The sequence below is a fragment of the Raphanus sativus genome, chromosome 2 (genome assembly GCF_000801105.2).
Source record: "Raphanus sativus cultivar WK10039 chromosome 2, ASM80110v3, whole genome shotgun sequence".
Lineage (NCBI taxonomy): Eukaryota > Viridiplantae > Streptophyta > Magnoliopsida > Brassicales > Brassicaceae > Raphanus > Raphanus sativus.
This window is the reverse complement of record NC_079512.1, coordinates 18,221,164-18,289,757: the sequence shown is the minus strand read 5'-3', so window position 1 is coordinate 18,289,757 and position 68,594 is coordinate 18,221,164. Positions and strand designations below refer to the sequence as shown.

At 34.1% G+C, this 68,594-nt stretch overlaps 13 protein-coding genes, 1 long non-coding RNA gene, 2 other non-coding genes and 3 pseudogenes across 20 annotated transcripts in view; 10 read left to right on the top strand and 9 right to left on the bottom strand.

The window, feature by feature from the left end:
- The window catches only part of LOC130507903 (uncharacterized), an 11,284-nt gene extending 9,769 nt beyond the window's left edge, over positions 1-1,515 (bottom strand). The window contains exons 1-2 of the long non-coding RNA XR_008942533.1: positions 922-1,515; positions 706-808 (exon numbers count right to left, since the gene is read on the bottom strand). This is a non-coding gene — a long non-coding RNA (uncharacterized LOC130507903). The remainder of the gene's footprint in view (positions 1-705; positions 809-921) is intronic.
- Positions 1,516-10,507: 8,992 nt separating this feature from the next.
- LOC108840765 (uncharacterized) lies at positions 10,508-12,828 on the top strand. Of its 5 annotated transcripts, none has more exons than XM_056991674.1 (7): positions 10,508-10,661; positions 10,964-11,049; positions 11,125-11,428; positions 11,567-11,696; positions 11,932-12,053; positions 12,329-12,425; positions 12,582-12,828. In XM_056991674.1, exons 3-6 carry the CDS (start codon positions 11,192-11,194, stop codon positions 12,341-12,343), a joined length of 504 nt encoding a protein of 167 aa, XP_056847654.1. In that variant the 5' UTR covers positions 10,508-10,661; positions 10,964-11,049; positions 11,125-11,191; the 3' UTR covers positions 12,344-12,425; positions 12,582-12,828. The 5 variants fall into 5 exon arrangements, with proteins under 5 accessions (XP_056847654.1, XP_056847649.1, XP_056847657.1 ...); XM_056991669.1 differs by having other exon boundaries at positions 10,955-11,049; XM_056991677.1 differs by having other exon boundaries at positions 11,130-11,428; positions 12,582-12,827.
- A 1,417-nt stretch (positions 12,829-14,245) lies between these two features.
- LOC108832663 (casein kinase 1-like protein HD16) lies at positions 14,246-18,813 on the top strand. The gene is made up of 17 exons (XM_018606126.2): positions 14,246-14,516; positions 15,036-15,457; positions 15,538-15,663; positions 15,748-15,821; positions 15,910-15,979; positions 16,074-16,129; positions 16,213-16,284; positions 16,381-16,475; positions 16,637-16,703; positions 16,781-16,910; positions 16,995-17,213; positions 17,303-17,433; positions 17,524-17,698; positions 17,782-17,872; positions 17,951-18,108; positions 18,205-18,393; positions 18,506-18,813. Exons 2-17 carry the CDS (start codon positions 15,098-15,100, stop codon positions 18,563-18,565), a joined length of 2,073 nt encoding a protein of 690 aa, XP_018461628.1. The 5' UTR covers positions 14,246-14,516; positions 15,036-15,097; the 3' UTR covers positions 18,566-18,813.
- An 8,908-nt stretch (positions 18,814-27,721) lies between these two features.
- Positions 27,722-28,881, top strand: LOC108834255 (putative H/ACA ribonucleoprotein complex subunit 1-like protein 1). Its single transcript, XM_018607596.2, has 4 exons — positions 27,722-27,952; positions 28,128-28,276; positions 28,354-28,469; positions 28,564-28,881. The coding sequence occupies exons 1-4, from the start codon at positions 27,796-27,798 to the stop codon at positions 28,724-28,726; spliced, it is 585 nt and encodes a 194-aa protein (XP_018463098.1). The 5' UTR covers positions 27,722-27,795; the 3' UTR covers positions 28,727-28,881.
- Positions 28,882-30,552: 1,671 nt separating this feature from the next.
- On the bottom strand, positions 30,553-31,445 carry LOC130508595 (receptor-like protein 51; annotated as a pseudogene).
- Positions 31,446-34,579: 3,134 nt separating this feature from the next.
- LOC108843082 (eukaryotic translation initiation factor NCBP) lies at positions 34,580-36,514 on the top strand. Its single transcript, XM_018616173.2, has 6 exons — positions 34,580-34,846; positions 35,307-35,402; positions 35,478-35,582; positions 35,665-35,742; positions 35,895-36,014; positions 36,094-36,514. Exons 1-6 carry the CDS (start codon positions 34,700-34,702, stop codon positions 36,223-36,225), a joined length of 678 nt encoding a protein of 225 aa, XP_018471675.1. The 5' UTR covers positions 34,580-34,699; the 3' UTR covers positions 36,226-36,514.
- Positions 36,515-36,890: 376 nt separating this feature from the next.
- On the bottom strand, positions 36,891-37,454 carry LOC108843083 (auxin-responsive protein SAUR21). The gene has a single exon (XM_018616174.2). The coding sequence runs from the start codon at positions 37,319-37,321 to the stop codon at positions 37,025-37,027; it is 297 nt and encodes a 98-aa protein (XP_018471676.1). The 5' UTR covers positions 37,322-37,454; the 3' UTR covers positions 36,891-37,024.
- An 840-nt stretch (positions 37,455-38,294) lies between these two features.
- Positions 38,295-38,869, bottom strand: LOC108840402 (auxin-responsive protein SAUR19-like). Its single transcript, XM_018613232.2, has one exon. It carries the CDS (start codon positions 38,728-38,730, stop codon positions 38,437-38,439), a length of 294 nt encoding a protein of 97 aa, XP_018468734.1. The 5' UTR covers positions 38,731-38,869; the 3' UTR covers positions 38,295-38,436.
- Positions 38,870-39,455: 586 nt separating this feature from the next.
- Positions 39,456-40,054, top strand: LOC108841064 (auxin-responsive protein SAUR21). Its single transcript, XM_018613844.2, has one exon. It carries the CDS (start codon positions 39,593-39,595, stop codon positions 39,881-39,883), a length of 291 nt encoding a protein of 96 aa, XP_018469346.2. The 5' UTR covers positions 39,456-39,592; the 3' UTR covers positions 39,884-40,054.
- Positions 40,055-41,775: 1,721 nt separating this feature from the next.
- On the bottom strand, positions 41,776-41,847 carry TRNAW-CCA (transfer RNA tryptophan (anticodon CCA)). The gene has a single exon. It is a non-coding gene; the product is annotated as a tRNA-Trp (tRNA).
- A 172-nt stretch (positions 41,848-42,019) lies between these two features.
- On the bottom strand, positions 42,020-42,619 carry LOC108840455 (auxin-responsive protein SAUR23-like). Its single transcript, XM_018613279.2, has one exon. It carries the CDS (start codon positions 42,403-42,405, stop codon positions 42,106-42,108), a length of 300 nt encoding a protein of 99 aa, XP_018468781.1. The 5' UTR covers positions 42,406-42,619; the 3' UTR covers positions 42,020-42,105.
- A 472-nt stretch (positions 42,620-43,091) lies between these two features.
- On the top strand, positions 43,092-43,960 carry LOC130506972 (auxin-responsive protein SAUR21-like). Its single transcript, XM_057001668.1, has one exon. It carries the CDS (start codon positions 43,416-43,418, stop codon positions 43,692-43,694), a length of 279 nt encoding a protein of 92 aa, XP_056857648.1. The 5' UTR covers positions 43,092-43,415; the 3' UTR covers positions 43,695-43,960.
- Positions 43,961-44,515: 555 nt separating this feature from the next.
- On the bottom strand, positions 44,516-45,102 carry LOC108840521 (auxin-responsive protein SAUR21). Its single transcript, XM_018613348.2, has one exon. The coding sequence runs from the start codon at positions 45,043-45,045 to the stop codon at positions 44,623-44,625; it is 423 nt and encodes a 140-aa protein (XP_018468850.2). The 5' UTR covers positions 45,046-45,102; the 3' UTR covers positions 44,516-44,622.
- A 364-nt stretch (positions 45,103-45,466) lies between these two features.
- LOC108840907 (auxin-responsive protein SAUR21-like) lies at positions 45,467-46,248 on the top strand (annotated as a pseudogene).
- A 2,097-nt stretch (positions 46,249-48,345) lies between these two features.
- On the bottom strand, positions 48,346-49,082 carry LOC130506913 (auxin-responsive protein SAUR21-like). Its single transcript, XM_057001610.1, has one exon. It carries the CDS (start codon positions 48,831-48,833, stop codon positions 48,534-48,536), a length of 300 nt encoding a protein of 99 aa, XP_056857590.1. The 5' UTR covers positions 48,834-49,082; the 3' UTR covers positions 48,346-48,533.
- A 409-nt stretch (positions 49,083-49,491) lies between these two features.
- On the top strand, positions 49,492-50,195 carry LOC130506939 (auxin-responsive protein SAUR21-like). The gene has a single exon (XM_057001640.1). The coding sequence runs from the start codon at positions 49,672-49,674 to the stop codon at positions 49,954-49,956; it is 285 nt and encodes a 94-aa protein (XP_056857620.1). The 5' UTR covers positions 49,492-49,671; the 3' UTR covers positions 49,957-50,195.
- A 7,240-nt stretch (positions 50,196-57,435) lies between these two features.
- Positions 57,436-57,507, top strand: TRNAW-CCA (transfer RNA tryptophan (anticodon CCA)). The gene has a single exon. It is a non-coding gene; the product is annotated as a tRNA-Trp (tRNA).
- A 980-nt stretch (positions 57,508-58,487) lies between these two features.
- Positions 58,488-58,774, bottom strand: LOC130506929 (auxin-responsive protein SAUR24-like; annotated as a pseudogene).
- A 1,057-nt stretch (positions 58,775-59,831) lies between these two features.
- Positions 59,832-63,339, top strand: LOC108831194 (probable LRR receptor-like serine/threonine-protein kinase At3g47570). Its single transcript, XM_018604752.2, has 2 exons — positions 59,832-62,574; positions 62,848-63,339. Exons 1-2 carry the CDS (start codon positions 59,922-59,924, stop codon positions 63,207-63,209), a joined length of 3,015 nt encoding a protein of 1,004 aa, XP_018460254.1. The 5' UTR covers positions 59,832-59,921; the 3' UTR covers positions 63,210-63,339.
- The last annotated feature ends 5,255 nt before the right edge of the window (positions 63,340-68,594 follow it).

Here is a 68,594-nt window from a genome sequence, read left to right as displayed (position 1 = left end):
CTAATGTTGGGAAGACAGTATATATTCCGAGATTGTTGATCACACCATCTGATACGAGACTGCCTTTTAAAATGCGCCGAAGGCAATTGCCTTTAGCTGTTGCTTTTGCTATAACAATAAACAAAAGTCAAGGGCAGTCTCTCTCGGAAGTTGGAATCTTCCTACCCAGACCTGTGTTTTCACATGGACAGCTCTACGTAGCTATTTCTAGGGTCACATCCAAGAAAGGATTGAAAATTCTTATTGTGGACAAAGATGGAAAACCTCATAATAAGACCGTCAATGTTGTCTTCAAACAGGTTTTTGATAATCTATAAGGCAATGATTCATGATAAAGTATGTGATTAAGCTAATTTCTTTACTATATATTCCTAAATCCTAATATAATTTTTCTTATTTAAAAAAAAAATCTTAACCGTCAGTAGTGTTTTTGCATTTTTCAGATGGAGTTTGAGTTGGAGGAGATGGAGTATGGTTCTTATGGTGCTTCAGTTTCGTATGCGATATTTTTTTATGCCTGGATTATAGTTCTTTGGTCCTTTGTGTTTCTACATTTTTTTAATGTTTAAACCATATCAAAGCAATACTTTCGCAGAAAATATTCTCTACAAGACAAAGTTCCTGTATTTGATTATAAATTATCTTCATATCTAACTAAACCACTTAAATATTCTATAAGACAATAAAGCCAACTGCAATACTGACCTGAGTAGGAAAAACAGAAGGAGAATGGAGTTAATGTTTCATGATTTTTCCCTGTGGTAAGCTCCATCAGCATTTGATCAGCTATCCATCAGATAAAAATTTCCTGCGACCAAATATACTATCATCAAAGTACAGTCCCCATGTCACCTGTGTATTAATTTTCAATGGCTAAGATTAAGAGCTCTGTTTATTGAACTCAACAGCATTCAACACTACCTTGGCATTATCCTGAGCTAATGAACTCGACGAAGCCTGTGACTTGGCAGTATCTTGGCGTTTTCCTCATCTATAATCTTCTGATTCCCTGCAGATTTTACAAAACAGGTTGTAAGTATATGAAACAATCTATGTGAAATCGAACATAATAAGTAGGCTTGCTTCAGATTGTGTTTAAATTTTCTGTTTGCCATTTTGGGAGCACCTGTATCCTACACAACAACAATCTGTAGCTGAAAAAAGAGATGCAAGCGAAACTACAATATTTTTATCCTAGAAAGGCGATAGAGAAGCTTATCTCTGAGGAACAGAACACGAGCTTCAACGCTTTCACACCGTTCTCATCTCGACTCAACATGATGACACTGTGACTAATGATGACATTGCGGCTGATTTGAAGGATCATGTGATCGAGCCGGTGAAGTGTTCTTGATAACAACACCATCTTTCACTTGAACCTGTCTGGTCGTTTTGTCATCGGAGGATGATGGCTGTGATTCCGGCTAAGTATGCTTGATAACAACACCATCTTTCACGCTCTCTGTGTTTGTTGACAAATAGCAAGAAGGCGTTTTACTTGAGGCCGGGGATGATGGCTACTAACCTTGATTTGAAGAGATGAGTAAGCATAATCAGTTTATGAATCACCATAACTAAATATTGAACCGATATTTGCTAAAAAGAGACCAAAGGCAAGAAGAACAGTAAGCAAAACGATTTCTATCTCAAGGTAATCGAATCACATGCGGCTTGCATGTTTCTGAGATTTTATAAACCTTATCTAATAAAACTAACCAGCTTTAGAAAACAGATCAAGGTATTCAGATCATAAAGCATACCTCTACTATATTTTAAAAACAAAAGAAAACTCACCTCTGTTTCATGAATTGATCACATATCAGAGCGAAGAAATCCATGACGCCTATTATTAGTTTTGGTTTTATGGTTGATGCAAGGAACGACACCATTGAGATATACGATCGAGATATATGAGAAAGATGACATCGATATGATCGACACAATTGAGACTGCGTTAGTTGTTAGGTTTAGAACGGTGCTATCTTTTCCCGGAATAAAAATCTGTTAGCTTTTTATTTTGGCCTTTAAGTTAATTATATATTGGGCTTAATAAACAATATAATAGATTAATGACCCATTGGGTTATGTACAATATTAACCAGTAAATATTATCACTTTTTATTTTACTACATTATTAATTATAAGACTCTAATTATAATAGATATACTATACTTTTAGTAAGATTATTTTTACTATTACGAATATCATTTTTATTTGAAATATTTTGAATAAATACAGATTTTGAAATTTTTATTTAATATTATACATATATATGTAATTTATTAAATGTATGTCAATGTTATTTGTTTCATATTTGATAATTCATTATTTGCAATAAAAAAAATACTAAATTTTTAATTAGTTACTTTATAATTATAATAAATTGTTACATTACTAAACCACATTTCAAAAGTTAATGAGCTTAATAGTCAAAAACTAATGTCAACAAACAAAAATACATAAAAGAACATATAAATATACATGTTACATTTGACCTGTGTTTTTTTGATGAAAACAATGACATGAAATCACATACTTATGTAGAAAAAAAAAATATATACACATCAGAAAATATATGACTATAATAAAAAAAAAAAAATTTGGGAAAAAAATTAAAATTCACACCCGCGCGGTTGCGCGGGTCAAAATCTAGTTTCTTTTTATATATATATCAAATCCTTCATTTCTCCACTTCCGTTAAGTTTTTCTTTTCCTTTATTTTCTCCAAAGGGATTAAGTGGGATATATATCTTCAATTTTGATTATTGGCAGATCACTGCTTAGGCAATATTATTTGGACATCTTCATTTAATTTATTATTTTCACTCATATCTTAAATTTCTCTAACTATATAACATTTAGTGCATTTAATTAATCCTAACAGCTTATAATTAGTACTCGATTAACTTAGCTTTTAATTATTACTCGACTAACTTCGGTGTACCAAGTTTCTAAATCATCTTTTGGACGTACACTAAATGGACCAAAGATTAATACATATGTATAAATCCAATATACTAAAATATCATCATCTCTAAACATGTCTCATGATGTATTCTAATATACTAAAATTATATATATATTGTTCCTTTTATCGAATTGTGGTTCTTAAAATCAAAAACTCCAAAAAGTATATAATAATAACATGCAAGCTTTAATTCAGGTATTCGAGTGTATGTTATGGTATTTTCGAATTTTTAAGATTCAAAAAAACATAAAGATATTCAAAATAGACTCGAAAATGCAAAAATAACTAAAAATATTTAAATACCCAAAAATTTATCCAAAATCTGATATGAGGACTCGAAACTACCAAAATATTTACTCAAATTATATTTTAAAAAATGTAAAATTTTACCTTAAACTCGAAACAATAACTGCAATCTCTAACCCGAAACATAAAAAATAATTTGTAATACCAAAAATATAATATAATACTCCAATATAACATATATATCCAAGAAATTTTGGGAATTTCAAATATCTGATGGGATCTCAGGTAGGATACAGACCCGAAACAAGACCCGTAGGTGAAATTTTTATCTAATAAGTATTTTAGCCTAGACTTGACTGAACCGAACATGTAATTTTGGTATATTCTGATTCGAGTTTTGTGGGAGTGAAATGCTTAAGCCTATGAAAAACTAACATGTATGTATATCTTCTGAAAAACTAACATGTATTTATATCTTTTTAACATATATTATTAAAATATGATCATTCTGAATAATCTACTTATACAAGGTTGTTACACTCTTAGGTTTTTCGGATCCTAAACATTTGGACATAAATACGAATTTTAAATTTTCTGATTTGGATTCAAGTAGATTTTTGAGGGTCCATGTCCATAATTCAAATACCTATAAACGACCTATAATTATTGGATATGAAACGGGTCCAAATTGGATTGAGATTTTCAGGACTCGAAAAAGACTCGAAGTACCCAGAAACCTAAAAATAATAAAACCAAAATTCAAAAATACAAGTAAATATACAAATATTTAAATTTACAAAAACCAAAAGATTACTATAAATCTGACCTAAGGAACCTAAATACCTAAAAGTATTTTCTCATACCCAAAACATTTTTTTTAAATGAAATTATATCCGAAACTATAATCTGAAATCTGGACCAAAAACTTAAAAAATATTCATAGTACCGAAAACACATTCGAAAATACCGAATACATATCTGAAAAATCCAAATATACGTAATATACACAAAACATTTAAGGTACTTTGAATACCCAATTGGATCTCGGATAGGATCCCCAGTCGAACAGAGACTGCATGTCGAAGAAAAAATCAAATATCAACTTTGCCCTAGACCCAGACCCAAACCATAGATATATTTCTAGATTGATTTTGGTTTGGTTTTACGGATCCTCCGGTAAAATGTCAAGACCTAAAAATGTTATATAAGAGTGTATATACAAAATTTTATATAAATTAATTCTTAACTTATATATATTTTTTTTTAAAAGCTCTTCTTCCATTAGTGATTTTGTGACATAATATTGTACGCTAATTTTAAAATACTAATTCACAAATTCTGTTTACGATCCAAAGAAAAATTCGTGCTTTCGAAACGCGGATCAAAATCTAATATTCTATTATTATGATATTGTTTTTGTATGATTTTAGCATATTATGAGAACTGCATTTATAAATGAATGAACAGTAAATTTTGGGAAAAGGAAAAAAACATGAATATGTGCAATATTTCAATGCGCATAATATCAGGACTTTCCATTTAAAGCGAAGCTTTTTTTCTCAAGCGAAGCTTTTAGATCGAAACTTGCACAGCAAAGCTAACCGTTCTTTTTTGTTTTCCCCTTTTTCTGTATCCAGATCAGATGAGGATATCTCTATCGCTTCTTTTCTACTGTCTCTTTCTTTTTTTTTTTTCAATTTCTGAAATAATATTTGCATCAAACCATATACTACAATCATTTGTCTTCCGGAATGTATATACATAGAATGAGATTTTTTTTGTTTATCCCTTTTTCTAATTTGATTGATGATTGTGCTTTAAAATTTTGTAATAGTCTTTCATCACCTAAATTCAAAAAGATGGAATGAGATTTTTTTGTTTATCCCTTTTTCGAATTTGCTTGATTGTGGTTCCAGTTTTTTGCTCTACCAAAGCTTTAAAGATCTTGAATTTTTCAAACGCTTCACTTTTCTCTGACAAAAGAACTGACTACATATATCTAGTGTGATCATCAATAAGGAAAAGTATGTACCGTTTTCTCAATGGAATAGGAGGGGTAATTGGTCCAAAAAAGTCTCCATGTATGAGACCAAGTATGTCTCCAGCTCGATACAAACATTTAGAACGGACAGAAGAGGAGAGTTAATATCAAAAGAATTTCAAGATTTCTACCGGAAGTATAGAATAGCAAGACATCTAACAACACCTTATTCACCTCAACATAACGGAGTAATCGAGAGGCGAACAAGACTCTCCTTGATATGCTAGAATCATTCTCAAGCATACAAAGCTACCAAATTTTATGTGGGGAGAAGGCATTCGACTTATCTCATAAACCATGTGGCGACTCAAACTCTCATATCGAAAACACCTTATGAAGCATTCAAGGGAAGGAAACCAAACATGGAGCATATACGAGTGTTTGGTTGTATTGCCTATGCGAAAGTTGATAACCCCTACGTTCGAAAGCTATATATTTCAGTTATCTCTGTATATTCACTTATAAAAATATTAGGAAATAATAAAAATGTAAAATTATACATTTTCAGATATATGTTTAATGTATTTTGCCATTTCTTATATTGTATATTTATTTTTCCTATATTATATATTTACTTATTCTAATTATTTTGATTTTATATCAAATGATAGTATTATGATAGATATTTTTAATAATATATCTACTTTTCATATTGTATATTTACTTATTATTTATTTTAATATAAAATTTTCAGATAGATACTTAATGTAGTTTTCTATTTGTTATATTGTATATTTACTTATTATTTATTTATTTTATATTGTGTTTTAAATTATTCTAATTATTATGCTTTTATATCAAATGGTAATATTACAATAGATGTTTAATGTAATATTTCTATTTCCTGTATTATATTTACATATAATTTATTTTACTATAAATTTTTCATTTAGATATTTAATGTAATTTTTCAATTTTTGTATATTTACTTATTGTTTATTTTATTCTAATATTATTATATATGTTTAATGTAATATTGTATTTTATATTCTGTATTTATTTATTATTTAGTTTACTATACATTTTTCAAATATATCTTTAATTTATTTTTTCTATTTTTGGTATTATATAATTATTTTTGTTTATTTTTCTTATCTTATATATTTACTTTTTTTTTTACATTTATGTCAAATAATAGTATTACGCTAAATTTTTAATTTAATATTTTCTTTGCTTATATTATATTATATTATATTATATTTACTTATTTTTTATCACCAAATCTTACATACACACACGAACATATCATATACAGTTAGGAAGGAATCATCTATGCTATTAAAAATGAAACATTTCTGAAAAAAATCTATTTATAAAAGATTGTTGTGTATTTTTATTAGATTTAAGTTTTATTAGTCTTACCTTATACATTTATAACAATGCGTTACTTAGGGTATGACTGGTTTTCTCACTACTACCCGCAAACGCAGCTTTTGCGGTTTATAGCGGCTGTTGGCGTTTCGAAATAATCACAGAAAACGCTATGATCGCTTCAAACCGTTCTGAACCTCTTAAATTCAAAAACTGGTTTCAGCTAGCGTTTGCGGTTGTGGACAGTTGCGGGAAGGTAAATTTTTTTTTCTTTAAAAATTAAATAAATAAACATATTAAAAATATCCAATAAATTTTTTAAATTGAAATAATATAAATTGTAAAATGTATACATATTATATTTTAATTTATACTATAAAAATTTAAAACCAAAATATTTTCTATAATTTTAAAAAATTTAATAATATGATTTTATAAATATAAATTTTATATTTAATCTAATATTATGATTTTTAATTATATAAAATTGTAAATATTGTTAATTTATTATTTAACAGTTTTGTGTTTGGTAGTTTACCAGTCATAAAAGTTCCGCAAACGCAACAATTTTTAACCGTTATACCAGTCACAGAACTCTGAAAAATGCTTAAAACCGCAATCACCTGCACCCGTAAACTCCCGCAATCGCAACCGCAACTGCTGCGGTTATACCAGTCAGGCCTTTACTATATATTTACCCAAACTTTATTCCTTACCCTAATAATACACGTGATATTATTAATTATTATCGTTAGTTTGTTACCGAAGTTAGAGGAAATCAAATTATGGTAACTCGACCCCTCTTGTGCATTCCCATATATGCAGCCTGTCCATATATGCTATTTTATTGTCTACACTTCTTGATTAAAATTAACTATATATATTTAATATAATCATCCAAAAACATGGTTCAAAATCCTATTATTTTATTATATTTTCTCTTCATTTTATATGATACATTTCTTCTATAAATTATTTATATATTAATTATTAAATAAGTTAGTGTATACTGTATCATTAAACAAATATAGTATACTATGTCATCTTACATTATATAGTTTCAAATATTAAGAAAAACAAAGTTAAAAAATAGTTTTGTAAATCATATGTTAAAACAAAATTATATATATAAAAATTTACGTTAACTTAATTTTATTAAAAAGTATTATAAAAATATTAATAAATTTCAAAACTATCAAAAACCTAACAAATATGTTCTATTGAACTAGCTAAAAGAATCTAGGGGAATTTTCAAAAATACCACTTTCAAGGTACCATTATTCATCTTTACCACCACGAAAGACACATTTTCAAAAATACCATATTTATTAAAATGGTAAAAACTCTTATATCTTTGTTTTTATATGCTTTTCAAAATTCTAATCCCAAATTCTAAATCATAAACCTCCAATTCTAAACCCTAAACCCAAAATCTTCAACTCTAAACCCTAAACCCTAAACTATATACCCTAAATTCAATATCCTAAACCCTAAACCCTAAAGTCTAAACTATAAACCCTAAATCCTCAACTCTAAACCCTAAATCCTCAACTCTAAACCCTAAACTATATACTTTAAACCCTAAAACATCAAATCTTAACCCTAAATCCTAAACCTTCAAATCTAAACCCTTCATTAAAAGTAGTGGTAAAAGTGGTTAGTGTAAACATGAAAAGTGGTACTATGAAAATGGTATTTTTGGCAATTTCTCAAGAATCTACCGAGTAAATCTTAAACTATATCAATTTAACAAATATAACTCTTATGAAACACATAAAATATAATGAGAGAATAGGCCTGGATATTCAGATATTCGGATCGCTTCCTTTTTATCTGGATTTTTTGGTTCCTAAACATTTGGACTCAAATAGATTTTTTTTTTAATTCAGGATTAGGTCGATTCCTTTCATGTCCAGATCGGTTCAGAATCATAATTCAACTACAATAGAATGCATGTAATATTTGGGTATGTAGCAGGTGTAGGTCGGTTCAGATATTAAGATCTGAAAAAGATTAGAAGTACCTAAAAATCTGGAAAATGATCTCAAACTTGAAAAATAACTAAAAACCGAATAAATATCCAAAATATATCCAAATACTCGAAAAGATTTGAAATGCTTCCTCAAATATAATCCGAGAATCGACAATACCCAAAATTTTATCTGAATACCTGAAATATATTTTTAAAAATTTAAAATTTTACCTAAAACCTGAAAGTATACCTGAAAACTTACCTAAAAAACAAGAATATCCGTAACACCGAAAACACATCCAAAAGACCAATATATACCTAATGTATACAAAACATTTTGTGTACTTTGGATATCTAACCAGATTTTGGGTAGGATCCGTCTGAACCAAGATCCCCTGGTCGAAAAAGTACCCAAAATGTACATTTTCCTAGACCCGGATCCGATCTTGTTTTTTTTTGGATTCAAGTAAATGTCTAGGCTTAAAAAAGAAATTATATAAAATATTTATACAAAATCTTAAATAAACTAATTCATAAATTATATACAACAATTACAAAATATTAATTCATGTCAAAATTTAGTTTAATTATTTAAAAGAACATCATAATATGTTGTGCTGCATACTTTCAGGAATGAATTCAAAAATCAAAAAAAAAATACGATTGACTATTATTAATTGTTAGACAACAATATATTCTAAATACTCTTAATGAAATGTTAGGGAAAATATATTTCATAAAAAATTAAAATACAGTCCAAAACAAAAAAAAAATCACACATGGAAGAAGTTACCAAAGAGGCTGCTAATATACTTCAATTTTGGGTAGTCAGTGTCGAACTCGTATTCTTCAACTCGTTCTGATTCTGTTCCATAATCAACGATCCAATCAATCCATACGATAGTTACACATCATCATTGTCTTCTTCCTCCTCTATCTGTGAAAGTGAAAACCCTATTCCTATCATCAACCAATTAAATCAACGGAAAAAGAAAACCTAATACTGTCAGCAGAACATTCCGAGCTAATAATTTCCGGAGTCTCTTCTCTGGTTGGACAGTAATGGGAGTTGATGTTTTCGACAGAATCTGGAACAAGGTACGCGTTTACTGGCATCAATCATTGTATTCATTATCTGATTATATGGAGAATGCAGGAATATCTATTGTATATAGCTTCAAATTCAAATGTGTACGATTCCATCATCATTAGTTTATAATTGAGTTCTGTATGAGTTGATCTCTGTGAGTTAGAACATTTCATGTTGTTTGTTTTGTGAGTGAATTTTGCCAGTGGAACTCAGTATGGAGCTCCATGTTTGTTGTTTATGCAGTGGAATATGAGAAGAATGTTTGTTTCCGAAGCAGATAAAAAGTTTTTTTTTACTTGGATAGAGGTCAAACAAACCCCCGCACTTTTTTTGGTGTTTCAGGTGTATGATACGGATAATGTTAACCAAATGGAAACGTTTGAGGCCGATTTGAAGAAGGGAATCAAGAAGCTGCAGCGGTATAGGGACCAGACCAAGACTTGGATTCAGTCTAGTGAGATCAAAGATGAAAAAAAAGGTGAGTCCTCTTCTTCATCTTCTACGCCTTTTTTATATGACTAATGAGATACCATGCCCTTGCATTCTCTTTGACTGCACCTCCAAACCATATTCTATTGCTGTGTTTTGTTTTTCTTTTTTTTTTTGCTGGTCTTAAGTGATGATTTCAATGAGGTAAGGTTACAGACTTACAGTCTATCATCGTATGACTTAAGCTTTCCTAGGAACTTGAAGAATTTTTTTTTTATTCGTTTGTGGCGGTGGTTTTGCTTGTCATACCTTTAGTTGCCCTCTAGCTATTTTATTTGGTTTCATAAAGCTGGATGGAGTAGTTTCATCTCTATTATCATTTATCACTTTTATATACCTGATATGTAGTTCTGATGTGAAGAATCATATTTACCTATTTGTTGTAGACTCCACTGAGCACAATGTCTGTCATTTGATTTAGATCAGTGCATCATATGAGCAATCCCTGGTTGAAGCTCGGAAGCTCATTGAGCGAGAAATGGAGAGGTTTAAGATCTGTGAGAAAGAGACCAAGACAAAAGCCTTCTCTAAGGAAGGACTCTGGGTCAGCAACCTAAAACTGTAAGCATTTCTCCACGTCTGGGTTGGATGATATACGTAGTACTTAATTCTCTTTTTTGGTAGTCTGGCTACTGATTGTGTCTGCTTTATATCTAATAGGACCCAAAAGAGAAAGCAAAGTCAGAGACTAGAGATTGGTTGAACAACGTGGTAAGTTGCTTTGGTGCCTTCATGCTTAGTTGTTGATTCTCGAACCCCTTCCGTTAACAGAAACGTCGAGAATTTATGTTAATGGTGTTTGTGAATCTCCTAGGCTAATTATGGTTGATTTGCTAGGGAATCTAGGTAGTGAGGTCTTCATGGATTATCTTAAAGCATTGCTTTAGCTGAGCATGAAGAGTTCTGTGGCAGCGTCAGCATCTCAAGTTCGGGTAAGTATTCTAAAATCCCATTGGTTAAAGATTTTTTTTGTTTGTTTATGTTTCTTGATTTTGGCTTTGTTTCAGAGCAGAAGTTTGCCAACACATCATCAGAGTACTTCTCAAGAGAAGACAGAGTTACCGGAGAGCAATTATGAGACACCTCCAAAAACACCTCCCTCAAAGAATGGTGCAAGCATTCACTCAGCACCATCAACACCCGTTGGGGGACGACGTCCAAGCTCGAATGTTCCCGTCAGAAATGTTTCAAATGCACCAGCGGTTACAGAAAGTACAACAAAGCCAAAGTAACCCCTTAGGCATTCCTTCTCTATCTGGAGGAAACGAGAAGCAGTTTTCTTCACAAAAGCAAAATCCTCTTTTGCAGAAGGTACCGTATTTTTATTTTGCTTGTCTGTACCAGTTCTTGGGCGCCATTGTTATAAATTTTATGGAATAATCACATGAAAAATGGTACCCAAAACATTCCATCATAATAAGAGATTATCTTTTATAATCTGTTGCGCAGAGCTCTGCCATCTCTCCTCATGGTAGCTTGGGAATTCAGGCACCAGGTTTTAATGTCATGAGTTCTGCCTCCTTGCAGCAGCAATCAAATGCCATGACTCAACAATTGGGTCAGCAGCCTTATGTTGCTGGTAAAGAAACCACCGTTTAGGATACCTCAGTAGTTTAGAGCATGATGGTTGGTAGGACCCTATTTCTTTGTTCAGCAGTTATGATCTATGGTAAAATTACAACCTAAGATTTATATCGTTCGATTATTAATCACTATTTGTGAAGTTAACCCACTTTGTGAAGGAGTTCTACACATTATGTCAGTTTTAAAGAGATAATAGCGAAGTAAGAGACCTGTTCTTGATGTGTGTACAGATGTAGATCATGTGGGAAATGATGATCAGCTGCAGCAAAACTTACCTGATGATTCAACTTCCATAACAGCTTCAAAAGCTATTTCAAGCGAGGGTGATTCTAAAGGTCTATTTGATACCTCGGTAAGCATGATCTATCCTCACATTTATTACTCGTTAGTCGTTAGTATCTCCTTCTTATACGCTTTTATTCACAGATACCTTTGAACGAAAAGTTTAAAATTATTATGTCTTTGTTGGTGTTGAGTGTTTTTCTTTGTCATTCCTTCACTTAATCTACACATATGCAGTTCAATAGTGAATGTGGTCTATTACGTAGACACGGAATAATAATAGCTGTAGTTTATTTAACCAAGCTACTATCTCAAGCTGGCCTCTTATCCTACCTACTTATCTAGCAGCAAAAGAGCTGAAGATTGCAACTGATGAGTATGAACAAGGAGCCTATGTTTACTTTGATTTCCAAACCCCCAAAGACGAGAGTCAAGGAGGATGGTAATGATTTGATTCTTGTCTTTTGATTATCGGTTTTTCTTTGTAGCCGAAGATGATATAACGGTACTGTTTCTGTGTAGCAGTGTAGGTGTCAAAAGATCAAAAACGTATTCACATTTGACTTGAAGATGATATAATGGTATTGTTTCTGTGTAGGTTCAAAGGATCAAAAACGAGTTCACATTTGAATAGACTTGCCTTGACGATGAGCTCGCCGTATAGGAAATAAAAGAGATATTATATGTATATAGACTCTTTCGCAAATGCTATTTCCGAAGTCAACTTTTACATTTTTCTTTTCGTCAAAAAAAAAAAGCTTTTACATTTTTCATTTCAGTAAACTAATTACTTTTCGGTTTCAAAGTTTGAGAACTTTTGGTCGAAGACTCTTGACAACTAAATGAGATGCAGTCCTTTAGAAAAATATTTATTAGTACTGGTCTCATGCTATGTGCCTTGTCATTGAAGTGCCTTAGCGAATGTTTGGTTGGACCTTGAAAGCGAAATGACATTTCCTTTTTTTATTACATGCGGTGGGGAAACAATTTTGTAGAAAAAAATATAGTAAAATTTTACAATATAATCTCACAAACTTGGAAAACAATATGAGAAATCTTGAAATATGCCTAAACGACATTTTACATTAAAGTGTGAATTCAATTTTTTTTTTTTTTTTGTATTTTGCAAGAAGGCAGAAGAAAGAGTATGTGGGTAGAGACGGCCTTACACGTGCGTTTTGATTGGGTACAAGTCACAGAACGTGTTGAATTTTTTTTTTTTTGTCAACATTCGTTTCATTAAACGAGAACCCAATGGGCTATCACACAAACTGGAGTACAAAGAAATCAGTAAACCCAACACAAACTGCAATATACTTAACATAATATTTTACACGTGCAGGTTGGAAGATACTAGTCTGCTACGTGGCAGTATCTGGTGCATAAGTGAGACACGTATCAACACCACCGCCCTTTGCTCAACCACCACTGACTCCGTCGCGAGGAAGAGACTACCGGCGGCAACTCACACCTAACGCCAGCCACTGTAACTTCTTAGGTTGCTTAGATCTTGTACTCCAATTTCCTTTCACGTTAGCCAAGATCAATTAACCGGAGGGACCCATGACTCGCCGTACTTAAAACAGAGGACATTTAGATCGGGTTGAAGACAGAGATACTTTGCCGGACCGTTATAAACGCCGGCTCTGCTGAATCCCTTTCAACGTGACCTAATAAATCCATCGAACTCACCATCTTTTAAGCAGAGATGCTTTACTTTAAACCAAAATGGCTAATCTAAATCGGTAAAGACTGATTCTCGTTGAAAAGCGGCTAAGTTGATTCGGTGAAACAGGATATCTAGTCAATAGATCAACGGGATTGAAGTGATAAACGGTGAAAGGTTAGACAACACACGCACACCGCAAAAGTCGCCTAGCGAATTTATTATCCACAACTGGAAAGAAAAGTCTGATGACCGGAATATACAATCGGACAAGCCGAAAACAGATCCGAACTAAGTCGGAGTAAAACAAAAAAAAAAAGGGGGTGGCGACCGGTGGCAAAGATGCTCACCGGCCACCGAACTCGATCTGCGATTGAGAAGAACTAGAGAGAAGTTGGAGCTTCTAGAGAGAGAGAATACTTTAGAACGTGTTGAATTAAATAAATTAAAAAACATATGAGCAAACGGAAACGGAAGTAAACAGCAATAAGAAGACCATTAACATTTTAAAATGACTACAGAAAAAAAAGGAAAATAAAATAAAAATCTACAGAAAATATATGGCAGAATTTAATTTTGTAAAAGTTGATCAATCCAAGGAAGAGAAAAGAAAAAAACTAGTACAAATCTGCACATCCTCTCATCTTCAATCCTTGAATATTAATAAACCTAAATCTATCAATCTAAAAGTTGTATCTCCGTCTCTCTTTGGGTGGGTGCTTCAAAAGTTTTTTAACCTATAAATCGCCGTACTTCCGTTTCTCATTCTGAATATTTCTAAGGAGATCTGAAAAGTTTCCGTTTTTCTGGATCGATTCCATCGTCATCACACTCCGATCATCGTTTCCTTTTCAAGCCGTTCATCTGGTAGAATATGTTTTCGACACCTCGTTTTTTGATTTGTTGGTGTTTTGATTGTTTTCGTCTTTCAAGTCTTTACTCGTGTGTGTTTTTCTAGAAGATCTTTTGCTATTGGATGATGATTAAACATATGTTTTCTGTATCCAAACTGTTGATTCCTCTGATGAACATAAAATATTACTGCTTTTTGTTTGTGTGAAGATGAGAATCACCAGAGGTTTGTGTTGATGGTGTTTGATCAAATATGTTCTCAGCGATTAAACGATGATTTTTGATACTCTTTTGAGCCAAAAAGCTGATAACTTTACGGTCTAAAATTTGGTTACCATTAGCTTTTGCTTCTCTGTTTGATTTGTTGGCTCCAAGTCCAAGCCATTGATTCTCGTATTCTATTCAATTGTAGTTACCTGTTCTCACAATAGCTTTGGCGTCCTCTCTTGTAGATTCTGAAGGAAAAATACCAAATTAAATTGTTTCCTCTACCTTGTGGTCAACTAAACTCTGCTATTTCTCTTTATGATGCAGCTTAGGTTAACGTTTTCCACTGAGAGAAAAAAAGATTTTAGTGCTCTGTGTATGGAGTAAGAATGCCAGAGTTAAGAAGTGGAGCACGTAGACTGAGACAAGCAAACCCTCAGGTCATTGATCAGGCTGAGAATATTGAGCTTCCTCCTCCTCAACCTGCAACAAGGAGAAGAGGTGGTGTTGGTGGTGGTGGTAGAGGAAGGGGAAACGCTGCAGCTTTGGCCAAAGCCGCTGCACCTCCAAGACCAACTGGTAGAGGTCGAGGCATCAGGTTAATAGATTTAGAGGCGGAGCCTTGCGAGGTTCGTCCAGCTGTAGGTGAACCGGTAGCTGCTGATAAGGGTATCGCTATGGAAGGTGGTAGCCCTGATAAGGCTGTGGGTGTGGAAGAAGATCCCAGCTCTGCTCCTGTCCCTGAAAGGGTAGCTAATCTCTCATTACATTCAATCACCAAGTTGTTTTTTCATATGAGGAAGGTTTTGATTTCGTCTTTGTTGTGTAGGTACAAGTTGGAAACTCCCCTGTTTACAAGACCGAGAGGAAGCTCGGTAAAGGAGGCTTTGGTCAAGTTTTTGTGGGGAGAAGAGTGAGTGGTGGCAGCGATAGGATTGGTGCTGATGCAATTGAGGTATCTTGTCAAGAAGCATACTGAAAGATTTACAAAAAAAAAAATGTCAAATCTTACAAATACTTATTTCTATTCTTTTTTCAGGTGGCTCTGAAATTTGAGCACCGAAATAGCAAAGGATGCAATTTTGGCCCACCTTACGAGTGGCAAGTGTACAAGTAAGACTTGCATTCTTTCTTAATTTACATGCCGAGTTTCTCTTATCATCTTCTTTTTTATCTCATGTGTTCACCTTTTGTTGTAAAGTACACTCAACGGTTGCTATGGAGTTCCTGCGGTACATCATAAGGGTCGTCAAGGAGATTTTTACATTCTTGTATGTATTTTTGTCTGAACTTTAAGTAACTAATACTTTGAGATTGACCGTGTTAATCATGTATTGAGGAACGTGTTAAAAACAAATATTTTAGGTCATGGACATGCTTGGCCCGAGCCTCTGGGATGTTTGGAACTCTTCAGGGCAATCGTAAGCATCCTTCTCCTTAAACCATACCTTCTTTCTCTTTGCAAGATTTTTTTCATATGATTCATGGTCATGACATGTGGCAGGATGTCTCCGAACATGGTAGCGTGCATTGCAGTTGAGTCCATATCTATTCTTGAGAAATTTCATATGAAAGGGTTAGTGAAAATTTTTTCTTTCTAACCTTCTTGGCTGGCAAATAACATTTCATTGATCTGATTTTCCTGTCATGTTGTATCCCTAAATCAAACTAGGTTTGTCCATGGAGATGTGAAGCCCGAAAACTTTTTACTCGGTCAACCTGGAACAGCAGATGAGAAAAAACTCTACCTTGTCGATCTTGGTCTAGGTGAGTTTTTTTTTTGTTGTAATGTACTTTTCTGAGCAACCTTAATCAATATATGTACTAGTTCCTTCTCTTCTGTAGCTTTAATGTTCTATGGGATGTTTCAAATGGTTTCTCTTATTCGATGTTTGTATTAGTATTCACATAATCTTCCTCTCTTTCAGCATCAAAATGGAAAGATTCGCACTCCGGTCATCATGTTGAGTATGATCAAAAACCTGATGTGTTCAGGTATTGTCATTAGAGTATTTTATTATTTCCTTTATTATATCATTGTTCTTGACATGTTTATAATGTCGTGCGTGAAGGGGAACAATAAGGTATGCAAGTGTTAATGCACATCTTGGTCGTACTGGAAGTCGGAGAGATGATCTAGAGTCATTGGCTTATACTTTAATTTTTCTCCTCAAGGGAAGATTGCCATGGCAAGGTTACCAGGTCTGGTTTTCATTTCCTTTCAATGACTCTACAGCTTCTTCATTGTAGTTAGCTACGCATATTCATTGTTTTCTGTTTTTGCAGGGTGATAACAAGAGCTTTCTTGTCTCCAAGAAAAAGATGTCAACTTCTCCTGAAATGATGTGCTGTTTTTGTCCACCACCGTTTAAGCTATTCCTCGAGGCAGTTACTAATATGAAGTTTGACGAGGAGCCTAACTATGCCAAGCTTATTTCGATTTTTGATACTCTAATTGAGCCATCTGCTTTATCCAGACCTATTAGAATTGATGGTGCTCTTAAGGTTGCTGGCTGTTTCTCATTCACATACTTATTTTCTTGACCTCTATATAAATATTTTCTGAAAGTGCTTCTTTTGGCATATATATACAGGTTGGGCAAAAACGAGGAAGATTGCTTCTTAACTTGGAAGAGGATGAACAGCCAAAGAAGAAAATAAGAATAGGCAGCCCTGCTACTCAATGGATCTCAGTCTATAACTCTCGTCGTCCCATGAAGCAGAGGTGAATACTTTTGCATGTGCACTTCACAGTCTCGACCCTTCACGAGTCAAGATCCTAACTAACTGTTTAATCTTAAATTTTCCTTTGTAGATATCACTACAATGTTGGAGACTCGAGGCTGGACTCGCATATACAGAAGGGTAATGAAGATAGCCTTTTGATTAGCTGTGTAGCATCATCAGCTAATCTCTGGGCCCTCATTATGGATGCTGGAACTGGCTTCCCTTCTCAAGTCTATGAATTGTCAACCGTCTTCCTGCACAAGGTAATATTATCGATTAGTAACAATTAGGAATCAATCTGATTTGTAGTATAAATTAGTAGTAACTCACTATATATTTTACGCAGGAGTGGATAATGGAACAGTGGGACAAGAACTACTATATAAGTTCTATAGCTGGTTCGGATAACGGGAGCTCGTTAGTTGTTATGTCAAAAGGTTGGTGTTATTCGAATTTTTATGTTACTCGTGCCTTATAACACAAAGCCTTGCTGACTTTTGTTGTGGAATTGGTAGGAACATGTTATACGCAGCAGTCATACAAAGTCAGCGACTCATTTCCATACAAGTGGATAAATAAGAAATGGAAAGAAGATTTTCATGTAACATCTATGACAACTGCTGGTAATCGTTGGGGTGTGATAATGTCAAAGAACTCTGGCTTCTCTGATCAGGTAGGTGTTTTCCTTGTCATTTAGTTTTTGTTTTGTCGTGTGGTGTTTTCTTTTTCCTCTAGTAATGTTAGTAATGATATGTTTTGGTGTTGAAAGGTGGTGGAGCTTGATTTTTTGTACCCAAGCGATGGAATACATAGGAGGTGGGAGAGTGGGTATAGAATAACATCAATGGCAGCAACTGCAGATCAAGCAGCTTTCATATTAAGCATACCAAAGCGTAAACTGAATGATGAAACTCAAGAGACTCTTCGTACTACTGCCTTTCCAAGTACTCATGTCAAGGTTTGTTTCTTTTAAGTTTGTGCAAAGACTGGATATTTTTTTTTGCTTTTGTTTTGTTTCCATATACTGAAATTAGAACCTGGGATGATGTGTTGGTTGTTTTTCTTTGCAGGACAAGTGGGCGAAAAATCTGTACATTGCATCAATATGCTATGGCAGAACAGTGTGCTGATACACACACACACTCAACATCATATGTTCTGTTAGAAAGCCAAAGACAAATGGAGCTGCTTAAGAGTCGCAATACCAATCAAAATGGTAGAACCAGACGCAGCCTGTGATGAGAAATGGATGTGTCTTGGTAATGTATGTACACAAGTACAAAAAGAAAGATAGAAACGAGAAAATGGAATTTAGTAATAGAAAGATTTGAGGGTTTTTAAGCATTCAAAAAGTGTGGTTATCATTTGCCTTGTTCAATGCGTCTCCTATTTTGTTTTTCTTTAGCGTCTGATTTAAGTGAGAGGAAAGAAAAAGCCAAACCAAACTTAAACCTTCATAAGAGGAAGCATATATGAAATATATGGGCTATGTGTTTGGATTTACATACCAATGATGGGACTACTTGAACTCAAATTATTGAATCCAGCATGTTCAATATGTATAAACACAAGTATACATACCATGTAGTTATTTCTACTATTTAAAGAGAAACATTCTGAAAAAATATATTTGTCTTTATTATAGCAACACAATTTGTGAGATCCTTACATAAATTAAATTAACCACTGCTCTTCTATATTATTAAAGCAGAAACCCTAATAGGATTCTGCCCTTACTTTTTCAATTTATTTACAATGGTATGTCACTACCTTTTTTATTTCTTTTGAATATTTTTTCCAACTATATATTCGAGCAATTAAAAACAAGACAATTTTAAAATAAAAATTATCAGAGAAAATAATAAATGCACGCAAGCAACGAGAATATCTTTTGGACTATTAAACAAAAGGTAACTTATGCTATTTGGCAATCTAAATGATTGGTCTTACATTAATAATAACACATACTATTGATATACTTATTTATAGTTTACTATCGTAAAAATGATCTCTCAATCACTTTTTTTGCTAAGTCATTCTCTTCCTTACATTATGTTTTTGAAGAAAAATGTGTATATAAAATTGCACAGAGTTCAGCCAATGCATATGGAACATATGATTTCAGTCTCATCACCTCTAGAGTTAATATAATCAGTTCAAAATCAAAAGTAGTATTTTTAAATGCATGATATGATCAAAATTAAATTCTTCCTTTTCCCCAATATAAGTTATTTATGGAAAACGAAATATTTTCTTTAAACAATATCATTTTGACCAGGTTTTTAGCAACTATCAAATTTTTAAAAATGTGATTTCCAAATAAACAAAAGATTTTTTTTTTCAGAATCTTATCTACAATTAAAAAAATCGAAAAAATTCTACATATTTTAATAAAAGTTAATAACCTAATGCAATTAAAGATTGAAAAAGATTTCATTATATGACTATCTTACGTCGAGTTTAAATCTATACTATTAAAGCAGGATCATATTGGCTTTTTTACTAAAAATATCCTCTTCTTTACTAACATTGTATATTTTATTAAGGGCAATCAAGTAATATAAATAACATATCTATATTGGGTCATTTTTTTGAATCCAGCCCACTGTCCACATCAGATCTCTCTTGGGCCATTTGGGCTGATTAAGAAATCAGATCTAATTCTTATTTTTTCTCCAAGTTCTAATATTTTTTTTCAACCATTCTTAATATTTTGTGTAGTGAACAAAAATTAATCACTTAGTTATTATGTTTTTAAATATAATTTAAGCATTCATAAAAAATTGAATTTTTTCATTGAAAAGTAAAAATCTTTACTAAAAGTATATAATTTTTTTATTTAAAAAATTAACCACATAATAAAATGAATTTATTAGAGTTATACCAACTTAACTAGGATAAGATCCGCGCCTTGCGCGGGATGAAGTTGTTATTTTTATTATATTTTGGAGAATGAAACAATAGTTCGGTTTCATTTAGATTAGGAGTACTCAATCCAGATATCAGGTTGGTTTCGGTTATGTTCGGTTTTTATTGTATTTTGGTTAGTAAAATATAACTACTATTCTAAATCCATATTTACTTCGGTTCGATTTGGTTTATATACCGTCGGTTTTCAGTTTATTTGTTTTTATACCAAAAAATAATTATTTAGTTTGAGATCATATTATATATTATACGAATTTTAGGTCATGTTGTCAAAAAGTCATTTATTAAAAAATATTATATATTTAAATAAAATAATAAAAAACAAAAAAATGCTTCTATCATCTAATAAAATAATCAAATCTAGAATTAATATCAAAGCTCTAAATTTTGAAAATAAAAATAAAAGACAAAACTGAAGCATGAAATAAAAGCTTTTATATTCTTCCATATTTAATGTTCATCAAATTAATATGTTTTCGATTGAACACAGTTCTGTTTGTTTAAAGAAAAAAAAGTTGTAAAAAATTTCAACTAATTGTTGATCAAATTTATAATCTTTACTTCAATTTAGTTATTGTTAAAATAAAGCAAAAATATCAAAAAAGAAATACTAAGAAAATAAGAAGCCTCAGTTGCAGTAAATTGTTACTTAACTATAATTCAAGTGATTCAAGTGATTTACAAATTATAATTATGGTTCAACTCATATAACAAATAGATATTCATGCGTCGTTATATATATATACATATTTACATGTTTCAGTTTAATCGGTTATAAATCAAACCATATCCAAATCCTACGGTTTTTATAAAATTACATCCATTTGGTTACGACGGTATATACCAAAACAAAACCATATTATCTATTTCTGTTCGGTTCGATACTCTTCGGTTTAGCATATTGAACAGTCCTAATTTGAATATTAGTTGGTTTTAGATTGTTTTTATCATATATTAATATCCTATCGTAGAATTGGATTTTAAATTCATATTTTTGGAACCTTACATGTGAATTTTATATTAAAAATAAAACATAAAATACATAGTTTGAACACATTTATGTAGAGTGTGAAAAAATTTATTAGAGTGAGAATGTTCATTCTTAAATAATTGTGAGACTGCCACATTCCATTATAGTGTGAATAAATTTCTTAAATTGTTTCTCCTTTAATATATATATACAATGAAACCTCTATAAATTAATAATTTTAGGACTACACCAAAATTATAAATTTTTATTAATTTATAGAGATCATTAATTTATCGATATACTAATTGAACCAAAAACTCAATTTGGGATTATAAAATTATATTAATTTATATAGATTTTTAGTGTATATTAATTTATTGATTATTAATTTAAAGATGTTATACGGTATATAGGAAATATGTCGGGCTGGACATTTGTAATTGTAATCGTGTACTGAAATCTATTTTGAATTTATGATGAGTCTGATCAATTTGGGCTTAAATTTTTTATCACCATGTTTATATCTATAAAAACTGTAATATGGTCAATAAGTCATTTTTATTACAAAAACATGTTTTACAATTTTTTAATATTTAACTTTCACATCATTGAGAACTATTTTAATGATTTTAGAACCATCATCTTATTATTTCCAAAATTGAATTACTTTGACTTTAGTCTTTCACATAGTTTTCAAAGCTTTCAACTCAACGAATAAAATTGATGCATCCAATATATATATATATATTATTTAATTTGAATATTTATAAAATAAAAATTCATGTTAATACAATTTTATAATTATTTGTATCTTATTATAACAAAACAAATTAATCTATTGATCACAAAATTTTCAAAGTGATATATTCAAATTTCTAATAATTTATAAACGTTTTGAAAAATTCAAAAAATAACATATAAGGAAAAATCTAAATGTTTTTATTATATAGTTAATGTGATTTTTAATATCTTTTAATAATATAAAATAAAAAAACTAAGATACAAAAATTGCTATCAAATATTCACTATTCATAATAATTAATTTTCATATATACGTTAATTATATTAGGTAATTTCATAGCTTTTATTTAAGGAAAGTGCGAGATTGTTTTTGTACATTATTTATCAATTCGATAGTTAGTTTAATAAAAAGTGTAATATAAGTTAAGATGGACCAATTTACTTTTCTAAGAATAATATATTTTATATATTATATTTTATATAGTTATTTATTAAATGAAACTTCACAATCATACGGTTCTATGATCATTTATATCGTTTTATAACAAAATATTTAAATCATTGATAACAAAATTTTCAATGTGAAAAATTTAATAAGTTTATAATTTATAAATGTTCTTGAAAACTCACTGAAAGTTTTGAAATTAAAATATTTATGTAATCTTATATGGTATATAGTTTAATCTATATATTTATTTGTTTTATTATTAAATGATACTTTTTACTCATATGGTTTTAAAATCATGTGTATCTTTTTATAATAAAAGTGTTAAACCATTGATCATTAATTTTTAACATAATAGTTTAATAGTTTTAGTCATTTATTGTCATTTATTAAAATTCGAAATATAACATATACGAAATATCTAAATTTTAATTTATAGCTAATTCGATTGTTTAGTTTATTTTAATAATATAAAATTAAACAAAAAATGATGGAGGAGATATAAATTATTATCAAATATATATTATTAGATACATTAATTGTCATATATATATATATATATATATATATATATATATTAGTCATTTATGGTAATTTCGTAGGTTTTATTTAAGGAAAGAAAAGAAAATAGTAATTATATCTACCGGAACAATCATAAATGATTCTATCGTAAATATCATATCATATCATATAGTTTGACCAAATAATGTATCTAGCGACATATAAAAATCAAATGTATCTAGCGACATATAAAAATCGAATGTGGGTTTAAAATCATGTGTATCTTTTTATAATAAAAGTGTTAAACCATTGATCATTAATTTTTGACATAATAATTTTAATAGTTTTAGTCATTTATTGTCATTTTTAAAAATTCAAAATATAACATATACAAAAAAATCTAAATTTTAATTTTATAGCTAATTCGATTATTTAATTTATTTTAATAATATAAAATGAAACAAAAAATGATGGAGGAGATATAAATTGTTATCAAATCTTTATTATTAGAAACATTAATTGTCATATATATATATTAGTCATTATGGTAATTTCGTAGGTTTTATTTAAGGAAATAAAATAAAATAGTAATTATATCTAGTGGAACAATCATAAATGCTTCTATTATAAATATCATATCATATCATCATATCATATAGTTTGACCAACGGATGTATCTAGCAACATATAAAAATCGAATGTGGACCTACTTATTTTTCAATTGAATGTAATTGACTATCTAATTGAATAACACCTAAGCATTTAATTATTACAAAATTGAGGTTACAATTTTTCAAATGTTTCTCAATTAATATATAGGGGATTTATTAAAAATAAAGTTTAATTTTAGAAACATAAATACTCATTAGACCTGGACATTCGGGTACGGATCGGTTCTTTCGGGTATCGGGTTTTTCGGGTTTTGAAATTATACCCTATTCGGGTATTATAAAATTTTGGATCGGGCTCGGGACCGGTTCTTTGGATATAGAAATTAAGAACTCATTCAGATATTTATCCCGGGTCTGATCGGGTTCGGGACCGTGATTTTCGGGTCGGTTTCGGGTTGGTTCTTCAGGTCCGGATATTGTGCTCAGATCTATACTCATTTAAAATGAAACACGATAAAGAAAGATAAAAAGCTTTAGTATTTTATAAAAAAAAAACAAATATATGAAAATATTACATTTACTAAATATTTGTCAATTTAAAAAAAAATAAAGGAAAATAAACTCGCGCTTTGAAAGCGCGGGTCAAAATCTAGTATACCTTAAATTCTCAAAATTCAAAAATAAAATAACATAAACTGTATAAATTTAAATAATGTATGATTAAATATCTAAAATTAAAATTGGATTTATTTGGAAGTTTCGAGTGAGAACATCATTTTAGAATACCCAAAATATTTTCTCCGAGTCGGGTTTGAATCTGGTTTTTCCTATATTAAATTTGTATATCCAATCATGTATTAATCAATTTTCATATGGGTTTGGTACTATCTTTTGGATCAGGTTTCATTTGGATTTTCGGATCCTTATATTTTACCCAGTTCTATCATTTATCGTAAGAAAATATAAAACTAAATTTAATTGATGCAAGACATGCTATATGATGTATTACTCTGTTTCAGTTTTTAACTTTTAAAAGTAAACTAAAAAAATGCAAGGCATGCCAATGCTTTTTAAATAAAAATATATAAAAATTAAAATCTATAATATTAAAGCAAAATTCCTAATAGTATTCTTTCCTTGATTTTTCAAGTTATTTACAGGAGAATGTCATTGACTTTTTGGATTGTTATTTTAATTATTCACCACATATTTCTAGACCAATGACAGTCTCCTACTTTTAAGCAAATCATAAATGCAACGCATTATTGAAGCACATTGATTCTACTTTAAGTACAAACCTAAGTCTAATAATTTAAATTACCACTGTCTTTACTATCATTTTTAACATAGATTTTTGTAGATCAAGATTTTGAAGAAAGAGAAAATAATATCATTTTTGTGCACTAGTTTGATGCAAACATAAAATGGGCCGGCTCTGAGACCAATTATTTAACAACATAAACATGATTAAACAAATTTTTATCAAAAACAACTGTGTTGGAAGCAAATGTGTAATGCAAAAAAGTGTTTGGCAAAAAGTATATGTGAGAATTTATTTCTTTTGTCAAACAAATAGGTATTTATATTTTTGTATTTGGAGTGGCCATTGTGTTTATATATTTTTAAATTGTATAGATATATGTAGCTATATAATGACTTCTATTTATATTATTTATATACAAGTTTGTATTTAATTACATTTTGATGTGTGTTATTATTTTTGCAATATATGTTTTATTTCTAAATTATCTTAACAATATATCCTCTCCCATTGTATCAATAATATTTTGATAAAAAAACACCAAACAATATGACAACAAAATATTTTAATGATTTGTAGATTAAAAATCTGATAATAATATTTTTAGTTGTTTATATAGGTTTTAAATTAAAAAAAGTATTAAGCACTCTTACGTTTATGTCACAATAGTGGAACCTAATATAAATAAAATCCTACTTTCAATATATACTAAACCCATCATAATTTTTATGCATATGTAAAATAATAAAAACGATTCACAAATAATAACATAAATTGAAAAATATAAGAAATAGCAAAAGAAACAATTCCGCGCTTTCAAAGCGCGAGTTAAAATCTAGTTTTGTTTTATTTCTTAATCGAACATTAGTTGTTTTATTTCTTAATCGATCGTTAATAGTTAAATTACAGCTCTCCTTTTACCAAAAGAAGAGAATAAGTTGGCCTTATAAATCAACTTTGGAAGTCATACAACAATATTTATTTATTTCACATAATATATGAAAGAAATAACTAATAACAGACCAACCATATATTTAATCACTTACGATCAAAATGTATCCAGATCCATGTTTATGTCATCAGTCATTACCTATGTATAAACCAAAATATCACAAAATACATATGTTAAAATTTATTCTTGATAAACGTAGAAAAAGTCATACAACTACGTTATTATATTTAACATAATATATGAAGGTATTATCTCGCGTATCAAAATAATTTTACACCTAAATTTTAATATATCGAAACACTAATAGTTACCATTTTATAACAACATATATACTATTCAAACAGAAACATTTCTATTTTTTTAACGAAAACGTCAGTTTTTTTACAATACCTTACATTTATAAAGAAATTTTAATTTCTATTAATCTCAATTTTGTCTTTTAGTTTTTAGGCTTAAAACTATATTTATCCATTAATTTAATTCATTGTATCTATAACCCATTAAAAACTCATTTTGAGCAATAATAAATTTAATTTATTAATAGGTCTAAAACATCATATACGCCTAGAAAAGATATAATTATCTATATTACAGTTGTAATAATAAAATTTATCGTTTGAAATGCATAACATAAATACAATGCATTTACTTTATATGACAAATCCAATATTTTTCAGTTTATGTACTATAGAGTATATGAGAAGTTTAACTAATTTATTAAAAAAATATTATAATATTTCTGTGTTTTACCGGATCCACCATTATCTTTTCAGGGTTATTAGAATTTTTATAAACATATCAGTTGGTAGAATCTCTAATAGAATGCTACATGAAGAACATAGGTCAATGCTAATTATATATAGCCACTAGGTTTTGCATGTTTGATCGTAGATCCATATCAGATATAAAAACATAACTTATATCTTATTTCATCTATAAACTATATATGTACTTCTACTAAAGAAGAGTTAAATAATATGTAAAAGATAGAATATTTTTTTCTTCGCACCATTTAAATGTATATGCGCTATTCGTCCTCTTCAGTTTTTGGTTTGGGTATTTTATTATTTGGAGTTTTGGTTCTTAGTAAGTGTTCAATTATTTACAAATTTTGATATGGAATTTATTTTGGTTTTTGGTTTGGTTTCAGTAGAAAACCGGGTAATATGAAAAAAAAAGAATGCTCTAACTTAGTTCTGGTTTGATTCTTGGCTTTCCGGTAATTATGGATTTATAGATAAAACTATCAGATAAGTTTAAATATCATGTAATTCAGTTTTTTGGATAAAAATATCGGATAACTCAAATATTTTTTTACTATTTTGGAAAAGAAAACATTCAGGTGATTTGTTGTTCGGGTAGTTCAATTTATAAATACTATTTTTAGGATATTCAGTTTTTTATAAATTGAATATACTTAATATTTGTAAATTTGTATTTTGAAAATTTAAGTACCCATTTAGTTCTCGATTTGGTTTGATTTTTATTTGTGCTAGAGATATATGATATGGTCTATTATTTATGTAATTCTGTTCAGTTTCATTTTTTAAGTTTAGTACGGTTCGGTTCGTAGTTCCGAATAAATATGTCAAAACTTATACAATATCTTATATACAAATTTCATTTAAAATATTTTAATTCAAAAATAAATCCTCACTTAGAAAAGACGGATCAAAATCTAGTCCGGGTCAAAATCTAGTATGGGTTATAACAACAAAAGACTACGTGGTTTACAAGCAAGCTTAGCTTAATATGTTGTCAATTCGTTAAAAGCCTTTTAACCTGTCTGGTTCGATGCACGGTTGAATTACCGGTTTAGTTGTAACCGGTCTGTGATTGCTGAAAACCCTAGAAGTCACCTTTTTTATAATCCTCTTCAACAAGTCACCTCTGCACAAAACCTTAAACCCTATTGATCAGAGCGTAGCTAAGAAGAAATAATATCAAAAAGATGAGAGGACCACGTGGCGGCGAGAGCTTCAGAGGAAGGGGCGGAAGAGATGGCGGCAGACGCGGAGGTGGTGGTGGACGTTTTGGTGGAGGCAATCGTGGAGGTGGTCGCTTTGGTGGTGGTTCGCGTGACGAAGGACCTCCCAGCCAAGTCGTTGGTTCGTTTTCTCTTCTCTCTTTTGTTTTGTTCTTTGCTTTACCGTTCAAGCTGAAGACTTTATTAACAAAGCTCTCAGCTTTGACGAATGAATGTCTTATCCCTTTGTTAGATTTCATCTGTGAGTTGAAGTTTATGTTATGACAAGTTTTTTTTTCCGTTGGTATATATAACAGAAGTTGCAACTTTTCTTCATGCTTGTGAGGGTGAGGCTGTGACCAAGCTTTGTCAAGAGAAAATCCCTCGCTTTAATGCCCCAATCTACCTACAAAACAAGACTAAGATTGGCAACGTTGATGAGATCTTTGGTCCCATGAATGAATCTGTATGTGTTTCATCTCTCTCTGTGGCCTTCTTCGTTGACTAGTCTTACTTATAGTAATAGTTGATTCCCTTTTTCAGTTGTTTTCTATCAAGATGATGGAAGGTATTGTAGCTACCTCATATGCCGAAGGGGATAAGTTCTACATCGACCCTTTTATGCTTTTTCCTCTATCAAAATTCCTTCCTCAACCCAAGTAAGCATCTTTGTGTTGTTGAGTCACCAATTCTTAGTGTTCAAGTGTTTGTACAAATCTTTAACCAGAGTCTTGTTATGTTTTTTTCTTGCAGGGGACAATCTACAGGAGTTCGTGGGAGAGGCAGAGGTGCTCCTAGGGGACGTGGAGGATTCTCCTCCAGAGGTCCTCCTAGGGGCCGTGGAGGATTCTCCACCAACAGAGGTCCTCCTAGAGGCCGTGAAGGATTCCCCAGAAGCCGAGGGAGAGGATACTAATCTTTATATTATAGCCTTAGCATAGTACCTGTTTTCGAGTTCCTGGTTTTTGATGCTTTTGGTTTTATCAACTGAGTAGTAAAATGTTGATCAGTTATCAGAGAGTTCCATGGTTTTGTTACATACTCTGGTTATAAAATAGATCTTTCAACTTACGAGAATCTCTTAATTCATAAGTAGAAGAGAGAATAAGATTAGAGATTGACTCTTATTAACAAGTTTCACAGATATATGATGCAGCCTAATAATAGCCTCGGCTTCAACATCTATTTACACGTAACGAAGGAATCTTTAGTCTGCTTATGAATGTTGTCCATATCAACTGAAAATTTTATTCCACTTGTTTCTATCTTCTAAGAGATCATAAAAAAAAGGATTACATGATAAATGCTAGAAACATAAAAGAGGAATCTTTTGTGCAATTTTAAACACATGTTATAATCTCTGTCTCAACAGGTTTCTTCTATTATTTTTATAAAAAGTTACTACTATCAGTCTATTGCATAGTGCAGCCATAGCATCCGTATTAAACACATGTTGAGATTTAAGAATTATCAAAGTAATCATATGACAAAATCCCTCAATGGGTTTGAGTCAACCTCTTTTCTCTGTGAGTGACTTTGGTATAAATAAATTCATGATGTCCCTCAACTTTGTATCAAAGTATTTGCTCGCGTTGACAAACTTGTATCATACACTGAACCAGGATACAATAATACATTTACATGAGTGGTAGTTGAGGTCAACCCCTTGCAGACTTTCCTCACTTTTTCTATCTATTTATTCATATACATTTTTGTCAATATTTATTCATATACATTTACTTTTTGTAAATATCATCGTATTCAAATAGTTTAATTCAAAATTTTCTCTGAAACTGGTGCAATAAAAAGGAAAGTTCGTACTAATGAAGATACAATGAAAACTCTAAATGAGTAAATATGATAAATTAATATTTTTTTTCAATCTCAAATTAAACCGATATAAAATACGACATGTCCACAAAAAGTCTTGAACTCTTTTAGAGATAGGAACTCTTTTTTTTTTGGCACAAGAGAGATATAGGAACTCCAAAGTTAGGAAAAACATGTCCCCAAAAAGTCAAGCAGCCTAACTAAGCTCATAAGTATTTCCAAGTCACCGGAGAGTTTGAGGTAGATTTTCCTAGCGAGACCGAGGTGAGTGCGTTATTTGCTCTTCTGGGTTCACCTTATGAACGGATCATCGTGGTTCAATGGTAAAGACTGGACTCCTGCATGTATCCAGATAGCGAGTTCGTATTTTGTCGGAGAGAACTACCTCACGATGCATTTATTCACTACACGGATATGAGTCAATGTTTTAGGATCCATTTGAATATTCAGAAGAAGGTCTATTCGTGGACTTCACCTTTCATTCGAGGATTATGTCTGTATTTTTAATAGATTCGGATTTAACCATTTTGCTTTAAAAAAAAGTTCCCTTTATGGCCTTATGTTGGTGAATCTCAGTTTAATCCATAGCCTCTTAACATCAATCATGTACAAAAGAGATTTTGGAGCGATAGACAATGTATTGAAAAAATTAATAGAAATTTTATTTTTCCAAATTTGAAAATCTATATTTATATAATCATTTTCTAAATTCCCTTTCCCTTTCTTATTAAAAGGAAATCAATTATTAAGAATAACCTTAATTTAGTAGTTTATTCACAGATTTGCCATTTTAACTGATGTGGCATCACCTCAGCTCTCCTTAACTTCTAATCTTAATTATCCTTTATTTACTAGAACAATTACGACATTTGCCATTACGATCCATATAATATAGTTTGTTTGATAAAAGAGTTATACATACACTTTTTCGTATCCTTTTGACCTATCGTACGCATATAACAAGTTGTCTTTGTTACAACATTGAATGACATATGGGAAAGATTGGTTCTTTAGCTAGATTAGGTCTCCGATGTTGTCCGGTATTTCGCGGGAGATCGAGTTTGATGACAAGTTTAGAGTTATAAAGTTGGAGAGTTGAGTAATCGAAGTAGGTATTGATCCTTTTATCAGAAAGCAATGTGAGATTCGAGTAGAGTAGGGATGTTGTCGAGAGATTCGCGTGGGAGATGGTGAGGGAGATTTCTTGTGCATGTTTCCGAGGATGACAGAAGAGATCAGAGGTGGAGACGGGTTTGGAGAAGACGGTGAGTTGAGGTTAATTAGGCGAGCGAGGCAGAGTCCTGAGAGGCTGTTGCGGCGGAGGAAGGAAGAGACGACGGAGAAGAATTGAATGAGTCAGGGAGGCGAGGTGGTGGGGAGAGAGAAGGGCAGTTGAGGAAAGAGAGAAAGAGATGGGGAGAGCGCTTTGAGTGTTGTGGATGAGATGGAGAGAACAAAGGAGCAGTTTGTGAAGGAGGAGATAGAGCTGACGAGGCGGAATTGGGAGCTGGAGGCGAAGGTTACGACGGTGGTGAGGGTTTGTAGCAGGGACGGTGGTCGCATGGATTTATGACGGTGGGATCCGTGCCTCGGTGGGCATGTTGAGAGATTTGAGCTGTTGTGGGTCTAATGGGGGAAGAGGAGGTGCGAGGAAGAGGAGAGATGGTTGGTGGAGGAGTTTTTTTTTTTTTTTTAAAGAATTGGTGGAGGAGTTGGGAAGAGAGTGGTTTGGCTTTTGACGTTATTAGGATGTGGCTAGGTTGGGCATGAATTTCTGCTGCTTGAAGTCTGTGTGCATTGTCAGATTAACAAATTGGGAAATCTGCTACTCTACTTGACCTTTGATATGACGTCAGTGGATTTATGAAACTATTTTCCATTCATATCAGTCTCCTAGATGTTAAGTTCCATCTTCTTCCTGCATCATGAGGATCATAGGTTTAGCTCAGTCTCCATATCTCGGGGTTATGCATAGAATTGGTAGATATCAGTTACGGTGAAAGTTCAGAAAATTTAGACTTCCAAATGTTCGTTAACGTACATCTCATTGTTACTTGGCTGCACCTCGAGTCATCTCTTGAGCTTTATGCTTTTAGTCTTTATCAACAGAAACAAAAAACAAGCAAAGATAAAATAGAAAATAAGAAAATGTTGGTTGGATAAGAATCTCGGATTAACTGGTTTAGAGAAAAGATTTGATTTGTCTTATGAACTGGTTTAGAGTGAATAGATTTGAATTTGTCGTATGAATCCTTATTCCCGTTTCTCAAATTTCTCGACATTTGAAATGAACAAAACATTTCTCATCTTCTCAACAAATGAGTTCTAGAGAATATGGTCACCAAATCTGTTTGGTTTTTTTAACAGAACTAAGACCCAATAATTATTTAAATAAGTCATCAATCTATTATTTATATCTTATCATATTTAATCTTTCATATGTCCTGGTCCATATCAAAATAACTGAATATATAATTCACAACCCAAGTTATTATATATGTAATACATGTATATGATTAAAATTACATATGTTAAGTTTTATATATAATGCTTAATAATAGAAATGATGAATTAAATTGTAAATTGTCAAAAAAAAGAATTAAAATGTAAACTAAAATTATTTCATTTTCATTCACACTCACCCCGCACAAGGTGTGGATCTCTACCTAGTTTAGGGATTAAAGCCGATGCAACATATGCCTATGTTAAGGATTGGCTTTGTGACTCTTCTCTTATCCGTAAGAATGTCATAAAGTTTTTATTGTCACTTTTTTTGTGCAGACACAACAGATCGATCGAGACGAATATAAGATTTATGGTTTTAGTTGCGGTTGGTTTATACTTTATACCTAACAACTCTAAATTTGCTGCTACTTTACCAAAATAATTAATTTACTTTGAAATGCACAAAATTAATTTATACTATCCGGCCAAATATATATAGCAGGATAAGGCATATGAATTTATATGAAAATTATTTAAGAAATATTGTATGAAAATAAAATGTATATTCTTGATCGAATTAATATTTTTGGCACTTAAACAATTTTTAAATTATTTTGTTAATTACATAATTTATTTACTGATGAGATCTCATTTTTGTAAATATTTTATGACAAAAAATCATTTATCACATAAAATCTAACGTTTAGGCCGATGAGTCTCAGACTTACTATTTGGTTACAATGAAAATATGTCAGCTCGGTTTTATATCATGATTTAGCAAATTAAAAATTAACTATGGTCATAAGAAGTTTACGTTCACGTGCCAATCATACCTATCTTTAATATTTTTCTCTTTTTATTTCGTTTTTTAATTTTGGTTGTTACTCAATATAAATATTGATTTTGGAGTTTATTCTCATTTTGTTCTTTTATTTTGGCTGAGATCTATAAATGTTTAAGATTTAAAATTATTAAAGAGATACATACTTAGGTTAAGATATGCGTCTCGTGTAGAATAAATATTTTATATTTATTAGTTATTTTATGTTTTTCCGCGCATTATAAAATAATAAAATAAAAATTATATATTAAATAACTAATAATTAGTTACTATTATGTAATAAATTGGCGTGCACATATAAATTAAAAGATCACTCTTGTTTGTTCGCAATCGTTTTCGGGTAAAATATCAAAACAATCAATCTTATCTATGTTTATGATGTATAATTAAATTTAAATGATATTAACATAGATATATAATATACTTTTAACATAGATGGTGTCCTCACCTCGAGAATGACCAGCTTTTGCTACATACTTGGAGGAGTTCCAGCGCAGTAAGACTTTCTTCCCTACCTTCAAGATCCGACATATTTCGAAGGCACATAATCTAGTGGCGGACAAGCTCGCACGAGGTGCTAGGAGTTCCCCTTCTGCTATGCTATATGTCGATTCTACATCTCCGGTCTGGTTTTCTGGACATGAAATGCATAGATAATAGTTCTAGTTTCATTGTTGTCAAAATAAAAAAAAATATGATTATTTGCATATTCGTCTGACAAAATTTTACACCAACAAATTTATTTTTAATGTGGGATGTTTAGTAGTTTCAATAATTTATAATCATTTTAAAAACAACAAAATTTTCAAAATTAAAATATTAACTTTTCAATATATGTTCAATGCAAATATCAAAATATAAATATGTATTTTAATATATTGTATAGCTTAATTTAAACGATAAGAAAAAAATATTAATATATAATATATATATATATATATATAACATAAAGACATATTAAGTAAAATTATTTATTCATATGGTTTTATAATCATTATATCTTGTTATATAAAAAATTTAAACCTTGATTACAGAAGTTTATGTGAGACTTTTTAGAGTTTTAATAATTTATACTCATTTTGAAAAATTCAAAATACAACATTATACAAAAAATCTAAATTTTTATTATATGATTAATGTAATTATGTAATTTATTTTAATAATAAAGAATTAAACATAAATGATAGAAAATATATAGAGATTCTTAGCAAATCTTTATTATTTAGAATCACTAACTGTCATATATATATTTAATTCACGTTAGGTAATTCCGTAAATTTTATTTAAAGAAATAATATATAATAAATTTAAATTTGATAAATGAATGGTCTATAATGTACATACTATATAATATAACATTTCCTAACAGATTAATTTTGGACTAACAAAAGTCTTCGACATAAGCAAATTAGCATTTCAATTACGTGACAATTCAGCATGACACTTTTTAGTTCAGTACAAAATACATATTATAAATTTTTTAATATTTCTTCTTAATATATAGGGATATCATAGGTTAACAAACACACTAAATTAATCCATTAACAAATGAATTGTTTAGTTAATTAAAGAATCTGACCCCAAAAAGAAACTAAAGTTCTTTTAAGGCCCACTATAAGAACCCAACAGGGCCCATTAGTTGATAATTGACAGAGGAGACTGTAGTCAAAAAGAGTTCTCCTCCTTCTTTCTCACGCTGTTTCTGCCTCCTCCTGGTTAGACGATTAGATATTTAGGGATTTGGAAACCGAACACGCCTGAAGCATCCCTAAAATGGAGATTACGGAGCGGAGGGACGATGAGATCAGAGACTCAAAAGAATCGGCAAACATGGACAATATCAAGTCGCAGTACGTTACCGACTCCTTTTCCGATGAACGCTACTCTCGCGAGCTCAAGGATGGTCTCCATCCTTTACGGGTCCGTCCCTCTATTCCTTATCATCCTCAATTTTGAATCCGATCTTAGCTGAAACTTTGCTCCTCGTGCGAGATTAGGATAATGATATATAGTAGTAGAAAGATTCGGATTCGGATTCGGATTTGGAATCTATATCTCTGGATGTTTTGTTTGTGAAATTAGGGTTTTGCGAACATGAGATTACACCTTTTTTGAGGAGGATTCTTCGTCTGTTTAAGTTAAAGATGATACAATGGCTTCTCATTTTCAATTTTGAATCTGATCTTAGCTGAAACTTTTTTGCTCCTCGTGCGTCCAAGATTTGTATGTTGAGGTTTTGTTGTGGAGTTAGGGTTTTTGAACATGAGATTATATTATACCATTGTTTAGCATTTTTCGTCTGCTTTTAGCTTTAAGATTTGTATATACTACTAGCTCAGTGTCTCTTACGTTTTTTCTGTATCTTGGGAAAAAAATGCAGTACAAGTTTGCGATTTGGTACACACGTCGAACACCAGGGGTCAGGAGCCTGACATCTTACGAGGATAACATTAAGAAGATTGTCGAGTTCAGCACTGTAAGCTCACAATCTTGAAGCTGTTTGCAATCTTATCTTGGTTCATTTCTGAGACCTGGATTTTGTTTATCTTAGGTTGAAGGGTTTTGGGCTAGTTATTGTCATCTTGCTCGTTCTTCTCTCTTGCCTAATCCAACAGATCTTCATTTCTTTAAGGACGGGATTCGACCCTTGTGGGAGGTAGCTGTTCCCCATATGTTATGTAAAGAAGAACCCTTATACATCAAAGTTGTATCTCTTAAGCTAAATTCATCTTCATCAGGATGGTGCCAACTGCAATGGAGGAAAGTGGATCATACGTTTCCCCAAGGTTGTATCTGCTCGCTTCTGGGAGGATCTGGTGAGTTCATTTTTATTGTGGGCACTTCTATTGTTAAATGTCACCCTTCTACTTGACTCAAAAAGAAAACATTTTTTTTTGTAAATGTTCTTTAAGCTCTCCATCTTCAAGGTTTTTTGTATTCATGTTATATTTATTTGTTTTTTCTTCAGCTTCTTGCGTTGGTAGGAGACCAGCTTGATGATGCTGAAAACATATGTGGGGCAGTGCTGAGTGTCCGCATCAACGAGGACATCATTAGTGTATGGAACCGCAATGCTTCTGATCATCAGGTGAGGAAATTGTTCACAAGAAGAGATCTTCCTTCTTTTGATTGGTATACTTATTCAGTCCTACGTTTTCCGTGAACAGGCGGTGATGGGGTTGAGAGACTCAATCAAGCGGCATTTGAAGCTGCCTCATGCTTATGTCATGGAGTACAAGCCACACGATGCTTCTCTTCGCGACAACTCATCCTACAGAAACACATGGCTGAGAGGATAGGTTCGAAGTTGACCAATTGTGTCACGTGATATGGAGAAAGATTCGGGAAGCTCTCCTGCAATGATATCACTGGCTTAGAATCTCAGCAATGAAAAATCCTGGCTAATTCTGCAGCAGTAGTTTTTCATTCGTTTTCTGGTTTCTAGCTGTTCTTGTTACCTTCAATGGTGACTCTTGTTTGAAACTCTACTGTTTCATTTTCAAAAGAAAACATGAGCTTACTTTCTGGTTTTACATTGTTATGACTTGTCTTGAAGATTATGTCAATATACAATTTGACTTCCTGCAATGGCATCTGATATAAATCTACAGATGAAAAACTGAGTGTGGCTCTGGTAGGGTTTTTGCCAACTGATCTCAAAACTGTTGTTTAGGATACACAGCAGATTGAAGTTCGATAAAACAGGGTTGAACATCAAAACCTAGAGGTAGTTGCTTCACACAGTGTACACAAAAAGACAAGCGAAATGGTGTTGCTCAGTTTTCTTCCAAAAGGATATCAAGATGATAAAAAGACGCGCTACCCCCATTGCGCCACAGGATCAGGATGTTAAACTGTATCAGTTACCAACCATGGGTGAATAATATTTTTTGGTCAATGTTGTGTAATATCATTTTCATAGATCGATGCAAAAGTATTAGACTAATAGACATGATCGTGTTGATTGCATGAAAACTGAAGTCATTTTATAACCTTTTCGAAAATCTCTTTCGAGAAGAAAAGAGTAAAAATTCATCTATATACAATGAATTAAGTGAGTCTAACTCTAATTCTAAGAACAAAAATGGTGAATAATCATCACTGAAGCCGAGACGTCACAGTGATGAAAGTATCTTCAGGACAAGGGATGGTTAAGCCACCCATTGGATGATCGAACCCAAACTCGTCTTCAGATCTGCTGAGGAGAGCTTGAAACGAAGGCTGGCTTAAGTATGAGATTGGCACCACATATCTCTTCTTCTGGCTTTCTCCTACGTACACCGCAAGAAACCCTTTTGGTGGTGCAGCCGAGGCTCTTTTGCTTGTAGAAGCTGATGCTGTTATAGAGCGCCCAAGAACCTTCTTTGCACTCAACAGACTTCTCATCAAAGCCATTTCTATATATTTTTGTCTGAAAGTTTGAATTCTTTTGAAGAGAAGTATGAAAAGATAAAAGTTATTAGATTGCTTGTTGTTGGTTGATGATAGAAAGAAGGGGTTATGTGTATATATAGAAATCTCAATGACTATAATGAGTTGCAAGCCTCTCTGAAATATCCGTTACTAGTGGTCTTGAAGTGTGGGACAAGCTACCACAATTTCACATGGTTCTATCTTTGCATCTGGAAAGAAATGCATTAATGCAATTTGTCTACTTGGATAATCTCCAACGGCAATTCACAAGGCCTTGTTTTATCGATGTTAATGAGATAAGAAGAGACTTAAGTGGTTGGTTGTTTGGCCTATTCTCTAAATTCTGTGGTCGAAATGGATTTAATAAGAACTTAAAGTAGGGACCTGCTGTTCTTCAACAACAGAACATAACAAGTCTCTGTCAGTGCTAATTATTATGTTTTTATTTGTTTTAATATGACCTTTCTATGTAAAAAGAAAAATTCACAAGTGTGTCTTAGTTCATCATTTCAGGCGAACGGAAATAATTGTGTCTTCGAGCTTTGCTAAATATTTTGTTTCTTTTACTGTTTCGTGAGTTACAAGACTGATTGTGAAGATCCATTCACTACCTTTAACTTTATCTTTAGAATTTCATTGTGAAGACTAATTGAGAAGCTGTTGCTTAAAAAGGCACGTGTCTGTTTTGTCAATTCTAGTAGTTGCTGGCGCCATTTTAGGGTTACATTATAAACAAGATAACTTTTAATAATATGAATGAATACAAATGTTCTAAGAGAGATGAAGAGCAAACAAAACGGTAAAAGAGAGCAACAGAAGAAATCTCAAGAACGACATCTTCTTGCAGATTATGGGTTATACATAATTTAATATTTGTTCAATTTGTGTTGTCATTTCTTTTTAATGTTCCTTTTTTTTTTGTAACGTTTCTTTTTAATGATCCAAAACGTATAAATTTAACATGAATCATGATTGTGGTATATACTCTCAAAACTTTTAGAACAGCTCTTTCAAGAAGAAAGAGTAACAAAAAATCTCATGTATTTACAAGGAACAAGTCTATGTCTAATTTGAATACAATATGTTGGTTAATCATATCATATGAGCCTAGAAGTCACAGCGATGAAGGCATCTTCAGGACAAGGGATCGTTAAGCCACCCATTGGATGATTGAAACCAAACTCTTCTTCTGATTTGCTAAGAAGAGCTTGAAACGAAGGCTGGCTCAAGTATGAGATTGGCACCACATATCTCTTTTTTTGACTCTCCCCTACGTACACCGCAAGAAACCCTTTTGGTGCCTCCGATATTGCTCTTTTGCTGGTAGAAGCTGCTGTTACAGAGCTTCCAAGAATCTTCTTTACGCCCAATAGATTTCTCACGAAAGCCATTTCTAGTTTTTTTTTTGAAAGTTTGAATCCTTTTGAAGCTTCTGAAGATCTTATGTAATGATTCAAGTTATTGAAATATTTCTTGTTGTTTGGTTGATGATAGAAATAATGGGTAATGTGATGTATATATAGAAAAATCAACAATTGAGTTGAAACGTCTCTGAAATAAATCCTTGAAGCTTATGGACCTGTGGTCTTGAAGTGTGGGACACAGACTAGAGCAGAATTTCACATGGTTCTGTCTTTACCAATTGGAAAATAATGCTATTTTTCTTGATGAGATTATTAATTGTGTGCGGGAGAATACACTAAATACGAAATGCAATTCACAAGGTCTTGTTTTCTCAATGTTTGTTTAGATAAGACATGGAGTTGTCAATAATAAAGGCCAGCAAGTTTCTGTTCTTCATGTTCTGTGGTGATCATATTCCATCATCTCTGTGGTCTAAATGGATTTTATCAATAAGAACTATAAGTGGGGACCTGAAGTTTCGCAACAACAGAACAACAAGTCTATGTCACACGTTAAGTTGTTCTTTGATTATATCCACAACTAGGATCACACAGGAGTACATGACAGTTACGTAAAAAAATTGAACATCTCGTTAGGTTTCGTTTAGTGTCATCTATCATATCTTGAAGACAGAACCATGTGAAACTTTATTTGTGCATGTCCCAGACTTTTCAATTGCAGAGTGGCTGTCTGTCCATCATTAATCTATTTATACATCCGGAGAAAGAACCAAGTCTTCAATTCTTCAAATCACCAAGTAGTAACTAAAGCAATTCAAACCTTCAACCTGAGCATCTAACATTTTTTCAGAAGCTTCAAATTTCAAATTTCCAGTTTCCAGAGACAAAAATGGCTCTGTTGAGAGGTCACTTGGGTGCAAAGCGGATTATTGGTCTTTCTGTAACAGCTACAAGCAAAAATACAGTTTCAGCGCCAAATGGGTTTCTTGCAGTGTACGTTGGTGAAGACCAGGTCCAGAAGAAAAGATATTTGGTGCCAATATCATATCTAAAGCAGCCTTCTTTTCAAGCGCTTCTCGGTAGATCCGATGAAGAGTTTGGATTTGATCATCCAATGGATGGCTTAACGATCCCTTGCCCTGAAGATACCTTCATTAATGGGACGGCTTTGTTGCAATGATGATACTCCAAAAGAAGAAAACCAACATTAGTTAGAGATATAACCATTTAATGTAAATATGTTAACGTTTTACAATGTGAATAGTTTCACAATGTTTTGTCTCCCAAGCTAAATGAATGTGCAACCAAAACACAAACAATGAAAAGCTACGAGCCTTCAATTTTTTTTTCTCTTTGGATTCTTTAAATCTAAATGTGGTTTAAATTGCTTTAGTTCTCTGCCAAAACTGCTACTCTCTTCTCATTTCAATTTCCCGAAAAGAATAACATGAATGAACACATGCTAGAAAGAGAGTTCTCTGTTTTTAGGTTTCATTCTCTTACGTACAGTACAATCCACCATGATTATGCTTTCTTCAAACCCTAATCTGATTTCGTACGTATGCTACTATGGTTTTATTCCCTCTTTCTTGATTCTTTTTGTTTGTCTTCTAAATCTTTTATACCATGCAGACCAATGTTTTCGCTCTCCTTGTGTCGTGTTAGTGTTTGGCGGGAAGACCAGAAGCCGATTCAGACCGGAACAATTATTTTCGGTTATAATAAATTGAGTTCAAACCACATTATACTCCTAAGTGGAACCGGATGAAAGGTAGCAAAACCGGTTTGTGTTTCAGTTCGGTTTAATCGGATTTTTTTTAGGTTAGTTCTTTTAGGAGAAATCATGTTTTGACATCAACGCATGGTCATGAAATCATCATGTTGGTGACAATAAAAAATAAATTATGTGAACTAAATCCAATATAGAACTAAATCAATAATTTATTTTTAAACGTAAAACCAAACATAAAATCAAACATATAATGTAATCTACTTATTTTAGATTATTATCTTTGAACAAAATATAAATGTTATAGGCAATAGGAATGACACTTCGGCTATTTTATAGATTCGGTTTCGGTTCAGTTTGGTTAATTCGGTTCTAGAATTTTTCAAACCAAAGTAAATCATAACTAGTTTAGTTCGGTTTTAACTCGGTTCTATTGGTTCGGTTTGACTCAGTTCGATTCAGTTTTTTTGCCCACCCTTATTCAACCATGAGTCAATTATAATTTCAGGTTCTTCCAGTGTTGTGTGTTTCATTTCAGAGATCGAGCCAAAACGTATTGACATGATCGTGTCGATTGCATGAAAGCTGAAGTCATTTTATAACCTTTTAAAAAAACCTAATCAAGAAGAAAGAGTAAAGATGCATCTATATACAATGAATAAATCTAACTCTAGTTCTAAGAACAAAATGGTGACTAATCATCACTGAAGCCCAGAAGTAACATTGATGAAAGTATCTTCATGACAAGGGATTGTTAAGCTACACATTGGATGATTGAAACCAAACTCTTCTTCAGATTTACTAAGGAGAGCTTGAAACAAAGGCTGTCTCAAATTACCGAAACACAAACAATGAAAAGCAAATAAGTTGCTTTAGTTTTCTGCCACAATTGTTACGCCCTTCTCAAATCGATTCCCGAACAGTATTTACATGAACAAATGCTAAATCTTTATACCATGCAGACCAATGGTTATATTTCCTCTTTCAACATTTTCACTTATATATATGTAGCCATGATTTGTTATAATATATACATACACGGCAAGAAATCCTTTTGGCGCCGCCATGGTTGCTCTTTTGCTTGAAGAAGCTGTTTCTCATCAAAGCCATCTTCTTCTGTAAAGTTTGAAATTTTTCTGAGGCTCATGCAGATGTGAAAAGATTCAAGTTGTTGGGTACGTTGCTTGTTGTTTAGTGTTTGGCGGGAGACCGGAACAAGTATCTTCGGTTATGCTTGAGTTCAAACAAGATTAGCCTCCTAGTGAAACCGGATGAAAGACAGCAAAACCGGAGGGAAAATCTTTACACTGAAGCAAAAATGTTCCGGATAATGTTCGGGATTTTGAACCCGACGTGAATCGAACACGCAACCTTCTGATCTGGAGTCAGACGCGCTACCATTGCGCCACGGATCCGGATATCGATTAGCCTTAAATATCATAATCAGAGAATAATAATTTAGTTTCTTCTATTGTTGTGTATTTCATTTTGATCGATCCAAAACGTATTGACATGAGATCGTGTCGATTGCATCAAAACTGATTGCATTTTATAACATTTTGGGAAAACTCTTTCGAGAAGAAAGTGTACAGATTCATATATATATATATATATATATATATATACAATGTATTAGTCTAACTCTAACTCTAAGAACAAAATGGTGATTAACATCACCGAAACCGAGAAGTCACACTGATGAAAGTATCCTCAGGACAAGGAATGGTTAAGCCACCCATCGGATGATCAAACCCAAACTCTTCCTCTGATTTACTGAGAAGAGCTTGAAACGAAGGCTGGTTCAAGTATGAAATAGGCACCACAAATCTCTTCTTCTGGCTCTCTCCTACGTACACCGCAAGAAACCCTTTTGGTGGTGCTGCTGAGGCTGCTCTTTTGCTTGTAGAAGCTGTTTCTGTTACGGAGCGACCAATAATCTTCTTTGCACTCAATAGACTTCTCATCAAAGCCATATCTATATTTTTGTCTGAAAGTGTGAATTCTTTTGAAGCTTTTGAGCAAATGTATGAAAATATTCAAGTTATTGGATTTCTGCTTGTTGATTGATGATTGAGAGAGTTGCGTATGGGTATTATATATAGATCAATAAATGATTTGGAGACTGAAAAATCTTTGAAATTTGTGGTCTTGGAGCGTTGGACAGACTAGAACAGAGTTACACATGTTTCTGTCTTTGGCATTTGGAAACTTTAAGTTTAATGCAATTTGTATTAATTGTTGAGATAATTAATTGGGTATAGGACAAGAAACTAAGTACATGCTCGATATGCAATAAACAAGGGCTTGTTTTCTCAATGTTTGTTTAGATAAGACATGGTACTGTCAGTAATAAAGACCAGCAAGTTTCTGTTCTTCATGTTCTGTGGTGATCATATTCTCTCATATCTGTGGTCTACCTAAATTTAATTAATAAGAACTTATAGTGGGGACCTGAAGGTGCTCAACAACAGGACAACAAGTCTTTGTCACATGTCAAGTTGTTCTTTGATGATATCCACAACTAGGATCATGTCCTCTGAAAATGAATGTGTCATTCTTGTTCTCTTGGTAGGCAACTTAAGGTCCACCACCTCATTAAGAAACTAAACCTATTAATGTTTTATTTTAGACAAGAGAAGGTTGCAGTATCTCATTTTTTCTTTTTATTAATTATAAATACACCGACGAAACAAGCCCTTATGAAATATGAAGTGTATGTAATGTTGATAATATTAATATTTCATTACTGTTCTTGCATGTCCCACGCTTGTAGTTGTAGACCACATTTTCATTTGTTCCAGGGTGGTTCTAACTTCTTCATTGATCTATTTAAATATCCAAAGACAGAACTAATTCTTCACAGCACCAAGTAGTAAAGCAATCAAAAGCTTGAATCTCTATTTACCAAAAAATTGTCTTGAATCTCAGCATTCAACTTGTTAGCCTCAACACATTTTCAGTTTTGATTTTTAAGAGACGATAAATGGCTTTGGTGAGAAGTCTTTTGGGTGCAAAGAAGATCCTGAGTCGCTCTGTAACGGCTACTACACCAAAAGGGTTTCTTGCCGTATACGTTGGCGAGGATCAGGTCCAGAAGAAGAGATACATAGTCCCTGTCTCATATTTGAACCAGCCATCGTTTCAAGCTCTGCTCAGTAAATTTGAAGAAGAGTTTTGTTTTCATCATCCGATGGGTGTCTTAACGCTCCATTGTCCTGAAGATGCCTTCATCAACGTAACTTCTTGGCTAAAGGGAAAGTGATCCGAAGAGAAGAGAGATCTAACGTTATGTAGTTCGAGTTAGAATGATTCAATGTAAACAGGTCAACCTTCTTTGTGAGAAACGAGTTGTTCAAGATATTACAAATCTCAATGTGAATTGTTAATTTTATTGTCATTAAAGCTGTCTATGCGAATTGCAGAAAGCTTTCTTAAAATTATAAATCCATCTTAAATTTGGGATTCTTAAAGATAGTATTCAAGTCTTTGGATTGCTTGAGTGTTAATGAAATGAAGTGTTTGTTCTGAAAAAAAAAAAGTGTTTGTTCTGTTTCACAATATACTGATGAATCAATGAAATGAGTTGAAACTTGTTGTCTACACCAACAGAGTTTCACATGATCCCTAAATCAAATCTTAATTAAGAAATGGATCGTTGATTGATTGACTTTGAACAGCGCTTCACTGTTTAAGTTAGTTCTAAGTAAAGAATATACAAGAGAGATACATGGGATTACATCATTGTTGTTTTCTCTCACTGTTACGTGAGTTGCAAGACAATATGTACAGTATATGTTTTAAGCCCTAGTTAGTTTTATACATAAATGTATTATCTAGTGTACTAAATTTCACTACTCTAAGAATATGATAATTTTTATTTTGCTGTTTTGTATTTTATATGAAAACATATATTTGTAAAAGTCAAAACTTGAGATATGTTAATAGTTTTATTTTGGTTTAGATGATAGTATCATATACTTTGTTAAAGATTTTATTTGATTTTAATATCCAAAATTTTAATGTATTTCTGAAAAAAAAGTTTCCTAATTGTATTGACATGATCGTGTCGATTGCATGAAAACAGAATTCAATTTATAAACAGAATTCGATCTACGTAATGTTAAAAAAAATTATCTATATACAATGAACAAGTCTAACTCTAATCCTAAGAATAAAATGGTGGATAAACATCAATGAAGCCGAGAAGTCACATTGATGAAAGTATCCTCAGGACAAAGGATCGCTAAGCCACCCATTGGATGATCGAACCCAAACTCTTCTTCTGATTTAGTGAGAAGAGCTTGAAACGAAGGCTGGCTCAAGTATGAGATTGGCACCACATATCTCTTCTTCTGACTCTCCCCCACGTACACCGCAAGAAACCCTTTTGGTGCCGCCATGGTTGCTCTTTTGCTTGTAGAAGCTGTTGCTGTTATGGATCGGCCAAGAATCTTCTTTGCACCCAATAAACTTCTCACAAAAGCCATTTCTAGTTCTTTTATGTGAAAGATTGAATTCTTTTGAAGCTTCTGAAAATGTATGAAAAGATTTAAAGTTATTGGACTATTGCTTGTAATTTGTTGGTTGATGATAGAAAGAATGGGTAATGTCATATGTATATATAGAAAGATGAATGAATGATCTGAAACCTCTATGGAAAGTCCTTGAAACTTGTGAGTGTAGGACAGGCTAGAGCAAAGTTTCACATGGCTTTGTTTTAGTTTAATGTGATTTGGATTGATTGCGTGTGGGACAATAAACTAAAAACATACTCAATATACAATTCACAAGGGCTTTTTCTCAATGTTTTGTAGGTTGGTCTTATGCTAGTGTCTATAATAACATGACTCTTTTTTCATGTTCTGTGGTGATCATATTCCCTCATGACTCTGTGGTCTAAAAGAATTTGATTAAAAAGAACTCAAAGTGGGGACTTGAAGTTTCTCAACAACAGAACAGCAAGTCTCTGTCACATGTTAGGTTTGTTCTTTGATTAATCCAAACACAACTACGTTCACACAGGACAGTTGTACATTAAAAAATGAGTACCTTCACTTCTTCTCTTCATTTATTATACAGACATGAGAAAACAAACAGATAATGCTCGTTAGGTTTAGTTTCTTGTCATCTATCAAATCTAGAAGACAGAACCATGTGAAACTCTGTTTGTGCATGTCCCATACTTTCAATGGTTCTAGGGTGGTTCTCAGACCTTCATCAATCTATTTATATCCAGAGACAACTTTTCATAGTAAATAAAAGCAATCCCAACCTTGAATCTGAGCGTCTAACATTTTTTCAGAAGCTTCAAATTTCAAGACACAAGAAATGGCTTTGTTGAGAGGTCTCCTGGGAGCAAAGAGGATCATTGGCCTTTCTGCAGTGGCTACAAGGAAAAGGACTGTTTCAGCGCCAAAGGGGTTTCTTGCGGTGTACGTGGGTGAAGACCAGGTCCAAAAGAAGAGATATTTGGTGCCAATCTCATATTTAAACCATCCTTGTTTTTCAAGCTCTTCTCGGTAAATCTGAGGAAGAGATTGGATTTGATCATCCCATGGGTGGATTGACGATTCCTTGTCCTGAAGACACCTTCGTCAGTGTGACTTCTCGGCTTCAATGATGATGTTCTAGAAGAAGAAAAAAAACTGACATTAGTTAGCTCAAGTTAGAGATAGAGTTCACTCGATACAAATATGTTAATTGTTTCCCTCTTCCTTTGTGAAAAAGAGTTATTCAAGAGGTTACAAAACTCAAATGTGTATGTCATCTTTCTCTGTAAGGACACAAACCAATATATGAAGAGCATATTTTATCTTCATTAACAGGGGCGGATCTAGAAAGTTAACTAATATGGGGCACAATATATATAATTTTTTTTCTAAACAGAAATCTAATATAATTTAATAAATTAAATTATAGAATAAGCCTAAGATAAATTAAACTAATATATTATTTCACCTATAGTTTAAAGATAATTAAGTTAAATAAAAGAGATTTTTTAAAATAATAAGTCTCTATTTTTGCAATGTTACGATTATATATTGCACATATAGGCAGACAAGTTCACTATAAATTAATAGAATAAGTAAATACTAAATAAAGTGGAAAATTTTGTTTTAGAAAAAGATATATACTAAAGAAATGAAATCACTTACAAAGAATAAAAACAGTATTAGGATATGATAAAGGAGAAAAGGAACACATACTTATAAAAATAAAATGAGATGTTTAGAAAAAATTTGGAAAAAAAGCGAAGGCTCGAACTGCCGTACAGGAGTAGGTGGGGCACAATGGAATCTTTTAGGCCAATAACACTAATAACAACCAATTGTCTACTAACGGTACACAGGATTTATATTAGTAGTATGGGGCATGTGCCACACCCCACTGTAGCGTGGGTCCGCCCCTGTTCATTAATATTCTTTTCTTATGAAATATTAGTTTTGAATCTGAAGATTACCATCTCAGTGTGCAGAGGATACCTCGTTTATGACAGATGCTTACAGCTTTGGTATGGCTCGATCAGCTAAGTGTTTTGGATAAATTGGATCACATCTGACCCGTTGACAAAATCTGCTGATTATGTGGAAACTGTTTTTTATTTCCACATAACAGATTATGTGGAAAATTTTCTTAATCTTTTGTATGGCCAAATACATATAACATATTAAACACCGAGTGTTTCAAAAAAAAAGAAAAACACCGAATTTCATACCAACAAATTATCTGTAGTAGTAAAAGGGAAAGGTGTCTATCTATTTACAAAGATAACCTCTGTATTATGGCCAAATCATTATTTTAGAGTCTGGAGACGTTATCACTAAGTGGGAAAAGGGTGAATTTCAACCCCGATAATCCGTGTCGTGTGTTTTCATACCCAAACAAAGAAGCAGTGTATATACATACCTAAACTAAGATATTTTTAAAATTTCCAACCCGAACTCAGTTCCGTAACCTGAAATCCGACATTGACTAACGTTTCGTTAATTCACCGTTAAACCCTGCTTAGTCAGATAATATGTGACATATTGATTTAATCAAAGACAAAACAAAACGACGTCGTTTGACTCATTAATCAAAACGATGTCGTGTTCAATTGGGGGAAAATCAAAATTAAAAACCCTAATCCCCTTTGTTCTTCTTCTTCGACTCACGACTCTCACCTCTCTCTCTCAGACCTGAACTCGAACCAGAATCTCTCATTTACATAATGTTTACACTAATAAACTCAATATCACCGGTTCTTTTCTTCACCCAATATCCACCGCAACTAATATTAAACGTCACAATCTCGAACATTCTGTAAATGAGAGGAGGAAATTTCAACATTAATACACTGGAAAATCAAACTTCTGGTTCGAGTTCGGGTCTGAGAGAGAGAGAGGTGAGAGTCGTGAGTCGAAAAAGAAGAACAAAGGGGATTGGGGTTTTTAATTTTGATTTTCCCCCAATTGAATACGACATTGTTTTGATTAATGAGTCAAACGACGTCGTTTTGTTTTGTCTTTGATTAAATCAATATGCCACATATTATCTGACTAAGCAGGGTTTAACGGTGAATTAACGAAACGTTAGTCAATGTCGGATTTCACATTACGGAACTAAGTTTGGGTTGGAAATTTTAAAAATATCTTAGTTTGGGTATGTATATGCACTACTTCTTTGTTTGGGTATAAAAACACACGACACGGATTGTCGGGGTTGAAATTCACCCTTTTCCCATCACTAAGTTCAAACTTGTGATATTCAAAGAACAGAATTTCACATAGTTTTTCTTTTTTCTCAACAAAGAGTTTCACTCAGTTTAGTGTTTCAGATGTGTTAAGCTGGATTGACTGTAGGACAAGCAACATGGTTTTGGTCTTATGCTTTGTAATGATTCTCTGGTGATTTTTTTTTTATATTCACAAAAATAAAAGAACATGTCATTTGACGGGGGAAAATGATTCAGTTATATGCAGAGGAACACCAAATGAAGTAGTGATGGCATTCACTTTCAAAAAATTATGAACAACTCTTTCAAGAAGAAGAGCAAAAAAAATCCTCTATTTACAAGGAACAAGTCTATCTCTAACTAGACGAACAGTATGTTGGATAATCATCACTGAAACCGAGAAGTCACATTGATGAAAGTATCTTCAGGACAAGGGATCGTTAAGCCACCCATTGGATGATCGAACCCAAACTCTTCTTCAGATTTACTGAGAAGAGCTTGAAATGAAGGCTGGCTCAAATATGAGATTGGCACCACATATCTCTTCTTCTGACTTTCTCCTACGTACACCGCAAGAAACCCTTTAGGTGGTGCCGCTGAGGCTGCTCTGTTGCTTGTGGTAGCTCCTGCTGTTACGGAACGACCAAGAATCTTCTTTGCACCCAATAGACTTCTAACCAAAGCCATTTCTATATCTTTTTTTCTTGTCTGAAAGTTTGAACTCTAGTGAACAGATGTATGAAATGATTCAAGTTATTGGATTCCTGCTTGCTGGATGATGATTGAAAGAGTGGGATTTGTGTGTTATATATAGATCAGTGAATGAGTTGAAGTCTCTCAGAAAAATCTTTGAAACTTGTGGTTTTGAAGCGTTGGACAGACTAGAACAGAGCTGCACATGGTTCTGTCTTTAGCATTTGGAAACCTTTAGTATATTGCAACTTGTCTCGACTGATGAGATAATTAATTGAGTGTAGGACAATGAATTTAGAAGATACTACATATGCAATTCACAAGGGCTTGTTTTCTCAATGTTTGTTTAGATAAGACATATGGCATTGTCAATAATAAAGACCAGCAAGTTTATGTTCTTCATGTTCTGTGGTGATCATATTCTCTCATCTTTGTGATCTACATAAATTTAATTAATAAGAACTTGTAGTGGGGACCTAAAGTTTCTCAACAACAGAACAGCAAGTCCCTGTCATGGGTTAAGTTATTCTTTGAGTACCTTCACTTCTTCTCTTCATTTATTAATGAGAAAACAAACAGATGATGCTCGTTAGGGTTCGTTTCTTGTCATCTATCATATCTACAAGACATAACCATGTGAAACTCTCTTTGTGAATGCCCCATACTCAGTGGATCCAAGGTGATTTTGAGTCCTTCATCAATCTATTTATACATCCAGAAACAGAACCAAGTCTTCAAATCACCAAGTAGTAATTAAAGCAATCCAAACCTTGAATCTGAGCATCAAACATTTTTCCAGAAGCTTCAAATTTCAAATTTTCAGACACAAGAAATGGCTTTGGTGAGAGGTCTATTGGGTGCAAAGAGGATTATAGGCCTTTCTGTAGCGGCTACAAGCAAGAAGACAGTTTCAGTGCCAAAGGGGTTTCTTGCGGTGTACGTAGGAGAAAGTCAGAAGAAGAGATATTTGGTGCCAGTATCATATTTAAACCAACCTTCTTTTCAAGATCTTCTTGGCAAATCTGAGGAAGAGTTTGGATTTAATCATCCAATGGGTGGCTTAACGATTCCTTGTCCTGAAGATACATTCATTAGTGTGACTTCCCAGCTTCAATGATGATGTTCCAGAAGAAAAAACTGACATTAGTTAGCTCAAGTTAGAGACAGAGTTATTCAATGTATATATGTTAAATGTTTTCGTCTTTCTTTGTGAAAGAGAGTTATTAAAGAGGTTACAAAGCTCAAATGTGTATGCCATATTTCTCTGTAAGAACAATGGTTTCAGTTTTACAAATGAGCAAGTTTTCTCAGAAAAAAATATATCATTCTTTCATACATAATGTTCATGTTTCCATATTAGTAGATAGAGAAAGTTGTGAGACCCGTATAAGCTTTTGTTTTTCAATAGACACAATCCAGTATATGGGGAGGATGTTTTATCTTCATTAAGATTACCATCACAGTGATCTCACTGCACAACCAAGGTACCCCCAAGAGCACTTATTTGCAGAGGATCCTCGTTTAAGAAAGATGTTTACAGCTGTATGACACGATCAGCTCAGTGATATGGATAGATCAGATCGCTTGACAAAAGCTAGATAGACAAAATTTGCTGATTATGTCTTATATTCAGTTAATATATTACACATCTAACCCAATTGATAAATAAATCTGCTGATTATGTGGGGATTTTTTTCTTAATGTTTTGTATGATCAAATAATGGTTCACTCGGATTTATGGCAAGGTCTGAAGAGTAAGTTGGAGATTTGAAGAGCTAGTTGGAATTTTTTTCTTAATGTTTTGTATGATCAAATAATGGTTAACTAGGGACAGTTTGTGGGAGAGTTGTTAAAAGGTGAGGTCGGGGATTTGAACCCCACCAACAACCTAATTATGGAGTTAGTGAAAACTCATAATGGAGGGTTGAAGTTGGTGTCCTACAGGGCTGTGAGCCAGAGGCCCGATGGACAGGACGGGTTGTCACAACATGAGTCACAGGGGCTTGTTTTCTCAAAAAGTTTAGATGATACATATGTCATTGTCAATAAGAAAGACCAGCGACGAGGTTTTCTCTTTCACGTTCTATGGTTGGTTATTTGTCCTATTATCTAATTTATGTGGGCTAAGTAATAAGAACTAAAAGTGGGGACTTGAAGTTCCTCACCAACAGAACAACAAGTCTATGTCACCGTTTAAGTTGTTCTTTACAGATAGGATCATACATGAAAATTATAAGTAAAAAGAAGATTCTCTTGGAGGAAATCTCAGAAACATTGAGAAAACAAGCCCTTGTGATATGGAGATTATCCAAGTAGACAAATTGCATCAATGCATCTTTTAGAGATGGTAAGACAGAACCATGTTCTAGCCTGTCCCACACTTGTAGACCACAAGTTTCAAGGAATTCAAAGAAGATTCAAATTTACTCATTGGTTTTTATCATCAACAAATAACAAGCAAGTTATCCAACAACTTGAATATTTTGATACATATTCAGATTCAGGAGCATCAAAAGAGTTTCATACTTTACTAAAAGAGATGGCACTGATGAGAAGTCTACTTGGTGCAAAGAAGATAACTGGTCTGGGCAGCTTCAACAGCCCCACCAAAAGGGTTTCTTGCCATGTACGTAGGAGAGAGCCAAAAGGCAAGATATGTGGTGCCAATCTCATACTTGAGTCAGCCTTCATTTCAAGCTCTTCTCAGCAAATCTGAGGAAGAGTTTGGTTTTGATTGTTGGAGTAAGCATGAAGATGATTGGTCAAGAGTGAGAGACTTGCGGAGCAAGCTACAAGGAGTTCTTATCGAGTTGTTGTTAAGATAAAGATTGAAGTTGTTATTAGGAGTTATCTATATAACAGTTAGTCATTATCTTTGAGTAGAGGATATTCTTTGTAGCTAATATATAAACACATCGCATGTGATAGGGTAACGTGAGTGAGATTGAGATTGTAAGTGCTTGAGGTTTTGAGTGAGTTTTCTCCTTGAGCTTATATAAGAGAGTGAGTCTTATAATCTTGTTGAGTATACAAATGCAATCGTATTAACTAGTTTCAATATTTGGTATCAGAGCAACAAATTGAAGCTATGACGGATCTTACGGTTGCTACAACGAAACAGAAAGAGACAGGATCTTCATCGATCAAATGTCCCATACTAAACTCCACAAACTACACTGTATGGGCCATTAAAATGAAGATTCTACTGCAGGTTCACAAAGTTTGGGAGGTTGTCGAAACTGAAGGAGGAGATGTTGAGAAGAACAATATGGCCATGGCGTTACTGGTTCAATCTATACCTGAATCTCTGGTTCTGCAGGTCGGTGAACTGGATACAGCAAAGAAGATCTGAGATGCCATTAAAACCAGACACATGGGCGCTGATAGAGTCAAGGAAGCTCGACTGCAGACACTCATGGCTGACTTCGACCGATTGAAAATGAAAGATGAAGAAACTATTGACGAGTTTACCGGTCGAATCTCTGAGATTTCTTCGAAATCTGCTGCACTTGGAGAGGAAATTGAAGAAACCAAACTCGTCAAGAAGTTTCTAAAGAGCCTCCCTCGCAAGAAATATATACATATAGTGGCTGCACTGGAGCAAGTTTTGGATCTCAAAACGACTAGCTTTGAGGATATAATTGGAAGGTTGAAGGCTTATGAGGAACGTGTGACTGAGGAAGAAGAAGAAAGCTCCGCAGAACAGAGTAAACTCATGTACGCTAACACAGAGCAACAGAACACTCGTGGTCTCAATGGTGAAAACAGAGGACGTGGTCGTGGAGGAAGATACTTTGGTAGAGGAAGAGGTCGTGGTAGACAAGGTTATGGAAGAGATAACTATGTGAGCGATGCATCAAGAATCACATGTTACCGATGCGACAAGGTTGGACACTATGTCTCTGACTGTCCTGATCGCTTGCTTAAGCTGCAAGAAGCACACGAAGTGAAGGAAGAAGATACGCATGAGGCAGATGAGTTAATGCTACACGAGGTGGTCTTTCTCAATGAGGAAAAGGTGAAGCCTAACATGTTTGAGACAGATTCTGACAAGAGCAACGTGTGGTATTTGGATAATGGTGCCAGTAACCACATGAGTGGAGACCGCTCATACTTCACCTCGCTTGATGAATCCATCACTGGAAAAGTCAAGTTTGGTGATGACTCTCGCATCGACATAAAAGGAAAGGGCTCTATCAGTTTTGCTTTCGAGAATGGGGTGAAGAAAGTAATGACTGATGTGTACTACATACCGGCTCTCAAGAGCAATATCATCAGTTTGGGTCAGGCTACAGAGGCATGATGCGAAGTTAGGATGAAAGGTGATGTATTGAATGTCTATGATCGTGGTGGAAAGCTACTTATGAGAACTAACAGAGGGAGAAACAGACTTTATAAAGTGGTACTTGAAGCGGATAAGACATTGTGTCTTCAAGTTGAGACTACTGATATCTCAAGTAAGTGGCATGCGAGGTTAGGACACATCAACTATGAGAACATAAGACTTATGGTTAGCAAGGATCTGGTTACTGGAATACCGAAGATGACTGTTGAAAAGAAAACTTGCGTTTCTTGTTTGCTCGGTAAACAACCTAGACGATCTTTTCCCAAAGCGACCACATTCCGAGCATCACAGAAGCTTGAGCTGTTACATGGAGACCTCTGCGGTCCAATTAGCCCTCCAACGCCTGGGAAGAACAGATATGTTTTCGTGGTGATCGATGACTATTCTCGCTACATGTGGACGTTGTTGCTAAAAGAGAAAAGCGAGGCCTTTGATAGATTCAAGAGACTCAAAGTGAGTATTGAGCAGCAAGCAGGCACTTCTATCAAGATGTCGCGTACAGACAGGGGAGGAGAGTTTACATCTAGAGCTTTCAAACGGCATCCAGAGGCATTTGACTGCACCTTACACTCCCCAGCAAAATGGTGTGGTTGAGAGACGCAATAGGACCATTCTGGAGATGACAAGAAGTGTTCTGAAGCACATGAATGTTCCAAATTTTCTGTGGGGAGAGGCAGTGAGACACGTTACATACCTCATAAACAGAGCTGCAACTAGAACCTTGGATGCTAAGACTCCATACGAGGTGTTCAAGGGAAGTAAGCCTAATCTCTCTCACCTGCGAGTGTTTGGATGCGTTGGGTATGCAAAGATTGAGGCTCCCTACAGAAAGAAACTAGATGATCGATCGAGGCCACTGGTTCATTTGGGAACAGAACCAGGAACCAAAGCTTACCGCTTGATGGATCCAGTGAGCAAGAAGATTACTGTGAGCCGAGACGTGGTGTTTATGGAAGAAGAGAAGTGGAGATGGAACGAACCAAAGGAGGCTGGGAAGGATAGTAGTTCGTTCAGTATCAATCTTGGAGAGCATGTGAACAGAGGACTCAGAGAGATAGAGTTCAACTCTGTTGTCGAGAAAACAGAGCAAGGAACAGAGCAAGTAGAAACAGAGCAAGCCGATGGCACTACTAATGATGATACAGTGGTAATCTCTGATGATGAAGATGAGCAGGAGGGAGAGATACAACTACGACGGTCACTAAGAGAAAGAAGAACGCCTGATTATCTATCAGACTAAGTTCTGCTTTCAGAAACAGAGTGCGAATGGCTTCTCATGTTGTTAATGATGAGCCGTGGGATTTCTCAGAGGCAAAAGGAATGAAGGTGTGGATACAAGCCTGTGAAGACGAGATTGCCTCAATTGAGAAGAACCAAACATGGGTCTTAGTTGATCTACCGATAGGAGCAAAAGCCATAGGATTAAAATGGGTCTTTAAGGTGAAGCGTAACCCTGATGGAAGTGTGAACAAGTATAAGGCTAGGTTGGTAGCAAAAGGGTACGTACAGAGACATGGCATAGACTACGATGAAGTGTTTGCCCCTGTTGCTAGGATCGAGACAATCAGGCTCATCATTGCTCTTGCTGCTTCACACGACTGGGAAGTCCACCATTTGGACGTAAAGACGGCCTTTCTCCACGGAGATTTGAAAGAGGAGGTCTATGTTCGTCAACCAGAAGGCTTCGAAGTTAAGGGAAGCGAGGAGAAGGTGTACAAACTATCCAAAGCGTTATACGGGCTAAAGCAAGCGCCCAGGGCTTGGAACGATAAGCTAAATCAGATTCTCAGAGAACTGAAGTTTACTCGCTGTTCTAAGGAGCCCTCACTGTACCAGAAGAAGCGTGGAGTATGTCTACTTGTCGTGGCTGTATATGTGGACGATTAACTGGTAATAGGCTCTGATCTATCTATGATACTTGAGTTCAAGAAGGAGATGGGGACTAAGTTTGAGATGAGTGACTTAGGGAGACTGACCTACTACTTGGATATCGAGGTGTTGCAGCATGATGGCGGAATCACGCTGAGACAGGAGATATATGCAACCAAGATACTCACAGAGACAGGAATGCTTGGCTGCAACTCTACTCACATACCAATGGACATGAATGTGAAGCTCTCAAAGGCGACAGAAGAGAAATCAACTGATGAGAAGAAGTACCGAAGGAGCATTGGTTGTTTGCGGTATCTGATTCACACCAGACCTGACCTCTCTTATAGCATTGGTGTACTCAGTAGATACATGGTTGATCCTAAGGAGTCTCATGATGCTGCGCTGAAACAGGTTCTGAGATATTTGCAGGGAACCGTCTCTTATGGTCTAACCTACAGGCGATCTGATAAGACAAGGCTGATAGGTTACAGTGATAGTTCTCTTCATGTTGATGCTGATGATGGACGAAGTGTACCGGGTCACATATTCTACCTGGAGGATTGTCCCATTACTTGGTGTTGGATGAAGCAAGAGACCGTGGCTCTGTCTTCATGTGAAGCTGAGTTTATGGCAGCTATTGAGGCGGCCAAACAGGCGATATGGCTACAGGAGTTGTTAAGTGAAGCTACTGGAGAAGAGTGTGAAAGAGTGACGGTTCGAGTAGACAACAAGTCTGCAATATCACTGACCAAGAACCTTGTATTTCACGGCAGGAGCAAACACATACATAGAAGATATCATTTTATCAGGGAATGTGTTGAGAGAGGGCAGGTTGATGTTGAGCACGTCTCGGGAGACAAGCAGAAGGCGGACATACTGACGAAGGGACTTGGCAGGACCAAGTTCAAGGAGATGAGAGAGTACATTGGTGTTCGAGATACAGCAGGAGTCAACTACAAGCTTAAGGGGGACAATGTTGGAGTAAGCATGAAGATGATTGGTCAAGAGTGAGAGACTTGCGGAGCAAGCTACAAGGAATCCTTATCGAGTTGTTGTTAAGATAAATATTGAAGTTGTTATTAGGAGTTATCTATATAACAGTTAGTCATTATCTTTATGTAGAGGATATTCTTTGTAGCTAATATATAAACCCATCGCATGTGATAGGGTAACGTGAGTGAGATTGAGATTGTAAGTGCTTGAGGTTTTGAGTGAGTTTTCTCCTTGAGCTTATATAAGAGAGTGAGTCTTATAATCTTGTTGAGTATACAAATGCAATCGTATTAACTAGTTTCAATATTGATCACCCGGGTAGCTTGATCATTCCTTTCCCCGAAGATATATTCATCAATGTGACTTCTCGGATCCATTGATTTTCCAGTTTTTTCGTAGGAGTTAGAAATAGATATATTCATTGTAAATATCAGGGGTGGGCCAAAAAAACAAACCGAACCGAACCAAACTAGTTATGGTTTATTTCAGTTGGAAAAATTCTAGAACCGAATTAATCAAACCGAACCAAAACCGAATTCATAAAATAATCGAAGTGCCATTCCTACTACCTGTAATATTTATATTAGGTTTAAAGAAAATAATCTAAAATAAGTAGATTACATTTTAATGTTTGGTTTTACGTTTAAACACAAAGAAATTACTGATTTAGTTTTATATTGGGTTTAGTTCACATAATTAATTTTTTATTGTCACCAACATGATGATTTCATGACCATGAGTTGATGTTTTAAAACATGATTTTTCTTAAAAGAACTAAATTAAGAAAATATGATTAAACCGAACCGAAACACAAACCGAACCGAATACAAATCGAACCAAAACCGATCCAAATCAAAATAATTATGGTTTACTGGAAAAATTCTAGAACCAAATTAACCAATCCGTCAGTGACAACCTCTCAATTGTCATTGCCTGGCCGACCCGAGTAGGCGGGTCGAGGTCCTACGAGGTACCCACTACTCGGAGTACCCTCCCAAAAGGAAAAATATGTGTTTGTCAGGTTCGGTTCTTCTTAGTTGGATTGGGCAGGTTCCTGCAGGCTTTAATCTTTTTGATTCTCATCGAAATCGGAAGAGGGCTATCTTGTGCCTCTCAATTCTGAAACAACAAAGCAGGCAAACCGATAGAATAATCGAAGTGCCCACCCCTAGTAAATATATATGAACTTTTTCTCTCTTTCTACTCGAAGGAGTTTTCCAAAAGTTTAGAGAATGAATGTCATTTTTACATAATAGATACGACATTGTCAGGACTCGGGACATCTTGGATCTATCACTGGAAAATAAAGAAAGAACCCTAACATTTGAAGAACTTTATATTATAAAAATTATTACCACATATATGTAAGTGAGGATATTAACATCCGGATCCGTGGCGCAATGGTAGCGCGTCTGACTCCAGATCAGAAGGTTGCGTGTTCGATTCACGTCGGGTTCAAACTCCCGAACTTAATCCGGAATTTTTTTTAACTTCTGTCTCAAGATTTATCCTCCGGTTTTGCTAGCTTTCAACCGGTTCCACAAGGAGTATAATCGGGTTGAACTCAATTTACTGTAACCGAAATTATTTGTTCCGGTCTGAATTGGTTTCTGGTCCTCCCATCAAACACTAACACGTATAACACAAGAAGAGCGAAAACAGTGGTCTGCATGATATAGAGATATTTTAGAAGAAACTGGTAGCGCGTCTGACTCCAGATCAGAAGGTTGCGTGTTCGATTTACGTCGGGTTCAAACTCCCGAACTTAATCCGGAATTTTTTTTAACTTCCGTCTCAAGATTTATCCTCCGGTTTTGCTAGCTTCCAAACGGTTCCACAAGGAGTATAATCAGGTTGAACTCAATTTACTGTAACCGAAATTATTTGTTCCGGTCTGAATTGGTTTCTGGTCCTCCCATCAAACACTAACACGTATAACACAAGAAGAGCGAAAACAGTGGTCTGCATGGTATAGAGAGATTTTAGAAGAAAGAAAAAAGAACCAAGAAATAGGAAATAAAACCATAGTAGCATACGTAACAAAGCGATTAGGGTTTGAAGAAAACATAATCATGGTGGGTTGTACAGCATGCACGTAAGAGAATGAAACCTGTAAAACCAGAGAACTCTGTTTCTAGTATCTGTTCATTGTTATATTGTTCGGAAAAACGATTTGAGAAGGGCGTAACATTGTGGCAGAGAACTTAAACATTCTAAGCCACCTCTAGATATAATGGATACAAAGAATAAAAATGAAGGCTCCTTAGCTTTTTCAATGTTTGTGTTTTGGTTGCACATGCATTTAACTTGGGAGAAAAAATAGTGTGAAACTATTCACATTGAATAACTCTCTTTCACATCGTAAAACGTTAACATATTTACATTGGATGATTATATCTCTAACTGATGTTAGTTTTTTTACTTCTTTGGGAACATTATCATTGAAACCTAGACTTCACATTGATGAATGTATCTTCAGGACAAGGGATCGTTAAGCCACCCATTGGATGACTAAATCCATACTCCTCGGATTTTTTGAGAAGAGCTTGAAAAGAAGGCTGGTTTAGATATGATATTGGCACCAAAAATATCTTCTTCTGGAGCTGGTCTTCACCAACATACACTGCAAGAAACCCTTTTGGCACTGAAAATGTCGGTTGCTTGTAACCCCTACAGAAAAGCCAATAATCTTCTTTGCACCCAAGAGACCTCTGAGTAACGCCATTTCTGTATCTGGAAAATTGAAATTCGAATCTTCTGAAAGAAATGCTAGAAACTCAGATTCAAGATTTGGATTGCTTTATTACTACTTGGTGAGTTGAAGACTTGGTTCTGTATCTGGATGTATAAATAGATTGATGAAAGTCTGACAACCACCCTAGAACCACTGGAAGTATGGGACACGCACAAAGAGAGTTTCACATGGTTCAGTCTCCTAGATATGATAGAAGACAGAGCTTCTTAGAGCATCTTTATCAGTATATTTCAATGCATCTTAGATCATTATAATAAAAGGAAAAAATTGAATAAGTGATGAGAGAGGTATATTTTGGGTTCTACACAAGAAGCATTTTGGCTAGTATCTCCCACTTATCCTACTACTAATTATTATTAAACTTTATTTCTTACATTATTTTATTAATTTTTTATACCTAAGCTATATCCTTCCACTTATACTATTAACGATGCTCTTAAAGTTGATAGGAATAAAATAAAATAAACTAAATTAAATCATATAAATAAAATTAAATTTAAATTAAAAGAAGAAGATTAAAGTAAATACAGAAAATTAAATAAAAATTTAGAAAATTAAATCAAAAAATAAATAAATTTACAAAAAATAGAAAAAAAATATTCAGAAATTCAAAATATATTTTTTAAAGATTGCAACATTATTTTTTATAGAAAACTGATATATCATCGTAGACAATTACATTTTCAAATATATCACTAATAACGATAATGATTTTTCACATAACCATGGACAATGAAGGTTTTTGACATATCTACAATAATAGTTTCCGACATCATTGTTAAAAATGATGGTAGATATGTGAATAATAATGTTTTCAAACAATCATCGTTTAAACACGGTAGATATGTCAATAATGATGTTTTGACAAATAACAATGAAACTCTTCTGAAATATATAAAGGTAAAAAAGAGAAAGTAGTACCAAAAGAAGTGGTGAGTAGTCGTTAAAGGAAAAGTCTCTTTGAATTATTTCGCTTGATTTCGGTAATCACGCTTGAATAACAATGAAACTATTTTGAAAAGTCTTCTTTTTTTTTGATCAAAAAAGTCTTCTGTATTTGTATTTGATTTTTGAAAAGCCATCTCTTTGTGCTCATTTCTTGCAAAATACGAGAAACATGAAACTCTTTCTTTTCCTTTCTTTCAGTGCTCTCATGTTACTTGAAGCATTCGGGAATAACCATGAAACTGATAAGCAAGCATTACACAAGTTCAAGTCTCAAGTTTCCAAGGAGAAAAGAATTTTGTTGTCTTCATGGAACAACTCCTTCCCTCTCTGCAGATGGACGAGGGTTACATGTGGCCGCAAACACAAGAGAGTTACTGATTTGGATCTCGGTGGATTACAGTTTGGTGGAGTGATATCACCATTTATTGGTAATCTTTCGTTTCTCATATCACTTAATCTCACTGATAACTCTTTTCGTGGAACCATCCCTCAAGAGCTGGGACACTTGTTTAGACTTCAGCATCTAGATATGAGCTTCAATTTTCTGAGAGGAGGTATTCCAACAAGTCTGTTCAACTGTTCTAGATTGTTGGAGTTTGATTTATATTCAAATCATCTTGGTCAAGGTCTTCCTTCAGAACTAGGATCATTGAGTGAGCTTGTTATTTTAGACCTTGGTACAAACAGTTTGAAAGGAAAACTCCCTGTATCTCTAGGAAACTTGACATCCCTCACACGACTTTCCTTTGCAGAAAATAGTCTGGAAGGAGAAATTCCTGATACCATAGCTAGATTGACTCAAATGGAGTTTTTTGAGTTAGCAACAAACCATTTCTCTGGTGTTTTTCCTCCTGCAATTTTCAATTTGTCCTCACTTCAGTATTTGAACATGTTTGGTAATTATTTCTCTGGGAACCTAAGGCCTGATTTTGGTAAGTTTCTACCAAACCTTCAAGGATTGTCTGTGGGACAAAATTGTCTCACAGGAGCCATTCCATCCACACTTGCAAATATTTCAACTCTTCAATATTTGGGCATGGATTATAACAGTCTAAAAGGGCTTATTCCTCCGAGCTTTGCAAAAATACGATATCTGCAAGAACTATACCTTAATAAAAATTCTTTGGGAAATCTTTCAGCTGGAGATCTTGAATTTCTTATTGCTTTGACCAACTGTACCCAACTGCAGAACTTAGATGTGTCATCCAATAGGCTTTCGGGTGACTTGCCTGCCTCCATTGTCAATCTATCGATGATCCTCATCGAGTTTGACATTAGCAAGAATTTCATATCTGGAAGCATTCCCCGTGACATTGGGAATCTCATAGGTCTACAAACATTTTGGTTGTCCGAAAATCTGTTGAAAGGACCAATCCCAGCCTCTTTTGGGAAACTTCTAGGATTGATGGGTTTAAGTGTCCATGCAAACAGAATGTCAGGAGAGATACCATATTCTTTAGGCAACATCACTCGGTTAGAAACACTCCTTTTGTCCAACAATAGTTTTGAAGGAATCATTCCTCCAAGTTTTGGTAAATGTAGCTATTTGCTACGTTTAGATATCGAGAATAATAAGTTGAATGGTGTTATACCTCAGGAGATTATGCACATTTCAACTCTTGTTTCCTTAAAAATGTCAAATAACTTATTGACTGGCTCTCTACCAGAAGATGTTGGACGACTTGGAAATCTTGGTACGTTATATGTTGCTCATAATAAGCTATCAGGGAATCTCCCAGATACTTTAGGAAAGTGTCTCACAATGGAAAAGGTTCACTTGCAAGGAAATTCTTTTGATGGAATCATTCCAGATATAAGTGAGTTGGTGGGTATTGAAGAGGTTGATTTCTCAAGCAACAATCTCTCAGGAAGAATCCCTGAATATTTTGCAAATTTTAGCTTGTTGGAGTATCTCAATCTATCCTTTAACAACTTCGAAGGAAATGTGCCAACAGAAGGAAAATTAAAAAATGCTACTATAGTCTCTTTATCTGGAAACAAAAAACTTTGTGGAGGTGTCTTGGAACTGCGACTTCAGCCATGTTTTACGCAACCAGCAGGAAATTCACGAAAGAAACTTTTGATTGGGGTAAGCATAGGCATATCTTTGCTTTTGCTCTTGTTCATAGCTTCAGTTTCACTTTGTTGGTTAAAGAGCAGAAAAAAGAAAAATATCAATGAAGCAACTCCTTTCACCTTGGGGGTTTTTCATGAAATGATAAGTTATGGAGATCTTCGAAATGCGACAGATGGCTTCTCTTCGAGTAATCTGATCGGGTCAGGCAGCTTTGGTACTGTGTTTAAAGCATTGCTTCATGCAGAGAACAAGGTTGTTGCAGTGAAAGTTCTAAACATGCAGAGACATGGGGCAATGAGGAGCTTTATGGCAGAATGTGAATCCATGAAAGACATTAGACATCGTAATCTTGTGAAACTGTTGACAGCTTGTTCGAGTATTGATTTCCAAGGAAATGATTTCAGAGCTCTAATCTATGAGTACATGCCAAATGGAAGCTTGGATATGTGGCTGCACCCGAAGGAATTTGAAGAGATTTCTAGGCCCTCAAGAACGTTGACACTTTTAGAAAGGCTTAACATAGCGATAGACGTAGCTTCTGTTTTGGAGTATCTTCATCTTAATTGTCATGAAGCTATTGCGCATTGCGATCTTAAACCAAGCAACATTCTTCTAGACGATGATCTAATCGCCCATGTTAGTGACTTTGGTCTTGCTCGGATCCTTCTCAAATTCGACCAAGAAACCTTCATAAACCAACTTAGCTCAGCTGGACTCAGAGGAAGCATCGGCTATGCGGCACCAGGTAAACCTATTACATATAATGTTTGAATGAAGAAAGCTAATACTCTATTCATTTCCCAAAGTAAAATTTTTCTATATTTTTTTTTGTTCCACAAAGATATATTGTATACATATCTTTAAGGTACATTGATAGTTATAGCAAGGTTTATAGTAAAAGTAAATAACAAATTTCATTGAAATCTTAATATACGTAAATACTTTAGAAAAATCATTCTTATGGAAACAAAGAGAGTATATTTTCGCTCCAATCTTGTTTATATGACCTATGGTGCAGAATATGCAATGGGAGGAGAAATATCAGTACATGGCGATGCGTATAGCTTTGGGATTCTTATTTTCGAAATGTTCAGTGGAAAACGACCAACAGATGAGATGTTCGGAGGAGTCTTTACCCTCCGTAGCTGCATCAGGTCTGCATTGCCAGAGCAAGTTTTGGATGTGTCAGACGAATTGGTTCTTCACAACGGCCTTAGAATTGGCTTCCCTGCTGCTGCGTGCTTGACACAGGTTTTTGAAGTGGGACTCGGGTGTTCGGAAGAGTCTCCAGCAAACCGGTTGGAAATGAATGAGGTTGTAAAAGAATTAATCTCAGTCAAGGAAAGGTTCTTCAAAGCCAGAAGAGGAGCTAGACGTTGAAGTGTGTCTTGTATGCTTGCTCCTATACAAACTTGCAGATGTATAATATTACTCCATAATTATGCTCTGAATGCTTTCAGAATGCTATGTTATTAGCAAACAAAAGATAAATGTTGTGTTAGGAATTTGATATTTGGAATTTCTATTGGTAAAACATTTGATTTAGCAATTTGGTAATACATGTTTACTAGGGGTGTGCGTGCAGGGATTGGTACTTTGTTTTTGTGGTCTTTGTGAGACGTGTGTTATAATGTTATATTCGTCAAGATCTTAAGTCTAGTTGGGGTTAGATGTTTTGTTACTGACCTGGTGATAGTTTTGGGGTTTAGTTCAAAGCTAGTTGTTGGGACAGGCAGTTATGATTTGTATTATATTGTTTCAGCATGAACTTGTTTTTGTTTGTGTGCATTGAAGTTTGGTTTTGGTGTAGACGGAATTCTATGGTAACTGGATATTTATTGGGACCCTGTTATCAATTTGCATCATGTTTGGATTTGTATTGTTAGTTTCCATATATTGGGGCATCAATATTAAGGTGTTCTTATTAATACAAAACATTATGAACATGAAATTTAATTAACGAATTCATTGAGCTTTTTCAAAAAAACATAAGTGGGTGTGGGAGTATCAAGAGAAACGTGTGACACCCTATGCTATGAAACTGGAACTCAAATCGAGCTTACTTGCATCGCAAGTGTAGAAGACGAAGGCCACGCCTTTTCCTGTTATTGTTGAAAGATATCATGTTGAAGCCTACAGATTCAAAGTGTGTTAAAGGAGGTTCTTGATGTGAGTTTGGAGAAAGATGATGTGGTCTTCTAGGAAAAATGAGTAGCGATAGGTGAGAAGATAATTAGGTAGATGTTGCAGAGAGTGAGTAATGTCTAGTATGTGTCGTTCTAAACAAATTTGGAGTCATGTATCACTAACTAACTAGAGTTAGGCTACTAAGAGACTTGGTTACAACTGATTTCTAGTACAGTTGTTTTTTGCGATTGTCTCTTCCACTAACAATGTCCAAAATATAATGTAAATGAATTGTCAATCTCATTTTCATATCTGGATTTTGAATAAGTGGGATATTGAAAAATATGTAATATTAAAAACCGAAAATGTTTACTGGCCGGCCCTGACCCAAGGCATTAAGCCCCCAAAAATTTTGAAAATAATTACATAGACAAAAGATTTTTTTAGACCCCCAAATTTACCTAAAAATAAAATTTGTTGAAATTTTCAAAATATCGCCTACAACCCCTTAAATCTTAGGTCCGGCCTGTAACAGAACCAGAAGTTTGAGAAATCCTTAATTAGATGGTGGACTAGGTGTCCTAACCCTTATTCGGAAAACATAAAATGATGACCTCTTGGATGTGTTCCATGGTGGTGACCTCTGTGGATCATCTACATTCTCATTGATGAAATTCCAACTGGTCAGTGTCTGATGTTGGTTGCACAGCATCTGCAGGTACAATCTTCTCATCTATAAATCTAGGAGATTACTGCCTGTTGATAAGGAATCACCAACATGGTACTTGCAAGAAGGACAACTTGATCCATGCATATAATCAACAGGATTGTTTCCCCCACCTTGACGAAAAAATAATATAACTTGACAACACTTATGGCACTAGTGTTACACCATGTCGTGTAGGTGAAAGAGGAAATTCCACGTTGTAGTTTTCTGGAACAATTTGCACATGAGATGTAGCACTATCCATTTGTAGTTTCACTAAAAACAATTTTGGGTTTGCATAGAAACTTAGGGTATGACTGGTTTCTCCGCTACCACTCGCAAACGCACTTTTGTGGTTTGTAGCGGTTTACAGCGTTTCGAAACAATCATACAAACCGCTGCAAATCACGTCATAACGTTCCGAACCTCTTAAAATTAAAAGCTAATTACAGCTAGCGTTTGCGGACGGTTGCGGGTGGATAAATAAATATAAAATTAATTTTTAAAAATATTCTTAAAAATTTAAATTAAAAACTAAAATTTTAAATATTATAAATAAATATACATATAAACATTTAATATAATAATTTAACTTCACAAATAGTATCATAATTTGTTTTATAAAACTTTAAACTAACTATTCATTAGAATTTTTAAAAATTAATATACATATATATAAAGATATACACACATATAAAACAAAAATCTTTTTAAAATTTATAATATAAATCTTAATTTTTTTTATTAAAACTATAACTTTCAACTAATTAAAAAATAAATATATTATTATTATTATTAATCATATTATATTAATAATTATTATATTTTATTACAATAGTATATTTTTATAATGATATAATATGTTAATATTGGCAAATTATTATTATACCTCCGCAATATTTCATAATCAACCAATCACAAATATCCTGTAAAGGCAACAATTTTCAAACGTTGTGCAAGTCATATAAAACATTTAATAACCTTTGAAACCGCAACTATACGCATCCGCAAACTCACGCATCCGCAACTGCAATGGCTGAGTTCGAACCAGCTTAATAGTCTGCGTGTGAATGAGGTACATGGGTTTAATGTCCCAAGTTAGAAGAAACTTGAGTAGATGATAAAAAGAAAACGTACTTGTGATGGTGACTCTAGAAGGTAGGTGTTCATCTCTGCAACTGAGACGTCTCCAGTCTCTCTACACCACCGTATGTCGTCCCACTTGTGGAGTCATTACCTGCTGTGGCAGTCAACCTGGATGTGGGATGTAAGCAGAACACGAGAGATGTAATCTTGAGAAGAAACTATAAACTCTCAACTTGTATTAACATGAACAACGACCTCGAGTGTATATACATAGGTGAGAACCGACTATAATATGTTAACCTAGATACAAATAGGAAATATAACATAAGTCAATGACGGTTTATCAAGGTCTTTCCTAATACTCCCCCTCAAGTTGGAGAGTGAAGATCTTGAACTCCCAACTTGGATGACAATGCTTCAAACTGAGGACGCCCCAATGCCTTGGTTAACAAGTCTGCAATTTGATCTTTTGTCTTGACATGTATAGTAGAGATGAGTCCTGCTTTGACGGAATCACGCACACTGTGACAATCACGTTCGAGATGTTTAGTGCGTTCATGGAAAACTGGATTAGCAGCGATGTGAATTGCAGCTTTACTGTCACAATAAAAACGAACAGGTCGAGCAATCTTGGCACCTAAATCCTCAAGTAAAGGGACGATCCACTTGATTTCTTTAACAGCAAATGCCATGGCCCTATATTCAGCTTCGGCTGAAGACATAGAAACCGTATCTTGCTTCTTTGTTTTCCAATCTATAGGTGAGTCTCCTAGGAAGACCACATATGCACTTAAAGAACGCCGACTCTCTGGACAACCACTCCAATCTGCATCAACATATACTGAAAGTTTGAGATTACTATCTGCACGCATAAGTATGCCCTGGCCTGGACATCCTTTGAGAAAGCGAACCACACGCAGAGCAGCAGTCCAATGAGCTTCACGCGGTTGCTGCATAAACTGAGAGAGAAGATGAATCGTGTAGCAAAGTTCAGGTCGTGTGATAGACAAGTAAACCAGACGACCGACCAGGCGACGATACTTCTTAGGGTCAGCTAGCAATGGAGTTTCTTCGGAGTGTAGATGATGATACTGCTCAAGAGGTATTGAGACGGGTTTGCAGCCGAGAAGGCCACAGTCAGCAATAATATCGAGAGAATACTTCCTTTGAGAGATGAAAATAACTTCTTCAGAACGAGCTACTTCAATGCCAAGGAAGTATTTTAATTTACCTAGATCTTTCATCTTGAAATACTTGCCTAAATAGGCTTTAAACTTGACGAGAAGGTCGATGTCATTACTTGCAATAGCAAGGTCATCAACATATATCAAGACGCGAACTTCTTTGGATCCTTTCGTATAGGTAAACAAAGAATAGTCAGAGTAGCTTTGAGCGAAGCCAAATTCTGTTAGTGCATTAGTAAGCTTCTCGAACCAGCAGCGAGGAGCTTGATGAAGGCCATATAATGATTTCCGAAGACGACAAACTTTAGACGGATCAGAATGAGTGAAGCCAGGTGGTAGCTTCATATAAACTTCCTCATGAAGATCTCCATGGAGGAACGCATTATGGACGTCCATTTGGTGAACCTCCCAACCTTTCGCAGCCACAAGACCAAGTAAACTTCGAACTGTACCCATCTTGACAACTGGAGCGAACGTTTCCTCAAAATCATCACCCTCTACTTGATTATTTCCGTTAGCAACAAGACGTGCCTTGGGACGTTCCATGGTTCCGTCAGCATTAAACTTGTATTTATACACCCATTGGCACCCTATTGCCGTTTTTCCTGGCGGAAGAGACTCAATGTCCCATGTGCCACTCTCCTCATGCGCAACCACTTCTTGTTTCATCGCACCGCGCCATATCTTGTCTTTGACGGCTTGAGAGTAATGTTTTGGCTCAACAGCCGCAGTAACAGCCGCAAGAAACGCCCGATGTGAATCTGAAAACTTGTCGTCAGAGATATAATCAGTTAAAGGATAGAGTGAATTACCTTGGATTGTTTCAGACGACGATGATGCAGAGCAGGAGAGAGCGAGAGATGGGTCTTGAAGACTAGCTGCATTGTAGGTAACAAAATCTCTGAGTTTAACTGAAGGAACCCGAGATCGCTGTCCTCTGCCCAATATTTCTTCAGGAGCAGAGACAATATCAGAATTTACTGACGAAGGATCCAGAACAGGAGGTTCCGATGGAGACGCAACTTCTGATATGATGGGAACCGGAGAAACAGGAGCAGCTTCTTCCTGAGTATCGGTTTCACCAGAACTGACTGAACTCGGAGCAGCTTCTTGCGAAAGAGATGAATTCCCCTTGTCCTTGGAAGGGACGACTTCCCAATCTTCATCAATCGTTGTGACTAGAGGTTGATGTGTAGTTTCTGTAATCTTTGGAGAAGCAAAGGGAAACTCGCGTTCAATAAACACGACGTCTCTAGAAATAAGGAACTCTTCAGTAACTAAATCAAACTCCTTCCATCCCTTTTGAGCATGTGGATAACCAACAAAAATACATCGTCGACTTCTTTTCCCAAACTTATCTTTGTCGCCAGTGCGATGATGAACAAAACATAAATTGCCGAAGACTCTAAGATGAGAGTAGTCGGGCTTTTCATTAAAAAGAATCTCATACGGTGATCGGTTTTGAAGAACCGCAGACGGAGTGCGGTTGATCAGGTGTGTTGCAGTCATAATAGCTTCACCCCAGAACTTGATAGACAAGTTACCCTGAAACAACAAGGAGCGAGCAACATTAAGTATATGACGATGTTTTCTTTCTACTCGACCATTCTGTTGAGGCGTAGCAACACAAGATTTTTGGTGTATAATCCCATTCTCACGAAA

Excerpts from the sequence above, each read along its gene's own strand:
- LOC108840765 (XM_056991674.1), top strand. The coding sequence starts at position 11,192 with ATGAGACACCTCCAAAAACACCTCCCTCAAAGAATGGTGCAAGCATTC. Across the intron at positions 11,429-11,566 it reads AAAATCCTCTTTTGCAGAAG|AGCTCTGCCATCTCTCCTCA; the intron begins GTACCGTATTTT and ends TCTGTTGCGCAG. Across the intron at positions 11,697-11,931 it reads TCAGCAGCCTTATGTTGCTG|ATGTAGATCATGTGGGAAAT; the intron begins GTAAAGAAACCA and ends ATGTGTGTACAG.
- LOC108840521 (XM_018613348.2), bottom strand. The coding sequence starts at position 45,045 with ATGACATTACCCATTCTTTCTATCATCAACCAACAAATTACAAGCAAT.
- LOC108843082 (XM_018616173.2), top strand. The coding sequence starts at position 34,700 with ATGGAGATTACGGAGCGGAGGGACGATGAGATCAGAGACTCAAAAGAA. Across the intron at positions 35,403-35,477 it reads AGATTGTCGAGTTCAGCACT|GTTGAAGGGTTTTGGGCTAG; the intron begins GTAAGCTCACAA and ends TGTTTATCTTAG. Across the intron at positions 35,743-35,894 it reads CTCGCTTCTGGGAGGATCTG|CTTCTTGCGTTGGTAGGAGA; the intron begins GTGAGTTCATTT and ends TTTTTTCTTCAG.
- LOC108834255 (XM_018607596.2), top strand. The coding sequence starts at position 27,796 with ATGAGAGGACCACGTGGCGGCGAGAGCTTCAGAGGAAGGGGCGGAAGA. Across the intron at positions 27,953-28,127 it reads ACCTCCCAGCCAAGTCGTTG|AAGTTGCAACTTTTCTTCAT; the intron begins GTTCGTTTTCTC and ends TATATATAACAG. Across the intron at positions 28,470-28,563 it reads AAATTCCTTCCTCAACCCAA|GGGACAATCTACAGGAGTTC; the intron begins GTAAGCATCTTT and ends TTTTTCTTGCAG.
- LOC130506913 (XM_057001610.1), bottom strand. The coding sequence starts at position 48,833 with ATGGCTTTGGTTAGAAGTCTATTGGGTGCAAAGAAGATTCTTGGTCGT.
- LOC108840455 (XM_018613279.2), bottom strand. The coding sequence starts at position 42,405 with ATGGCTTTGATGAGAAGTCTATTGAGTGCAAAGAAGATTATTGGTCGC.
- LOC130506972 (XM_057001668.1), top strand. The coding sequence starts at position 43,416 with ATGGCTTTGGTGAGAAGTCTTTTGGGTGCAAAGAAGATCCTGAGTCGC.
- LOC108843083 (XM_018616174.2), bottom strand. The coding sequence starts at position 37,321 with ATGGCTTTGATGAGAAGTCTGTTGAGTGCAAAGAAGGTTCTTGGGCGC.
- LOC108831194 (XM_018604752.2), top strand. The coding sequence starts at position 59,922 with ATGAAACTCTTTCTTTTCCTTTCTTTCAGTGCTCTCATGTTACTTGAA. Across the intron at positions 62,575-62,847 it reads CATCGGCTATGCGGCACCAG|AATATGCAATGGGAGGAGAA; the intron begins GTAAACCTATTA and ends CCTATGGTGCAG.
- LOC108832663 (XM_018606126.2), top strand. The coding sequence starts at position 15,098 with ATGCCAGAGTTAAGAAGTGGAGCACGTAGACTGAGACAAGCAAACCCT. Across the intron at positions 15,458-15,537 it reads CTGCTCCTGTCCCTGAAAGG|GTACAAGTTGGAAACTCCCC; the intron begins GTAGCTAATCTC and ends TTTGTTGTGTAG. Across the intron at positions 18,394-18,505 it reads TTCCAAGTACTCATGTCAAG|GACAAGTGGGCGAAAAATCT; the intron begins GTTTGTTTCTTT and ends TTTTCTTTGCAG.
- LOC108840402 (XM_018613232.2), bottom strand. The coding sequence starts at position 38,730 with ATGGCTTTCGTGAGAAATCTATTGGGCGTAAAGAAGATTCTTGGAAGC.
- LOC108841064 (XM_018613844.2), top strand. The coding sequence starts at position 39,593 with ATGGCTCTGTTGAGAGGTCACTTGGGTGCAAAGCGGATTATTGGTCTT.
- LOC130506939 (XM_057001640.1), top strand. The coding sequence starts at position 49,672 with ATGGCTTTGGTGAGAGGTCTATTGGGTGCAAAGAGGATTATAGGCCTT.